General features: G+C 38.2%; 1 long non-coding RNA gene across 1 annotated transcript; it reads right to left on the reverse strand.

Annotated features, from left to right (window-relative positions):
• Nucleotides 1-7,785: 7,785 nt before the first annotated feature.
• Nucleotides 7,786-19,670, reverse strand: LOC118905008. The gene is made up of 3 exons (XR_005022140.1): nucleotides 19,586-19,670; nucleotides 9,625-9,850; nucleotides 7,786-7,944 (listed from the first exon to the last, which is right to left on the reverse strand). It is a non-coding gene; the product is annotated as an uncharacterized LOC118905008 (long non-coding RNA).
• Between the last annotated feature and the right edge of the window lie 52,419 nt (nucleotides 19,671-72,089).

Consider the following 72,089-nt stretch of genomic DNA (forward strand, 5'->3'; position numbering starts at 1 on the left):
TATTTTGAACTGTAGAATAAGATAATCAAAATAAAACCAGCAAAAAAAAACAAAAACAACCTATCATCTATCTACCTTTGTCAATTTCTTTTTTTTTTAATCTTGGGTTTTTTTAGATTTTTTTAAAAATTTTAGTTTGTATTGGAATATAGTTGATTAACAATGTTGTGTTAGTTTCAGGTGTACAGCAAAGTGATTCAGTTATACATATACACATATCTATTCCTTTTCAAGAATTTGAAAGAATTTGAAAAAATCTCATGTTGAAAACCCTAAGCCAATTTGACCTTTCACAGTTGTAGGTCCTTTGATAAATGTCGGTAGCCTGCGATAATTGGAAGCAAGTAGGGAGTATGTGCCCCCTTGCCCACACCCTTACCACCTGTTACGATGTTACGAATCCAAAGTCTAAGGATCAATTTGCTATGAATGCAAACATTTATTAGTAAACAGCCCCCCAAACAATCATAAGGCCAGTTCCAGGAGGTGGGCAAAGCCCTCTGCTTTCTGGCTTTTCAGGCATTCCAATAAGCACTTGGCAACAAAGGTTACTTCAAGGCGGAAGCAACATGACGCTTTTGGCAGGACCAGTGGACCTTTTCTTGTTCGTCCTCTCTTCGGTGGAAGGAGCCAAAACCAGTTTTCTCTAAATGTGCTAGGTTGCTGAACTTCCTATTCTTATATTTTTTTCATGCAAAGATGTAGATACCTACACAATCTTCCCAGGCAATGACATGTCTTGAGTACTGCTCAGTTGACCAATTATTTCTAGTATCCTTTAATTAACAAGGCTTCTCATTCAGTCATTCATATTTAAAACAGTTGCCCTAGACTCCTCTGTGTTGTGGATTCTTGATTGCCAAGAGCAAACTATGCACCTTGTAGTGTCGATTCTGGATTAGGGTACTTTATATGCTAACAACTTATACAGATCCTCAGCTAGGGTACAGATTAAAGAAAACTTATACATCTATACATACTGTTTATACTGAACTATTTTAAAGGGAAACAATAGACCATCATGTTCTAAAAAAGTTTTTAAAATGTTGTAAATAGGATTGCCATATTATTTATTAAAACCAGGATATTTAAAAAAAACAACAAATAGTAACTTGTAAGATCTCAGGGAAATTGTGTCTGGTCACTCTACATACAAAGGATAGTTCTTTAAATAACATTATATATGTAGTAGTATCTCATTTGGTAAATTTTATTAATTTGGTTGTTTGTTTTCTTATTATTGAGTTGTAAGAGTTCTCTCTATAGTCTCAATTTAAGTCCTTTTTGAGCTATATCTACTATAAATGTTTTCTTCTGGTCTATGGTTTGTATTGTCCTTGTCTTAACAGTGTCTTTCTAAAAGGAGAAGATTTTCATTGTGATGATGACCAATTTATCATTTTTTTTTATTTTATAGTAATCATTTTGTGTCCCAAGAAATCTCTGCCTACTCCAGAATTACAAAGATTTTATCCTATGTTTCTTTTTAAAAGTTTTATGGTTTCAGCTTTCACATTGAGGTCTGTGGTCTATTCTAGTTAGTTTTGTGAAGGCATGAGGTAAGGGCCAAAGATTTTTTCTCCATGTGAATTAGTAGTTGTTCCAGCTTCATTTGTTGAAAAGACCTATTCTTTTCTCCATTAAATTACCTTGGCAACTTTGTTGAAAATCAATATAAGTATCAAGTTATTTCGGTACTCTCTATTCTGATCCATTGAGCTATACTTTATCTTACACCAATACCACACTGTTTTGATTACTGTAACTTTATTATAAATCATAAAATCAAAAGTGTAAAACCTCCAAATATGTTCCTTTTCTTTTTAAAAATTGTTTTAGCTATTTGAGGTCCCTCCAGTTGATTCTACAAAACAAAACAAAACAAAAAAAAACTGAAATTATATTGAATCTAAGGATTAATTTGGAGAAACTGTACCTTAATAATATAATCTCCCAATGTCTAACCATGATACAGCTCGCCACTTCTTTAGGATTTCTTTAACTGCTTTCAGCAGTGTTTTATAGTTTTCAGTGTAGAGTTCTTATACTTCTTTCTTAATTTATCATTAAGAATGGTATGTTTTTTACTCTATTATACATGGAATTATTGTATACATTTAATTTTTTATTTGTTGATAGGATACAGAAAAAAAATGGCTTTTGTTTATTGACCATATATGCTGTGACCTTGCAAAATTCAGTTATTAGTTACAATAGCCCTTATGCAGATTTCTTGGGATTTTCTACATACATAATCATGCTGTATATAAATAATGAGAGTTGTACTACTTTCTTTCCAGTCTGAAAGCTTTTTCTTTTTCTTGTCTTACTGTTCAAGGGCATCCAGTGCAATGTTAAATAGCAGTTGTGAGGGACAACATTCTTATTTTTCTTAATATTAGGGTTTCATCTTTAAATATGGGTTGTCTCTTGATTTTTATAGATACTCCTTATGAGGTTGATGTAATTCCTTTCTTTATCTAGTTTACCAAGAGATATTATCTTGAATGGATGTTAAATTTTGTCAAATGCCCCTATATCCATTGAGATGGTTATGTTTCCTGTTTATTCTGTTAAATGTAAAGAATTACATTAATTTTTGTTTGTTTTTATTTATTCATTTATATTTTGCCTTTATTCTGATAAGGTGATAAAATACATTGATTATTGATATATGATTATTTTTTAATGTTAATATTGCATTAATGGGATAAATTCCATCTGGTCTTGATACCATAAATTGTATTGCTAATATTTTATTAAGGATTTATGCAACTGTGTTCAGGAAGGATGTTGACCTCTAATTTTCTTTACTTTTAATATCTTTCTCTGGTTTTAATACTGGGATATATAGGTTTGAGAAATGTTTCCTTCTCCTCTACTCTCTGAAAGGGTTGCAGAAAGATTTGTATAATTTATTACTTAAATGTTTGATAAGTTCACCAGTGATTCCAACCTGGACCAGAAGTTATTTTGAGAGAAGATTTATATTATGAATTCAATTTTTTTCTTAGGTATGAAGCTAGTCAGAATTTTTATTTTTTAATCTTCCAGTTTGGGTAATTTGTATCTTTCAAGAAATCCATTTATTTTATCTAAGTTGTCAAATTTATTGGCATAAATTTGGTCATAAAATCTCTTATCTTTACATGTCCATAGGATCTGTAGTGATGTCCTATCTTTTATTCCTGATATGGGAAGCAACATATGTTAGAACACTTGATATTGTTCCAGAGCTCACCAATACTCTATTCATTATTTTTTCCAGTTTTTCCCCCCCCCCTGCTTCAGTTTGGATAATTTCTATTATAAAGTCTTTAAGTTAACTGATCTTTTCTTTTGAGATGTCTAATCTAGTAATCCCATCCAGAATATTTTTTTACTTCAGATTATTTTTTTTTTTCAGCTCTAGAAGTTTCATTTGGTTATTTTAAATCTTTCATTTTCCTCCTAATTATGTTAAATTTCTTTTAAATCCTTGAAATTTATAAACATTCCTTTCATTATACTTGGGTCTGTTTCTAGTGACTGATTTTTCTCACATGTCTAGCAGTTTTGGATTAGATGGTTGACATTATGAATGTTACATTGTTGAAGATCTGTATGTTGTTCTCTTTTAAAGATCTAGATAGGTTTTGTTTGTCTGGTAGGCATGTAACTTATTGTGGGTCACCCAAATTTTTTGAGGCTCATTTTTAAGCTCTATTAGGAAGGTTCTATAGTAGTCTTTAAAGATAGTTTAGCCCTATTAGGTTTACCTTTTTAAAGCCTCTATTTAGTATTTGGCCAAAGACTCAAGACTCAAGACTATTTAGTATTTGGCCAAAGACTCAATCACACTCCATGTGATTTTGGATTTTCTTTTTTATGTACCGCTTTCCTTTCTGGTGCTCTGCCTTTTAAATGCCAGCCATGTTGGCCTCCCCACACACTCATTACTCTGCTATATGCAACGTGCTCTGTTTAGATCATGCTTCCTTGCATTGCACTGGAAAGTGCCTCCAGCCAGAAAGCCAGGGTAATATTAGGGCTTGTTTTTCCTCCCATCTTAGTAATCACACACTTGGGCTGCTTGTTGTTCAATGCCTGTAAACAATTGTTTCATATTGTTGACCTGAAACAATTAGGCTGTCAGATTATTTTTCCAGCAAAGACGGGTTTATTCGGGATCAGCAGAGAATTGCAATTTGGGATCTGCAAACATGGTGAGCCACCTGCAAGCCCCCACATGACAAGGTTAAGGAGATTGCTTTTACAGAGAGAAAAAGGAAGTCGGGAGGGCTATAGTAAACAAGTAGTCCATGGCTTTTCATTGGCTGAGTCCTTGCCAGTAAGGAGTCTTTCTTCTTCCTGTTGGGCTCTGCTCTTGTCACAGGGTGTGAGAGCTTCCCCTTCTGGTCTCCCAACCCTATTTAATTGAGGTTTCTGTTTATTAATTTTTTAGAATATTTAGTCCAGTTTTCCAGTCATTTCCTATCAGGCAAATCTGGTAACAGTTACTCCATCATGACTAGAGGTGAAAGTTAAAATTATCTTTTAGAAATACATACTTTTAATGACACTATTATGAGGGAAATAAAATAATTTATAAATCTGTATGTTCATTTGCATAGTAGTTTATTAATATGTACTCATAGAAGACAAGAAGCATGTATATAAAAAAATAATGATTGTGGGGATTGGTAGTGAAATTTTTGTTGTCTTTAGTTTTATTTTGCAACTTTTCAATAGCCATTATGCCTTTATTTTTCAATTAGATGTTTTTTATGGAAATGTAGTTGATTTACAGTTTTTTAGGTATACAGCAAAGTGATTCAGTTATATATAATTTTTCAGATTCTTTTCCATTATAGATTATTACAAGATATCGAATATAGTTCCCTGTGGTATACAGTAGGTCCTTGTTATCTGTTTTATACATGGTAGTTTGTATCTGTTAATCCCAAATTCCCAGTTTATCCCTCCCCCCCTTTCCATTTTGGTAACCTTAAGTTTGTTTTCTATGTCTGTGAGTTTATTTCTGTTTTGTAAATAAGTTCATTTTTATCATTATTTTAGATTCCACATATAAGTGATACCCTATGATATTTGTCTTTCTCTAACTTACTTCACTTAGTATGACAATCTCTAGAAAAATGTTATTTTAAAAGTTCTGTTTGATATAGAATATGGTATGGTCTTTCTGTATCATCCGCTTTTTAGTAAGCATTGTTAACGTGACGTTAAATAAATAAATAGATGCTCATGAATTTCAATTATTAAATTTAGGGAGACTTTCTCTACACGCCACATTTGAAAAGTTGGGTCATTGTTAATTTAAGACTTAATAATGGTCATGGACTTCAGAGTTGACAGGAACTTCAAAAGCTCGTCTGGTTCAATCTCTGTAAGTAACTGATGTTTTATGAAGTAAAGTGATTTCGTGGAGGTTTGATAGTTAGTTAATAGCAGAATCAGGACTAATTTCCATTTGTAGGGTTTTTTGATACTACTCCAAGCTGCGTACTTCTTTGAAGAGGTCTGGAGGTAACTTATAGGTTAATAGGCCATTACTAAATAAAAGATTTAGGGGTTCATTAGAATTAAGTAAGAAAGGAAGCAGGACTAGATGCTACTGGCTATCTACGATTGTAAAACTGGGCAGAAATTTAAGATTTCTGTTGTTGAGCCAAAATTGAAAACACTTCCAGCTAGAATAAGCATGCATTTTTATATTTATAGAGGCACACTTTGGGGGAGTATTTATCATAAATAGGATTTTACTGTGTGAAAATGCACTCATATATATATTTATAACACATTAAATGACTCATTTGTAATTAACAGTATCAGTTTAACACATTTATGTGCAAATGTCATGGAAAGAGTACTTCTAAGTAAGTTAAACATCTGCAATATCATTTGTATTAATAATTTGCTGAGCAAACCCTATCTTCAAATAGCATAAAATAGTAAGCTCTAGTTCAGCTCAGATCAAAATAAGACAAATTCTAAATCAATTTATTCAGAATAAATGAGATTTTTTTAAGGGTAGTAGTGATTCATATTCTGGTGTACCCTTAATTCTCTGTGTAAGTCCCTCTTGTAGCTTCCACACTAAACTCAGCCAAGTCAGGCAAAGGTGGGCAAAGGTAGCCCATTTGGGTCAATCACATTTGCACTCCACCAGCATTTCCACTTCATCAAGAATGCCGCAGAATTCTTTTTGTTTTAAATTTATTTATTTATTTATTTATTTATGGCTGCATTGGGTCTTTGTTGCTGCATGCAGGCTTTCTCTAGTTGCAACGAGCGGGGGCTACTCTTCGTTGCGGTGCGCGGGCTTCTCTTTGCGGTAGCTTCTCTTGTTGCAGAGCACAGGCTCTCGGCACGCAGGCTTCAGTAGTTGCAGCACGTGGGCTCAGTAGTTGTGGCTCGCAGGTTCTAGAGCGCAGGCTCAGTATTTGTGGCACATGGGCTTAGTTGCTCCATGGCATGTGGGATCTTCCCAGACCAGGGCTCGAACCCGTGTCCCCTGCATTGGCAGGTGGATTCTTAACCACTGCACCACCAGGGAAGTCCCAGAATTCTTGATGAAAGGAGGTAATAATTAGAATTGATTATTCATCTCATCTCAAGATGCAATCAGGATTAATCCTATTATTCTCTTCATCCAAAATTATTTTAATCTTCACAAGAAGCCCAGATTCAGTCTCACCCTCAGACCCCTCCATTGTGCCTATGAGACACATTACTTTTCACGGGTAAAATCCCTATATGCTCATCATGATGGGTCTGTGAAAGTATCTTTACCTTCTTCTACCTGAGCGTGGATGCTCCCTGAGGACACTGATTCCACAGAAAATGATTCCTTTCCTTTCACACTCACATACAGTTGAGTTGGGGGAAGGGAGTTAGTGTTCTTATTCTTAGTCGCTGCTTCTGGAAGGTTGCTTCTTCCTTCTTCCGTAAAATGCCCAGAGACTTTGAATTTTCGTCATCTACTCCAGCCAGATTGCGCAGGGGCACAGGAGTGCCTGCACAGTAATTTCCAATCTGACGGGAACACCGGACCTCTTCTTGCTAAGCCAGAAGCCCTGGCTCAGGGACGCATCCTGTTGAGTGAGGTTCCTGTTTCTCACGGGCTCAAGGAACCATTCACTTCCAAGTTGACCTTCTGCATGGCAATGTCTGTCCAGAGGGGGTGCTGGGGTGTTTGTTTTTTTTCTAAAAACAGAAAAAGAAAAACAAAAGCATCGTATGGGCTGGTGGTTCTGGCTTGTCATGCACAGATGTCCGGGTCCCTCCCCCACTCTCCTCAAATCTTTCACGATCTGGTTTATGGCTGGTCTCTCCAAAACTACCACTATCATAATCTTGGTGATTCTTCACCTCAGATTTTTCCTTCCGTGCTTATTATTCCAACATCTGCACTGGTTCCACAATCTCCAGACATTCCCCTCTCTGACTTCTACTGCCTGCGCTTCAAGCACATTCACTCCAGTATCTAAACTCCAAAAATGTTTGACTCTGCTGGGATTTCCAGGCCACTGACCATTCTTTACCTTATATCCTCTCTTCCTTCCTTACTCAGTTTAGATTCCGTGATCCATCATAGAAATCACTCCTTAAAGCACATCTCTGATTATCTTACCCCTGTCTCTCTTTGTCCTACTTTCTGGTTGAAACGCCAACCCTGGCTAAAATTCAACTCTCCGTTTGTTCTTCACCCGAACAATTGAATATAACTGAAGAAAAACAAACTATGAGACCGATTAGTCTCACTTTCATATGATGACCACAAACCTTACAGAGGCCTTAGGGTTAACCATGATTGTACTGCATTTTCTTAGTCCAAAGATTGGCCCTCTTCTAGGTGACTCTTTCCCGTTATCTCCAACCAAGCAACACCTCATCATATCTTCACATGTTCAACTTCTTATTTCAGGAGAAAATAGGAGCAATCTGATGAAAATTCATACAAGTTCCCACCAATAAATATGAAAACCATATATCGCGTCTTTCCATGAGTTACAATGCCATGCCCAGATTTGAGTCCAACTTTTCCACTTGTGTACTAGATCTTATCCCTTCACCTACTAAAGGGCTTTACAGATACACTTACCTCCATTTATCCTATATCATCCATTTTCCCCAATACACTGGATAATTCTCACAAGAACACAAAAATGTGATACATCTTATATTAAACCTTTAATATTACGTGAGGCTGGGTGAAGGGAACATGGGATCTCTGTAATACTTTTGCAGCATCTTGGGCATCAACTGTCATTTCAAGATTAAAACTTAAAAATATAATAATCTTTCGCTTTACCCAAATCTATGTCTAGCTGCACCTTATTTATCTACTCCTTTTATAGTAAATCTCCTATAAAGGACTGTACATACTTACTGTTTCCACTGCTCCTTCAATTCTCCTGAACACACTCCAATGACTTTAGTCCCCACTACTCTGTTGAAACTGATTATGTTAGTGTCTTCAATGGCCACCTTATTGCCAAAGTCAATCCATAATTCTCAGTCCTTATCCCATCCTGCCTTTCAGCATCGTGTGACCCAGCTGACCACCATCTAAAAACTCCGACACACTTTGGCTACCTGGACTTCAGAGATAGAGGAGCAACACTTTTTCTTTTTCTCCATCCTCTTCTCTTCAACTTATTTTGACTAAACTTTGAAGTGCCCAGGCCTCAATCCTCGGATCCCTCTCTCTCCCTTTCTCTCTCTCTCTCCCCCTCCCTCCCTCCCTCCCCCCTCCCTCCCTCCCTCCCCCCTCCCTCCCTCTCTCCCCCCTACCTCCCTCTCTCTCTCTCTCTCTCTCTCTCTCTCTCTCTCTCTCTAATCTCACCCATTTTCTTGACTTCTAGATTCACATCCCCAGTGTCACATTCTCCCCTACACTGCTGACTCTCATTTTTACCACCTACTCCACACTTCCACCTGTATGTCAGATAGACACCTCAAAGTAAACATGTTGATAGGGCTCAGGACATGCTACCCCAAATAGGGCACCTTGACATATTAAATACCTTAAGCCGCAGGAATTTTCTAAAAGGCAGAAGCAGGAAGGGCACTCTGACCTGTTCCCCCCTCCCCTCTTCTCTGAAGCAGGTCATGAAACTCCCACGTGAAAGATACCGTCCCTGTATCTGGAGGAGGGAACACATTCTTATCACCAGGGACAGGGAATTGTGGGCTGAAAAATCTTGCTTTCACAAGATTAGCAAACCTTGTTAAACTAACCTTCATCTTCCTAGCTACCACTTCACCATTTACTACCCCTCACCCAAATGCCTTAGTCTTGTCAGTTCTTCACAAATGGATTGTTTGTTTGTCTGGAAGGTATAAAAGCTTCCTGCTGTGGTCACTTCTTCAGGTCTTCACTGTCTTGTGAATACTCCCATATCCATAAAAATTTAATACAATGTATATGCTTTTCTCCTGTTAATCTCTTTGTCAGTTTAATTTTCGGACACAACTGGGGACCCTTAGAGGGTCAAGGAAAGCTTTTCCTCCCCAACAATGTCTAGAGCAGAGCTCTTGATTCATCTGCTCCCTTCCTTACACCCCCAAACTAGCTCTTTCCTCGGTGTTCTCTTCATAGGATGGAGCAGGACCACTTACCAAGTTTGTCAAGCCCCAAATCCCGAAGGAATCTTTAATTCAGATGTGCATCTCACCATCCATTCCATTCCATTAGGAAATACTGTGTTCTCTGTCTTCTAGATGAATCCAGAATCAGTCCACTTCTCCCAGCCTGGGTCTAAGCCCCCAGCAGCTCTCTCCTGCACGATCGCGGTGGCCTCCTAGCCAGTGCTCCGGCCGTCACCAGGAGCCCATACAGGCTTTTCTACACAGCGTTCAGAGTGATGCTTTAAACACTAAAGTCATGTCAATCATGATTTAATATCATATCAATCTTATGTTCCAAAACCTTCTAATGAAATCCCATGACACTTAGAATAAAATCCAAAACCTTTGTCATAGACTAAAAATACCTGCATAAAAGACTTTTCAGACCTAATTAGCTGCCATCCCCCTTCTTTACCTACACTGCCTCAGTACTGTTCCTTAAACACAGTGGGTACCATTTTGCCTCAGAACCTTTACATTTGTTGTTTCCTCTGCATGGAATGGTCCCTCCTCCCCTCCAGCCCTGATATCTGCATCATCTGCTTCACATATCCTTTTAGATCTTTGCCCAAATATAACCTTATTTGAGGTGGTCAGACCTTTTGGAACTGCTCTCTGTAAAAGACAATACCCTCCCAATCTGGGGTCCCTCTCTTTCTCTACTTTGCTTTATTTCCTTCAGACCACTGATCACAACCTGATATTTTCTCTATTTATTTGTTTTTTATTGTCTTCATCCTCTATTAGAAAGTAAGCTCAATGGGGAATTTTTCTCTTCTGTTCACTGTACTAAAGCTAATGCCTAGGCAGTGCTTAGCGTATAGTAGGTGCTCAAGGAGTATGTTTGGATGACTGATTCACTAATTGAATGAATGAATGAACTTTAAGGCCCAGCTCTACCAGGACACAGTTTACTCTTTACCTGCCTGTTCCCCCACACTTAACATTTAATGAACATCCAAATGCTACGCTGGGCATCAGTGATACAAAAGTAAAAAAACAGTAAAAAATTTATAAACAGACCATAGTAGAGAAAAAGAGAATATTGACATCTATTGAAATAAATGCAACTTGTGATTCATTCTAACAGTGAGACAAGGTACTTGGAAAGCCTAAGGAAAGAGATAACTAACTTAGCCTGAGGAAGGACGGATTCTAAGAGGAACAAATATTTGGCAAAGGGCAGTTGATGAAGATGATTATAGGATATAAAATCAGAGAAAACAGGATATAAAAAGGCATTCTACGTGCTTGTAAGGGTTGATAGGGTCTCATGATATTTACCATAGTTGGAAAAATAAAGTAAAATCAGTGCTGAAATCTAAGCAGCCAAATATAATTTGGTCTTTGGCCAATTTATATCCTTTTATTCCTTCTTCATCTTCTGCTTGTTATTTGCAGAGACTCGTTTTCAAGAGACCTAATTTGGGAAAATTGATTTTCAGAGTCAGAAAATTTCAAGGTCATTTGGAATAAAGACCTAAGAGACATATATCTTTAGGATTCCCTTTACCTATAGGTATCTAAATACTGACTTTTTTTTAGATGTCTGTGCTTCCTTAGGGTACCTCGCTCTATGCTTTGTGTTTTTTTTTTATTTTTAATTGAAGTGTAGTTGATTTACAACATTATATTAGTTTCAGGTATACAGCATAGTGATTCAATATTTTTATAGATTATACTCCATTTAAAGTTATTACAAAATAATGACTGTATTTCCCTGTGCTGTACAATATAGTCTTGTTGTTTATTTTGTACACAGTAGCTTGTATCTCTTAATCTCATACCCCTATTTGCCCCTCCCCTCTTCCCTCTCCTCACTGGTATCGACTAGTTTGTTTTCTTTATATATCGTTTTGTTATATACATTTGTTTGTTTTATTTTTTAGTTTCCATATATAAGTGATGAAACAATATTTGTCTTCCTCTGACTTATTTCACTAAGCATAATACTCTCGGGGTCCATCAACGTTGTTGCAAAGGTCAAAATTTCTTTTTTTTTTTTTTTTAACATCTTTATTGGAGTATAATTGCTTTGCAATGGTGTGCTAGTTTCTGCCGTATAACAAAGTGAATCAGCTTTACATAAACATATTTCCCCATATCCGCTCCCTCTTGCGTCTCCCTCCCACCCTCCCTATCCCACCCCTCTAGGTGGTCACAAAGCACCGAGCTGATCTCCCTGTGCAATGCAGCTGCTTCCCACTAGCTATGACTAATATTCCATTGTGTGTACACGTGTGTGTGTGTGTGTACGTGTGTGTGTGTGTGTATGTGTGTGTGTATACCACATCTTCCTTATCCATTCATCTGTTAATGGGCACTTGGGTTGCTTCCATATTTTGTAAACAATGCTGCTATGAACATTGGGGTGCATGTATGTTTTTGAATTAGAGTTTTTGTTTTTGGATATATACCCAGGAGTGGGATTGCTGGATCATATATATGCTAAAAATAAGGTGTTCTATAAAATATAAAGCTCTCTTAAAATTTTGTTAATACTTACCATGACACATAGTTAAAACAGTAATATTTAGTGAAGTGTGACAATATTTGGAAATATGAACCAAGGTTTTATACCTGTGTTTCCTTATATTAGTTAACCTTTCTCTAATTTGAGTACTCAGGCCATTAAGCTCTCAATGCCTCAGGGAAGAGATTTAATATAATACAAGTGGAGGGAAAAAGAGCCATCTCTACCTTTTTATTGCCAAAAGCAAAAGCTTCCAGGGGAGGTGTGGCCCAAACAACAGATTCAAAACACCTCTGAAGAACTCAGAGTAGGGCTCCCTGTCTAGAGACAAATTTTACTTTTCCCACATTGGGGTGGGAAGCTCGTTAGAAGGAAGCCAGGAGAGAGTAAACTGCTGGATTTGTGAGGAACTGCTCTCTCCATTTGGTGCGAGTCCGACACCCACTGCAGAAATGCAGAATCCTAGGTAGTTTTGCAGAGCCAACAGGAGCAGAACCTGTGCCCCTGCAGCCTGCTACAAAAGACAGAGCAAGGGCAGTCATACACACGCTCAAGGGTGACCTACAAGTCAGTAGGGTGTTAATTCCACAGGATTTCCACGGCTAGTGTTATCTGGGAGCAAGAAAACGATGCTCATGCACTAAGGGGAGGCACCAAAATGTCAAGGGCAAAAGCCCACCAGGCCTTGAGGTTAGGAATGAAGGACAATGCAAGTCAGCCTTCCAGCCTTACAAGGGACAATGCAAGTCCTGGATGAAGGACCAGAGGGCATGAGGATGTGACAGTGGATACATAATACAGTGGATAAGCAATTTTAAAACCAGTGACCAGATCAGACCTCCCCCACCCTCAACCTTTGATCTCCTCTTAAAGAACTAGAACCAAAATGAAAACTGAGGACAACTGAGGTTAAAAATAGAAAGTGAATTCAGTGACAGAGAAGGAAAGGAAGTTCTACTTCGTACGCCTTTGAGTTGTGGGCTAAGAATTGGACTTGCTACGTTTGTTTTCACACACACACACACACACACACACACACACACACACTGCCATAAGCAAATGTCTAAACGTTTATAAGTCGTGTCTGTTACAAATCCAAACATACAATCGTCTCTTACTTTGGGAATTGAGCACAAAGGATAGTAGGGATTTCCTCAACTTGGCTCATTCATTATCTTTTTAAATCTACATGTTCTTCGTGATATTTGAGAAACAGTCAATGTTTTTTGACAGAGAAACTCACTAGAGTGGATACAGGAATGCAAAGGGCCTCCGAATGTTTTCCTCTTAAATGAGTTTTAGGCACTTAATTTATATAAAAATGGTATGAGACCAACTGAGAAGACAGGTCTAAGTTGCCGTCACGAAAAAAAATTTTTTAAGTTCCCAGAGCTAAGATCCTACTTAAAATACAGACCATCAAAGATTGAAAGCATTTGTCAGGCTTTAGGAGAAACATATTTGAGTGTTTGAAGAGCTTTAGCGTATTATTATTACTAACAATGCAGCATTTGAATGCTGATCTCAGAGAAGCCATCCACTTGGCAAACAAATCAGCAACTCCCATTTCCAGAGCAGCTGAGATGAGTGTCAATTCCCTGACGAGGCAGATTAATTTCCCGTGAATACGTCATTAAAGCCAGCTCTGTATGCAACACGCAATGTCTCGGCAATCAAAGATCTGTGGCGTCCCGAATATGCAAAAGCAGCAGCTAAGATACAGTTTACTCCTTACTAAAGGAAAAGTGATCACCCAGGCACAAAATCCTGTGGGAAAGAAAACATGCAGGATGGGGCCACCTGAGGTTTTGAGTCACTTGCTTTTATTGTATTTCTTGGGAGTCGGCTGCTGTGTTTTGTATTTCCCTTGAGATTAGCTGGGACGGACCTCTGGGGAGATTTGGAAGGTGTCCTCTAAGTATTTATGCAGAAAAGCATGGAAATGTCAAAAAAGTCAAATGGTTTTTATGTGCTTCTTGCATGTTCTCATATAGTGCCTTAATTTAAAATAGCATCTACTGCACAGTATGCAGTGTATTAACCAGCTGGAATCTATGGTCCTTGAGATTGAGAGAAAAGAGGCAGCTACGTGAAAACTGAGAAGAATAGAAGCCTAGTGTGTTGCCCATCCAACAGAGAGCTGCCTGGGGATACTTTATCAGAGGGGTCCATGGAGCTCTATGACCACAGATGAAGTCCCCCAAGAAAAGCCACACTGTGGCTTTCACTACGTTTTGTGTCTTTCATGCAGCGGATCACATTTATTGCTGTGATTCAGTGCACTCATTGCTCTGTCATTAGAAAAAGGATTTCGGAGTAGCTCTTATACTTGAACTCTCTAATTCACTGTTATGTGATAATCTGTAACCAAGTTATTGGGAAAAGGAGGGGCTCTAATTTATTGAATACCTGGTATCAGTCAGATCCCTTGCTAAATATTTGCATGTGTTAATTCCTTAAGCATCTGACATAGATATTACCTCCTGCTTACAGATAAGGAAAATGGGGTTAAGAATGTTCCTGGTCACAGAACCAAAAAAATAACAATGCTGAGTCTCAAAGGCAGGTCTTTTGGACTCCAAAGTCCTTGTTTGTGCTACTGTGCCGCGTTCTTCCTTTTCTTTCTTTTTTTTTTTTTTTTTGAAATTCACGTTCTTTTATTTATTTATTTATTTATTTATGACTGTGTTGAGTCTTCGTTTCTGTGCGAGGGCTTTCTCTAGTTGCGGCAAGTGGGGACCACTCTTCATCGCGGTGCATGGGCCTCTCACCATCGCGGCCTCTCTTGTTGTGGAGCACAGGCTCCAGACGCGCAGGCTCAGTAATTGTGGCTCACGGGCCCAGTTGCTCCGTGGCATGTGGGATCTTCCCAGACCAGGGCTCGAACCCGTGTCCCCTGCATTGGCAGGCAGATTCTCAACCACTGCGCCACCAGGGAAGCCCTTCCTTTTCTTAAAGACAGAGTAGTAGTAAATATCATGCTAACCTTAACAGCAGAGACACCGAGTTGAGGGGAATATGTATACCTTGGGGTGCAGCGTTAGATGAGCTCTGTGGGAAATCAGACACCTGCTCATTTGCCAGGAGCCCCACTGCCAGCACCCCCTGCCTGGTGGGTTGATATCTCTTGTCCAGATTGTTAAGAGGAGCTAATATTATCCCTTGAGCGGGCCTCACAAGTTACCAGCTGAAAAAGGAACAGAAAACAAATCCACTGAACATTTAAACACAAAACTAACAGAGGAATAGGCATCAGGGGCTCTCTGTAAAAGGAAATTACACCGAACTAACCTCTGTCAGTTCTTGGAGTAGGTAAATAAAATGCAGATAAGGGAGAACAAGGGGCCCTAGTTGGAAATGCATTTGAGGCTTTCAAAAATCTGTCTCCAGTGAGAACTGTTGGGCAATAGAATTACCGTAAGTCCTGCGGCCTATTTTGCCATGCCTAGGGAGCCTTAGCAAAGATGGAAGCCAGTGGAGGAAAGAAAGAGATACTTCATATAATGGAGAAATGTGAGTGGTATGGTACCCCAAGGATTAATGCTTGGAAAAACTCTACTTTTAAAATTTTATGCATAATCGTAAGGAATAAAAACTCCACATCGCACACAACAACAGATTCTAATTTGAAATACTAAGATAACAAGCTGGCGAATTTCTCCAAATCATGTGAATGGGCTGGAAGACGAGAGATGAATTTGAAGTAGTCAAGAATTAACTAACATATATTCAGTCATTCACGTTTTAGGTTTGAGGCCAGACACTAGAAATAAACAAAAGGTTCCAGCAACAAATTAATTCATGACCCTTGGTTTGTAAGTACGACATGGTGATCTGTGGTGCCAGCTAATTTGAATAAAGTGGATAAAAGTTTCTTTCTCTAAAGGGTATAAAGTGTAGATACAAACAAAGAACTGTAATACAACATGGTAAGTATAAGGACAGATACACATCTGATAAAGAATGCTTTAGCACAGGGCTTCTCTGCCGTAGTACTACTGGCATTTTAAGCGGGATAATTTTTAGTTGTTGGGGACCGTCCTGTGCATTGTAGATGTTTAGCAGCATCTCTGCACAACAGATGCCAGCGGCAGCACCTCCCTACCCAATTTCGACAACCAAAAACGTCTCCAGACATTGCTAGATGTCACAAAGGAGGCATGTGAAATTGCTCTCCCTTGAGAACCTCCATTGCTTAGCCGTTTGTACAAGGGGCATCTAACTCAGCCCTGAGATGATTGTGGGGAGGGGGAAAGAGAGGGGTCGGAGGCTGGAGGAAGGCTTTTGGAGGTGATGCCTAAGCAAAGGTGTTGAGAGCGAGTAGGTGGTAGCCCGCCAGAGGGAAGACATACCAGATCAGAAGCATTCCTGAAAGCAGAAGGTAAAGAAAACTCCGGTTCCTCAGTTTGGAAATTCAATTTGCTCTACTTTGTTGGACATTTATTGAGCGCCTGCCATATGCCAGGTGCTCAGAAGACAAAAGTTCAAATGAGCTCCCAGCCCAGTTAAGCGATCCCCAGTCTCAACATCTCCCCACACTTGTGTATTGTAATGTTGTGATTGTCTGTGGGGTTTGTCTTACATAATTTGTTACTAATACTTCATTTTAAAAAATGTTCGGTAGTGGTTTACTATTACCAATAAGTTATCTCTGGAGTGAAATCATTTTCATTCCCTGGCTTTCTGATATTTGTTTTGAGTGATGGGTAAAGGGGTGGTGTTCAAGGAAGGCTATCTTACTGGGAAACATGGTTCATCCTAAATTTGCCTCATTTATGATACAGCTCAGAGATGGTTGCCCGAGTGCTTATTATTAGTTTTGGTGGACAAAAGCCTGAAATCTATTTAAATTAGGGGAAAGAGAGAGACCACTAAAACAGAGTGTGATAAAACAGAAATAGACTTGCAGACATATTATAGAAAACAAACTTATGGTTACCAAAGGGGAAAGTTGGGGGGGAGGGATAAATTAGGAGGTTGGGATTAACAGATACAAACTACTACTATATATAAAACAGATAAACAACAAGGACCTACTGTATAGCACAGGGAACTGTATTCAATGTAATAACCTATAATGCAAAAGCATCTGAAAAAGAATATATATAACTGAATCACTTTGCTGTACACCTGAAACTAATGCAACATTATAAATCAACTATACTTCAATAAAGATAATTATTAGTTAAAATAGAGTATGGGCAGAAGATCTAAATACACATTTCTTCAAAGAAGACATACAGATAGCCAATAGGCACATGAAAAAATGCTCAACATTGCTAATTATTAGAGAAACGCAAATCAAAACTACAATGAGGTACCACCTCATACTGGTCAGAATGGCCATCATTAAGAAGTGTACAAACAATAAATGCTGGAGAGGGTGTGGAGAGAAGGGAACCCTCCTACACTCTTGGTGGGAATGTAAATTGGTACAGCCACTATGGAGAACAGTATAGAGATTCCTTAAAAAGCTAAAAATAGAGTTACCATGTGATCCAGCAATCCCACTCCTGGGCGTATATCCACAGAAAGCCATAATTCGAAAATATACATGCACCCCAATGTTCACTGAAGCAGTATTTACAGTAGCCAAGACGTGGAAGCAACCTAAATGTCTATCAACAGAGGAATGGATAAACAAGATGTGGTACATATAGACAATGGAATATTACTCAGCCATTAAAAAGAATGAAATAATGTCATTTGCGGCAACATGGATGGACCTAGAGATTGTCATACTAAGTGAAGTAAGCCAGACAGAGAAAGGCAAATGCCATATGATGTCACTTATATGTGGAATCTAAAAGTGACACAAATAAACTTATTTACAAAACAGAAATAGACTCACCGACAGAGAAAACAAACTTATGGTTACCAAAGAGGAAAGGGAGTAGGGATAAACTGGGAATTTGGGATTAACATATACACACTAGCATATATAAAATAGGTAACCAACAAGGACCTACCATATAGCACAGGGAACTATACTCAATATTTTGTAATAACCTATAAGGGAAAAGAATCTGAAAAAGAATATATATATATCATATATATATATATATACACACTTGTATAACTCAGTATCACTTTGCTGTACACCTGAAACTAACACAACAGTATATAAACCAACTATACTATAACATAAAAAGAACTTATACCCCACTAGAAAGAAAAGTGTGATAAACTCACCTACATATGTTTGACAGTTTTTATCTTGTTTTTATCTCTTCTTTTGGTTTCTTTGGTATCATCTTTCCTAGTTTTCCTTCTTCCTCTTCAACCATTTTCTATCTTAGTCTCTCTTGGCATTTTCTATGGTTCTGGTCTGTGTTCAGCACATGATTTTTTGAGAGCCCACTGTGTGAGGCTACTATTTTAGGCAGTTTTGGTGTTGCTCAGGGATGCCTGCGTTTACGAATCTACATTAGTGGCTCAATAACTTGGGGGTGAGATGGAGGCTATGAAAAATGTGTCTATTTTGTTTTGGTGGTGTTGCTACCCCCCCCTCACACTCACTGGGGTGATCTTGCAGCCACGCTCAAACCCATGGCAGGAGGGGAGAGCTTCTGATAAGGGGCATATGCCTTAAGCTTCCAGAATATTGGGCAAAACAACAACAACAAAAGAGGTTTAGAATCCTAATTGTTTGAAATATGCTTCTAGAACAATCATCCAAACCTCTGGCTTCAAATACCACCTACACCTTGCTGACTGACTCTCTGACTCATCCAGACCTTCCTCCCAAGCCCCAGAACTATCTCTACATGCTCTGGGATGTCCCCCAGGTACCACTGCAAACTGAGCACATCTGGAAATTCATATATTATTTATTACCCAAATCTCCTGTCTCCTCCTGCAGTTTCTACATCAGTTAAAGTCACAACCCTCCATCTAGTACCTCAGCCAGAGATCTGCTCATCTGACATTCCACCCTCCGTTGTTCCTACTTGTCACTCATCGAGAGCTGAATATTCTATCTTCTTCATATATTTTCTGTCATCATATCCTCTCTTTCTCTTTCTCATTGACTTATTTTTAAAAAATCCAGACTGCCTTTGCTCTTTTGGTCTTCTACATGGTTCTCATAGAATAGTCAGATCAAGTCGCATCCCAGCTTAAAACCTTAAAATTCCGTATTTCCCTATAGCTGTAAAATAAATCGATCCTTGCCACCCAAATTATCTTACATTTTGTCATTCCTATCATATATCTGTCTGTCTTCAACACCAAGACCACAAACTTAGCCCAAATCACTGTCGTATCTTGCCTGGGCAAATAAAGCCTCGCTTTTGTTTTCTCTGTGGTCATGCTTGTCTCATAATCTGTCCTCCACATGGTGCCCAATGTAATCATTTAAAAATATCATCCCTCTGTAAAACCCTTAATAGCTTCTCTGTGAACTAAGGACAAAATACAGTCTTTAACTTGCCCACAAGTCGCTGCATGGGCCAGCCCCTCCCAGCCACCCAATCTGACCTGCGTTCCCTCTCCTGCTCCTCGGGATACTCCAGCCACAATGCTTCCCTTCAGGTCTGCAAATGTGCCTCTGGTTCCTTCTTTCCCCAGGGTCTTCCCACACACTGTTTTCTCTGCCTAAAATACTCTTCCCTCCACGTTTTCCCCAGCTAAGTCTTACTCATCCTTTGGGTATCATCAGACCACATAACTTGTGGTTTTTCAAAAATGCTGGGCTATTTATGTCACCATTCCTTGCTTTTTTTTTTTTTTTTTTTTCATTTGAAATAGTCTTTCTCCCACCCGACATCGCATTACTCTGTCCTAAAGAACTTGGTTCATTAGTTTTCTCATTTGGGAACACTTTCTGGAAACCTTAGGCTGACATAGATATCCCTCCTCCGTGATCCTGTGGATTGTGATCTAACTCTACCCCGTTTCAATTAAAGTCTCCAGAGACATTTTTCTGTATTGAACTTCTCCTTAGTCGTGAACATACTAACCAGCCACATTCATTCAGTAAATACTCCAGTAAGAATGCAGTGCCGACTTTCCTGGGAATTTAGTTTTAAAAGTTGGAACTTCACTTTTATTGCTCAAATTTAGTGACTTTTCTCCAGCGACCCATAGCACAAAAATCATAAGGACCACTTGCTTAATTGAACTTATATTTCCATCTCTTTGGAGTAAAATTATTTTGGATGAATCTGAGTTTTGCTAGATTCTTTTTTTTTTCTTTTTAAGTTTTGAAGAGAGTTCTAGGAGAAGGGGAGAAATTAATTTTGTTTTGCTTATGTTTATTATTGTTTTTGTTTCAATAACTTCATATTTTGGGGGCTGTCATGCAAAAATCTTTGCTCTCCCTTGTATTTCACCACCTTTGAGTCTACCAGGAGTCCCTGCTGGTCAGTCTTCACAGAGATGCAGGGCTTGTTTCTCTTTTTGCACATGACAGAGGCCCTGGAGCTTTCTGCGGGAAGCACTCCTGGGGCCAGCATTTCTCCCGGGGATGGTGGGACTGGTTTTCCTCAGGCAGCCCCACCACGTGGTTGGCATTTTCAAAATGCTCCACCTAAACTGATTCAGTGACCCCCCCTCTACTATCTCCAGTATTCAGTAACAATTATTAGAATGGACTCAAACAAGAATCATGCTGGTAAAACATATTCTGATTTATCCTTAGAAGTCATTACAGCTTTTGGCTCTGTCACCCTGTCTCCTTCTCTTTCTTTTCCTTCCTAACTCTTTGGCATCTAATCAATGTATGAGACTTGTATCTGTGTCCATTTTTCAACGTTTGTTTTTAGTTCTCTTTAAATATGTTTTCTGTCTCAGTACTTTTGTTTTCTTTCTCAGGAATATCAATTTTATATACATTGAAGCACTTCTGTATATTTTTCACGTGCTGTTATTTTCTCTGCTTCTGTTAAACTTCTTGTTCATTTCTGTTTTACTTCTTTGTAAAATCTCTCATGTCTTCCTGGCTTGGGGCAGTGTCATTTCTCCTTTGTGCTGATGCTAGCGTGGCCTTCACATGTGTGATCACTTTGTTTCCCCCCCCCCCCCCCCCCCCCCGATCTCTTGACGGCTCATCTGCACAGATGCTTCTCCACTCAGCCTCTCTGACTCACTGGTTCATGCAAATGTGGCTTCTTTCTCTTGACACTTGCATTCATCACATGAAGCGTGATACTTTCATCAAGAATGTGGTTCCTGCTGTCAATTACCATTTGGGAATCAGTCGAACAATGTGTTTTGAAAATGCACATTCTATCACACCATGGTTTATCCTCTCTTGCAAGTGATAGTTTATTTTCTTTCTTGACAAATTGTTTATAAATTCTCCAGGATGATTATACTGTGAGAAGGAAGCAGAGAAGGTTTTACAGACGAGGAGACATCTAAATTTGATTTTGAAAGATTAGCAGTTTTCCGGGACAATAAAGCTGGACACAGGATTGCTAAGCCAATAGAACATTGTAAACAACCCCGGCACTCGTGCTTATCGCATTTTAATGATTCCCCTTGAATCACGGGCCATCTTTGAACTGGTCACAGTGTTCTCCATGCCTGAGTCTGGTTTATGTAGCTGATGCTGTTTGGTTCCTGGGATGAGGCAGATCTCACCCCAAATGACATGGAAAATAAATGGGAAAGAAATGACTTTATAATAAATAGTCAACTAGAAAAAATGGGAATGGATGTTAGGAAGGAAATAACGATACGTATCTAATGTGATCTAACTCCTGGCTACTTACCATCCACAGAAATTCTTCTTTCAATGTATAGAACTTCAAAAACTTTTCCATCTAATTTTATGCAATTGTGCCATCTACAAGAGATTATGTTTTCACTCCCTCCCAAGCAGGAGAAAACCGAAGTCATATGCAGGGGCATTGAACTCCAAGTCTGGGAACTCAAGGGAACGTTCATCCACCTTCATCACAGCCAATGTAGCTCCTCAGAGTCTGGGGACCTGTGGAGATAAAGCTCAATGCCACCACTGCCAAACCACCCACCACCTGGTAGAGGGAAGGCAGGCATATGCAAATAGAAACTCACATTTGCAGTTCACAGCTCCACAGATCATTGCATATGCTGCCACAGTGAGCAAACAAAAGTTGACCAACCTTGATTCTCATATTTTTTCTTCTTGTTCATTGTTCTCTGTGCCCACATTAGAGATGGGCACTGAGAAGGTGCTCGTCTGAAGACTCTGCCTCTTTGGGTGCAGATTTGGAAGTCTGAGGAGGACCTTAGCATTTCAATAATTAAGCATAGGTCCTTGTTTTCTAGGCTCTGTGTTTACCTGGCGGTTTTAGTCAATTTTCAGTTGTTTACTCAGGTTAACCAAAGTCAGATCTTATCACATGGTTGTCCTTAAACAATGGCTTGGGATGATCCATCTCTTAAAAACTAGGCTCAGCGCTCTCTGTGCAAACCTCAAGCCCTTAGAAGAATGGCTTCTATGTTAGCCAACATCTCGGGTCAATGGAAAGCCTTCTGGGAAGAAAGATAGACTTACTTGTAACAAAATGTATTTTCTTCCATTTTGGTGTTCTTCAGCTTTCGTTTTGTCTTTCCCGTTGGATTTTACTGAAAGCGTCAAGGAATTATAATCACAAACCTGACACTCTTTATGAAATTACTCAAGCGCCAGGCTCAGTGAAACACAGGGTTTGTATCTCCAGAGACAGCAGGCATCAGCTGAATCAGTGTTTCCCCTGACACATAAAGGAACTGCCCATTTCCCAGTTTGAGACAGGAATATTCTCACTGCCCAGAACTTCATCTTGATGTAGACAAGCCTGTATTTTAGAAGCCATCATGTGTAACATTCTACTTCCAAGTACTAATTTCTGTACGAAGTTTTTTAAAGACGTAAATGACAGAAACTCAACTCAAACTGACTTGCACAAAAAAGGCTTTAAGCAGAATCCAGATGTGCAGTGAGGTTTTCTCCATCTACTGCATCCACTTTGTCCATGATGACTTTATTGTTTGGCAAGGTGTCCCCTAGTCATGGCATTAATAGTCTGGTTTGCGTCACCCAGATTAGCAGCTTCAGCAAGAAAAGGTTCCCTTTCCCAGTGGTTCTAGAAGAAGTGTTCTGACATTTCCTAGGTGTATTAGTTCCCTATGACTGATATAACACATGACCACAAACTGAATAGCTTTAAGCAATAGAATTTTATTTTTCTCATAGTTTAGGAGGCTAGAAGTCCAAAGTCAAGGTACTGGCAGGGCCATGGTCCCTCTGAAGTGTCTAGGAGAGCATCCTTCCTTGCCTCTTCTGACTACTGGTGATTCCTGGTGTTCTTTTGCTCGTGGCAACATAACTCTAATCTCTGCCTCTGCCTCTGATAGCAGATGGCCTTCTTTCCTGTGTCTATGTCCAAATTTTTCTCTTCTTACAGAGATACTGGTCATTGGATGAGGGCACAGCCTAATCCAGTATGACCTCATTTTAACTTGATTATATCTGTAAAGACCCTATGTCCAAATAAGGTCACATTCTGAGGTTCTGGGCACATATGAATTTTGGTGAGGACATTGTCAACCCAGTATTTGAGGTATCACCAGACTCTTTCTCTGCCTAGAGCCTTTGCACCTGCAAATAACTAAAATTCTCTAATTCTATCAGAACATATTAAATGTCACATCCTCAGAGAGGAGTATAATCTAAGGTAACCTCTTCTCATTATTCTCTATAGTGTATCTATTTGGTTTCTTTCTTTGCATTTATCACAACATGTAATTATTTGTTTGTTTACTTTCTCCTTCGGAAGAATACAGTATCTCTGAAATTGCAGAGCCCATGTCTGTTTTATTTATTCTTTTATCCTTAGCATCTGGCATTATTCTTGACACATGGTAGGACATCAATAAAAAGTGATGAAGAAATAAATCAATGGATGAATGAATGTATGGGTGGATAGAAGGGTGGATGGATAAAATAACTGATTATAAACAATAGGCATGTTCTATTCATTCAATCAACATTTGCCTTTTGCAATAAATAATTATTATATTTGTATACTTATCTGTTTGTATCTGAGTTAATATCTGCAGAAAATATTGAGGGCCTTCGACAGGGGCAATGTCCAGGAGAAAAAAATGAGAACAACCTGGATTCAATACTTGCTCCCAGAAGCATATGATTTAAGATAGAAGAAACAGATTAAAAAAAAGAAAGAAAACAATAATCACCCTTAGGATTTTTATCTTAATGATGGTATTAATTCAGCATATTCAAAAACACTGCAAAGTTTTAGGTTCATATATAGTTCACATTCTTCTAAAGTTTACACTGAGTAGCAATAAACAAGGCTCTCTCAAAGGGTCTGGAACATAATAAACACTCAGTAACTATTAGTTGGATAAATTAATGAATGAATATTTTGTAAAGAGGCAGAGGAATCCAATCCTTATCTCTAAGGAACAGGCACAGTTTTTGCAGAGCTTAAACTGGCAGGAACCATTAATACATATATACTGTTCATGAGGGCCTTTCCCACCAGAATGCCTGGTTAGACTGACTTGTGGCAGAGTTTGTCTTGCTGTCTGAAAATTTGCAAGAAAGAATCCAAAAGTGACAACCGACTTAGCGGGGCTCCTCTCTTTTTAATTTGGGAACATTCCATGATCCCTTTCAAAGAGGGATTGATTAGTAGATTTTTTTTTTTTTTTTTTTTTAGTTAATTAAATCCTCCATCTTGATAAGCAAGGAAAAGCTTGGTAGTAAACTGAAAAATCTATGATCTGAAAAATAGCATGTTTCATATAACCTATGGGCTAGATTGCAATGGGGCATTTTAAATATACATATTTCTTGTTCTCCACTAGATAAGGAGAGTGAAATCTGACTTTTTTGACATACTACATGACAGACATGTCCCATGACAGTTTGAGCCACGGTGTTGGCAGTTTTCTTGGCAAAAAGCCTGAGGCTGTATTACTAATTTATCAGCACTGCCATGCACATCTGAGCTGGCTTTCTGCAGTTTTCTTGCTCTCATTCTCTTGGACCCTTACATGTATTCTCCATCTTGGGAGTTAACAGTGTTTCTTCTTTTTACTGCACCTGCCTTTGGATGAATAATTTTATCCATCACTCTCCAGGAACCCTTTGAAAATTCCTTTGTTGCTCAGTCACACAGCTGTATCCTGAGCCTCGGACCACATGGGAAGCCCTTGGAAACCTGCTCTCACAAATCCTATTGTCCATCTCGGGAAGTGCCTCTCCTTGCATGTATGTTTCTTGCAAATAGTGTCTTCTTGAGTTTCTGACATGTTCCCAAACAATCAAGCTGGCGCTTGCTTTATTCTGGGGATGAAGGAGCAGGAGTGATTAGTTTCTCTGTCCCCCACCCCTCCCAATTTGCTCAAATCTGTGAGCTGCTAAGAGAGGAGGTCGGCCTACACGTGTCACAGGCACTGCCAATTAGGGTAATAGACAAGCAGGCAGGACCCCGGCGTTGAACTGTGTGTCATGTGTGACGCTGGTTTACACATAATGAAAACAGGAGAGGCAGGATCTCTCTGACTCATGATGTGTTCTTTTCGAAGAGGGCATTGTGATTTTTGACAGAGGAAGGAAGGAATTCGGACAAAACAAGGGAAGGAAGAATTTGTTATTTCCTTCCACCAGCCAAGTCTCTGGTTCCTGTTGCCAAGAATATAACTTTAATTTATAAGACAAATACAAACCTAATTATATATCATTTAAAATTTAATTCAGAGTAACACCATATCTTTGGAGTCAAGTTCTCTATTTTGAGGTTAAAAATATAGGAACATGAGAAAGATAAGAGTTCTGACGGGTCCCCTAATGCAAATTCCATCACCTGTATGTGTGCTTAATACAAATATGGGTGTTAAATAAAATTTCATTTCATGAATTATATCTATTTTTAAAGTAAGTCTGCTGAATATATATACCATGCTACAATAAGGAATATGTTCTGATTTTCAGCAAAATACATAATAGGAAGAAGGAAAGTAGAAGAAACAAGGTAAATATAGACTGGAATTATTATATGACAATGTTGTTGTCAGGATACAGCTTAAAACCTAGGACCATGTTTCACTGTGTCATCTGCAAATAAGTCACAAACCATTACATTAAAAACACATGAGAAACCTGAAATCATGCCAAAGAGATTCTTTCCTGTTTTGTTCATCCCAAAGTAAAACATCCCCACCAAAGCTCACCATTGAGAAAATGTCTGTAAGGAATATATTTCAGTGGAACTGGCCCTTATTTTCTTAATGCAATAGTTTGCGTGTCACCACGAAGGCTTTCTGGCGTGAACACTTCTAAGTTCCGAACAATTAGCTTCAAGAACAAAAGAGTGAATGTGTGCACAAGCTACCAGCTAGTCAGTCTCAGTTGACAGTTCATACAAACGCAGCCACCTGAAGCAAATCAACTTGTTTTTGAGAATGAGCTTTAGGGCTAATGCTCTACTGACTTCCATTGTTAGTGAACAGAGGTGTTGGCTTTTCATCTTTCCATACGCATGTGAATAAAATCATAGAAAATGTGAGCAAAAGATATTAAGACAGAGATTTTATGTTCAAATAACATACTCAGGAAATATCACCATTAAGGTCATTTTTAGCAATGTTAAATTGAGAACATTGTACACTGCCTTTTCCCGGAATTTACATATTAGAGTGTAAAAATTATTCTAGCATACTGTGTAAGTGGAATGTGATCAAATTAACACTCCACTAACAAGAAAACCCAGTAGAGAAAGAGAGAAAACAACCATAGATGATCCAGTATTTTACTTTTACAGAGAAAAGTGAGCAAAAATGATAACTATTTTGCATTTTAATGGTAATGTTCAGTGTTCATGTCTCCCCATAGATCTAAAAATACTTAGGAGTTTCTTAAAGTTAGTAAATCTATGGTGTTATATTTTGGATTAAAAAAAACATTTATTCTATGGTTATGTTTGTTTATTTTGAATAGAACAAGAGCAAATTCTCACTGCATTTTCCTATGAGAAATTTCTATTTCTAAAAGAACAATATATTTTCCCACTTGGTAATTCAACAGTTTTCCAGGGGTCCTTGTGTTCTCAGACATTTTTGTGGTAAAAGGGCACTTCTGCTGCCCCATCACTTCATGCAGCAGAAGCAGAACACAACACTCCTGTTTGTAAGACAGCAATGCACCTTTGGACTGGTGCGTGGAAAAATCCATCTGTTAAACACACTGCTTAGAAAGTTATGAAACTTAAAACAAGCTATAGTATTTGGGTGACTGGAATTTCTAGATTAAGTCAGTGGCAACAGGAATCATATGTATTTGTGATTGAAACAAGGTTTCACCAGAAAAATCCTCTATGAGGGCTTTCCTTGTGACAGTGTCCCATGTACTTCCTGCATATATCTTTAAAATTTCCCTTTTAGCTGAATCAGACTATAACCTCATAATAGTTTCTATCATGAGGAAGTCCCTCGACCTCCCATTCTCCTTCCAGCCTCTGCCCCATTTCTCTGTCCTGCGTTACAAAACTCATAACAAATATTATCCCTGTTCCCCGTGTCCAGCTCTCTTCATCCGCAGCCTCTTTAACCCACCAAGCACACTTTAGTTCCTGCAGCACCCCTGAAACTGCTCTGCGGAGCTCAAGGTCACCAACCATATCCACATTCTCCATCTGAGTGTTTCATTCTCAGTTGCTGACATTATATGCCCCAAGCACCATTTGCTAGAATGGATCACTCCTTTATGAAAAACTTGTCAGCATTTGTCTTGCATAAGCAAGTGCTCTGACTTCACTGAATGCTTCATGTCAATATTCTTTTAGGGAATCCTCCCTTTATCTACTCTGGCTTCACAGATGATTTTATTCAACCGTGTCCTTCCTTTTTATTTCTCCGACATAAGGGCACTACTATTCTGACACCTGTCACATAAACCTTAGGACGAGATTTGCTTGATTTCTTTCACTTATCATCATGGCACTGGGAGTCATTGCTGCTTTTGTTGCATTATCAGTAGTTCGTTCTTTTATGTTGTTGTGTAGTACTCTGTTATATGAATATTCCAGTTTATTTCCTCTGTCGCTGATGAAAATTTAGGTTATGATTTGGGGATATTACGAGTAAAGATACTATAAATATTCTTGACCATGTGTTTGGTTGGATATAAGCACTTACTTTGGTTGGGAATGTGTTCAAGAATGGAATTGAGCAATTCCTTTCTTGACATAGGTTATATTTATTTAGTTGGTAATACCAAGAGTTTCCTGAAACATTTGTTATCAAGTACACACCTATAGTCAATGTAAGAGAGCTTCATTTAATTCAACTTTACACCAAACTTGATACTGATTTTTAATTTTAGCCATAGGGAATGTATAGTGGTATCTCGTGATTTTAATTTGCATTTTTTCCTAATACTGAATGATACTGCGAATTCTTTCGTATGTTTAAAGTCCATTTTTATAACTTCCTCCTGAAGTGTCTTTTTAAGTCTTTCTTATATTTCTTTTGAATGATCTTTTTTTATTATTAATTTGAAAATTACTTTTTAGCAATCCTAAATGGCTTTATGTATTTTATATAAATGTTTGAAATATCTTTTACTGGTCTGTGATGTGCTTTCCTTTACTTTTTAATAGTGTTTTTGATGAATAGAAATTTTTAACTTTAATGAAGTCCAATGTACTGATTTTCTTTATCATTAGTGATTTTTATTTTTTATACTGTTTTATTTTTTTTTTTAATTGAAGTATGGTTGATTTACAATATTAGTTTCAGATGTACAACATAGTGATTTAATATTTTTATACATTATAATCCATTTAAAGTTATTACAAAATAATAGCTATATTTTCCTGTGCCATACAATATATCCTTGTTGCTTATTTATTTTATACATAATAGTTTGTATCTCTTAATCCCCTACCCCTATCTTGCCTCTCCACCCACGCAGTCCTCTCCCCACTGGTGACCACTAGTTTGGTCTCTATATTTGTGAGTCTGTTTCTGTTTTGTCACATATATTTGTTTTATTTCTTAGATTCCACATATAAGTGATAGCACAGAATATTTGCCTTTCTCTGTCTGACTTATTTCACTAAGTGTAATACCCTCTAGGTCCATCCAAACTGTTGCAAATGGCAGAATTCTATTCTTTTTTATGGCTGAGTAATATTCCCTTGTATATATGTACCACATCTTCTTTATCCATTCATCTGTCGATATCTATATCTTGGCAATTGTAAATGATGCTGCTTTGAACATTGGGGTGCATGTACCTTTTTGAATTTGTGTTTTTATTTTCTTTGAATATATACCTAGCCATGGAATTGCTGGATCACATTGTATTTCTATTTTTAGTTTTGTAAGGAAACTTCACACTGTTTTCCACAGTGGCTGCACCAATTTACAATCCCACCAACAGTGTACGAGGGTTTCCTCTTTTGCACATCATCACCAACATCTGTTATTTGTAGACTTTTGATGATAGCCACTTTGACAGGTGTGAGGTGATATCTCATTGCGGTTTTGATTTGCATTTCTCTAAAGTTTAGCAATATTGAGCATGTTTTCATGTGCCTTTTGGCCATCTGTATATCTTCTTTGGAGAAATGTCTTTTCAGGACTTCTGCCCGTTTTTTAATTGGCGTCTTTGTTTTTTTGATATTGAGTTGTGTGAGCTGTCTATAAATTTTGGATATTGATGCCTTATCAGTTATATCATTTGCAAATGTTTTCTCTCATTAAGTAGGTGTCTTTTTCAGTTTGTTGTTGGTTTCCTTTGCTGTGCAAAGGCTTTTAAGTTTAATTAGCTCCCATTTGTTTATTTTTGCTTTTGTTTCTTTTGCCTTAGGAGAAAGATTCAGAAAACATTGCTACAATTTATATCAAAGAGTGTTCCACCTATGTTTTCTTCTAAGAGTGTTATGGTTTCAGGTCTTACATTTAGGTCTTTAACACATTTTGAATTTATTTTTGTATATGGTGTGAGAAAATGTTCTAATCTCATTTTTTTCTGTGTAGCTGTCCAGTTTTCCCAGCGCCACTTATTGAAGAGACTGTCTTCTCTCCATTGTATTTTCTTGCCTCCTTTGTCATAGATTAATTGACCATAAGTGTGTGGGTTTATTTCTAGGCTCTGTTTTCTGTTCCACTGATCTGTGTGTGTGTTTTTATACCAACACTATGCTGTTTTAATTACTGTAGCTTTATAGTATAGTCTGGTATCAGAGAGCATGATACTTCCCGCTTTGTTCTTTTTTCTCTTGGTTCGGCTGTTTGAGGTCTTTTATGGTTCCATATAAATTTGGATTATTTGTCCTAGTTCTGTGAAGAATATCATGGATATTTTGATAGGTATTGCATTTAATCTGTAGATTGCTTTGGGTAGTGTGGCCATTTTAACAATAATAATTCTTCCTATCCAGGAACACAAGATATCTTTCAATTTCTTTGTATCATTTTCAAATTTCTTTATCAATGTTTTGTAGTTTTCAGAGTATAGTTCTTTCACCTCCTGGGTTAAGTTTATTGCTAGATATTTTATTCTTTTTGATGTGATTGTTAATGGGATTGTTTCCTTAATTTCTCTTTCTGATAGCTCATTACAAGTGTATAAAAAAGCAACATATATGAATCTTGTATTCTGCAACTTCAATGAATTAATTTATTAGTTCTAACAGTTTTTTTGGTGGAGGCCTTAGGGTTTTCTATGTATAGTATTGTGTCATCTGCAAACAGTGGCAGTTTTACTTCTTCCCTTCAATTTGGATGCCTTTTATTTCTTTTTATTGTCTGATTGCTGTGGTTAGAACTTCCAATACTATGTTAAATAGAAGTGGTGAGAGTGGGCATCCTTGTGTTTTTCCTGATTTTAGAGGAAAAGCTTTCAGCTTCTCACCATTGAGTATGATGTTAGCTGTGGGTTTGTCATATATGGCCTTTGTTATGTTGAGGTATGTTCCCTCTATATCCACATTGTTGAGAGCTTTTATCATGAATGGATGTTGAGATGTGAGATGCTTTTTCTGTGTCTATTGAGAAGATCATGTGATTTTTTATCCTTCCTTTTGTTAATGAGGTGTATCACATTGATATGTGAATATTAAACCATCCTGGCATCCCTGAAATAAATCTCACTTCATGGTGTATGATCCTTTTTATATATTGTTCAATTCGATTTGCTAATATTTTGTTGAGGATATTTGCATCTATATTCATCAGAGATATTGGCCTCTAATTTTCTTTTTCTGTAGTGTCTTTGTTTGATTTTGGTATCACAGTAATGGTGGCCTTGTAGAATAAATTTGGGAGTGTTACATTCTCTTCAATTTTTTGAAATAGTTTGAGAAGGATAGGTATTAGCACTTATTTATGTTTGTTAGAATTTCCCTGTGAAACTGTCAGGTCCTGGACTTTTGTTTGTTGTGAATTTTTTTAATTACAAATTCAACTTCACTATTCGTGATCAGTCTGTTTAGATTGTCTATTTCTGATTCAGTCTTGGAAGGTTGTATGTCTCTAGAAATTTGTCCATTTCTTCTGGGTCGTCCAATTTGTTGGCATATAACTGTTCATAGTATTCTCTTATAATTTTTTGTATCTCTGTGGAATCAGTTGTTTTCTTCTTTCATTTCTTATTTTGTTAATTTGGGTTCTCTCTCTTTTATTCCTGATGAGCCTAGCTAAAGGTTTATCAATTTTGTTTATCTTTTCAAAGATCTAGCTCTTGGTTTCCTTGATTTTTTTCTAATTTTTGTCTCTATTTTGTTTCCTCTCTGATCTTTATTATTTCCTTCCTTCTGCTGGCTTTGGCTTTGTTCTTCTTTTTCTAATTCCTTTTGATGGAAGGTTAGGTTGCTTATTTGATATTTTTCTTGCTTCTTGAGGTATGCCTGCATCACTATAAACTTCCCTCTTAGAACTGCTTTTGCTGTATCTCACGGATTTTGGAAAGTTGTATTTCTATTTTCATTTGTCTTGAGGTATTTTCTGATTCCCTCTTTGATTTCTTTATTGACCCATTGGTTTTTTAGAGCATGTTGTTTCGTCCCCACATGTTTGTGTTTTTCCCATTTTTCTTTGTATAATTGATTTCTAGTTTCATACTATTGTGGCTGGAAAAAATGCTTGATATAATTTCTATCATCTTAAATTTGCTGAGGTTTGTTTTGTGGCCTAGCATGTGATATGTCCTGGAGAAAGTTCCATGTATACTTGAAAAGAATGTGTATTCTGCTCTTTTTGGATGGAATGCCCTGTAGATATCTATTAAGTCCAACTGGTCTATTGTATCATTTAAGACCACTGTTGCTTTATTGATTTTCTGTCTGGATGATCTGTCCATTTATGTAAGTGGGGTGTTAAAGTCCCCTACTATTACAGTATTGTTGTCGATTTCTCCCTTTATATCTGTTAATATTTGCTTTATATAATTAGGTGCTCCTGTATTGGGTGTATACATGTTAACAAGTGCAGTATTCTCTCCTTGTGTTGATCCCTTTATCATTATATAATGCCCTTCTTTGTCTTTTCTTACAGACTTTGTTTTAAAGTCTCTTTGTCTGATATGAGTATTGCTACCGCTATTTTCTTGTCATTTCTATTTGCATGAAATATATTTTTCTATCCCCTCACTTTCAGTCTGTGTTATGTCTTTAGTTCTGAAGTGAGTCTCTTGTAAGCAGCATATAGATGAGTCTTGTTTATTTTAATCCATTGTTTTCTTGTTTTTTGTTTGTTTTTGTAGTTCTTCTCTGTTCTTTCCTCTTTCTTTTACTTTCTTCCCTTGTTGTTTGATGATTTTCTTTAGTAGTATGCTCGTGTTCCTTTCTCTCTTACTTTTTTGTATCTGTTGTAGGTTTTTGATTTCTGGTTACCACGGGGTTCCTATATGTTGACCTATATCTATTTGTTTTAAACAGGTAGTCCTTTAAGTTCAAACACATTCTAAAAGATCTACATTTTTTATTCCTTTCCCCCACAGTTTTTTTTTTTTCTTTTTATTGAAGTATAGTTGATTTACAATGCTATGTTAGTTTCTGGTGAACAGCAAAGTGAGTTAGTTTATACTATATATACATAAAAGTATATATATACTTTTCCATATTCTTTTTCATTATGGTTTATTATAGGATATTGAATATAGTTCCCTGTGGTATACAGTAGGACTTTGTTGTGCACACTTTGTATTTTTGATGTCATATTTTACATCTTCATTTTTATGCCTTTACTGATTATTGTAGTTATTCTTGATTTTACAACTTTGTATTTAAACTCCATACTAGTTTATTTAAGTGGTTGATCCTCAACCTTTACTATATATTTGCCTTAACTACTGGAATGTTTCCTTTTATATAGATACTTCTTGTTATACCCTTTTCCTTTCCAGTTAGATGACACCCTTTAACACTTCTTTGAGGGTCAGTTTAGTATTGATGAACTCTTTTAGCTTTTGATTGAGTAGTTTTTTCTCTCTCCTTCAAGTCAAAATGATAATCTTGCTGGGTAGAGTATCCTAGATTGTAGGTTTTTCCCATTCAGCACTTTAAGTATATCATGCTACTCCCTTCTGGCATACAAAGTTTCTACAGAAAGATCAGCTGATAGCCTTATGGGGGTTTCCTTGTATATGACTCTTTGTTATATATGACTCTTGCTACCTTTAGACTTCTCCATCTTTAACTTTTGCCATTTTAATTGTGATATGTCTTGGTGTGGGTCTGTTTGGGTACATCTTGTTTAGGACCCTCTGTTCTTTCTGTACCTGGATATCTGTTTCCTTCTTCATGCTTAGTTTTCAGCCTGAATTTTATTAAATACATTTTTAACCACCTTCTCTTTCTCTTCTCCTTCTGGGACCCATGTAATGTGAATGTTGGCACACTTGATGTTATTCCAAAGATCCCTTAAACTGTTTTCATTTTTTTTAAATTTGTTTTTCTTTTTGATTGGGTGTTTTCTATTATTCTACCTTTCAGATCACTTATGTGTTCTCTGTGATCTAGTCTGCTGTTAATTCCTTCTAGTGTATTTTTCTTTTTAGTTATTGTATTCTTAAGTTCTGCTGGCTCTTTTTTATATTTTCTAGTTCCATGTTAAAATTCTGTGTTCATCTGTTCTTTTCCTGATTCTGTCAGCATTATTATTACTAATGCTTTGAAGTCTCTATCCAGTAAACTGTGTATTTGTTTCATTAGTTTTTTTAGGGGTTTTCTCTGTCTTTCAATTGAGACAAATTCCTCTGTCTTTTCATTTTGCTTATCTTTCTCTATCTCTATGAAATTAGGAGAAACTATTACCTATGGTGCTCTTTAAGGGTGTCCTTATGTGGGAGCATCACTATACAGACTGTGTGTGCCCAATGCCTTTGGTGGGAGAGCTGGATTTGACATGAACACAAGTCACATCTTTCCTCAGGGTGTGCTGGCAGCTATCACCTTGGTAAGGAGTGGGGCTGGAGAAGGAGGGGCTAGGGCTGGATCCAGGTGTGAACTGGGGCTTCTCCTCTACTCAGTGGCCATCAGTGCCCTCTAGGAGGCAGGGTCAGGTCCCAAGGTGCTGGAGCAGGAGAAACCCTGAGGGTCAGGTCCTAACCAACTCAGTTCCCTCTAATTGTGTGCTCTTCCCTCTCCCAGCACCGGCATCCTCAGCTCTGGAGAGGAGCAGTGCCGGAGCAGGAGGGTCTGGTGCGGGTATTCAGCAAGGGTCGGGGCACCGGGTGTGGCGATCTGTCTGCCGTTAGAGATCTGGTCTGCCTCTGACGCATCACCTGTGCAGTCACCAGTAATGGCCGCCCCTCCCTGCGCAGACGCTGCTTAGGGTTTGTGCTGCCACAGCGTCTCACGGTCAAGCTTTTCCCTCAGTCATGGCAGCCGCCGCCTCAGTGTGGAGCTGCAACACGAGGCAAACACTGCTGGAGAGTTCGTTCAGCTCAGGCTTGGATGTGAGTGGGGTGGTTGTGGGAAACCAGTCAGACAGCCAGGTGGTTTCAATCCACCCTTTCCACCCTCTCTGCCCTGCTTCGGGGGCAAACATGCATCCGTGCACTCCTCACAAGTGGAATCCATGCTTCCCACACAGAAGACCTCCTGTTAGTCCCACTAGCCCTCCACCCAGCCAAGGGGGCTCGCCATTCCCCGGTTGGACCCCAGCTCTGTGGGGACCGATATGTGGCTTGACTGCTCGCTCCCCTGGGAGGGTCACCACCTGTGTAATCTCCCTTTTCCTCTGAGTCCCCTCCCAGGGGCATAGGTCCCCTCCTGATCGCTTCTCTTCCCTTCCTACCTGACCAAGCATGTAACTGTCTTACAGCCTTGGTTGTACAGGAGTCTTTCTGCCAGTCTCCAGTTCGTTTTTGAGTGAGAATTGTTCCACATGTAGATGTACGTTTAATGTATTCTTGTGGGGAGGTGAGCTCTGCATCTTCCTACTCTGCCGTCTCGATTCCTTCCTTGTCCTGTTTAAAAAAAAAAAAATGCCCATTCCAAGGTTATGAAAATATTACCCTATGTTTTATTTTAGAAGAGGTCAGATATGGGTCTATTTGTGTTTTGGTGGGGGGGTGGTGGCTCAGGTAGTGATCAAGGTTCATTATTTTCCACATGGATGTACAATTGGCACAGCACTATTTATTATAAATAGCAGCCTCTCCCTCAGTGAATTGCAATGGAGCCTTTGTTATAAATCAGATAACTGTATATTGTGTTTCTCTCCATTTTGTCCCACTGGTGTATTAGTCTATACTTGTGGCAGTCCCGTTATTTTAATCACTGTAGATGAAGTAAGTCTTGATATGTGCTAATGTAAATTATCCTGCTGTTATCTTCTTTGATGCTGATTTTGCTGTTCTAGGTCCTTTGCCTTTCCATATACATTTTAGAAACAGCTTGTGTATTTTCACAAAAAAAGAAACAAAAATAACAACAACAGAAAACCACTTGTGACTTTCACATGGATTGCATTGAATAGAGAGATGTGAAGAGAACTAACATCTTAACAGTTTTAAGTCTTCTAATTCACAAGCATAGTAATAAACTACCACTTATTGAGGTCTTTAATTTTCTTAATAATATTTAATAATTTCCAGGGCAGAGTTCTTATAAATCTTTGTTATATTTACTGTTAAGTATTTGGTATTTTTGATGTTATTGTGTTACTGGTTTTTAAATTTCATTTCCATTCATCCATTGCCACTACCTAAAAATACAATTAATTTTTGTATATTGGCCTTGGGTTCTGAGACCTTGCTAAATGGATTTTATAGATCTAGTAGCTTGTTTTAGAATTATCAAGATTTTCTAAGTCTATGAATAAAGTCAGTTTTACTTTTTGTTTTGCCTTATTGCAGTAGCTAGTTTTTCCAGTACAGTGTTGAATAGAAGTGATGAGAACATATTGCTTTGTTCCCGATATTAGGGAGAAAGCAGTCAGCCTTTCAACATTAAATGTGGTGTTAGCTGTAGGTTTTTCATAGATGACCACTTTAGAAAGTTTAATTCTGTTCCTATACTTCTGTGTGTTTGTGTGTGTTTGTGTTTTAAAATCATGAATGGGTGTAAATTTTGCCCAATGCTTCATCATCTTTGAGATCATCATATTTAATTTTTAAAATTCTGTTAATATGATGAATTGCATACCTTTTTAAATGTTAAACCCACATTCTTGGACTGAACTCTACCTGGTCATTTTATTAGGGTTCTCCAGGAAAACAGAATCAATAAAAGACATATAGAACAATAAAAGACATATATATATAAAATAAGAAATTAGCTCACACAATTATGTAGTCTGAGAAATCCCATGATCTGCCATCTGCAAGCTGGAGTCCCAGGAAAGCTGATGGTAGTAGTTCTGAGAATCAGAGTGCGGACGGTGTAAGTTAGTTTCAGCCAAGGGCAGGAGAAGACGATGTTTCAGCTCAACTAGTCAGGCAGAGAGAGAATTCAGCCTTCCAAATTTCCTCCACATTTTTTTGTTCTGTTTGTGCCGTTTCAGCTCAACTAGTCAGGCAGAGAGAGAATTCAGCCTTCCAAATTTCCTCCACATTTTTTTGTTCTGTTTGTGCCCTCAGCGCATGGATGATGCTCCCACATACTGGGAAGGGCGATAGCTTTACTCAGTTCAATTCAAATGCTGATTTCTTCTGGAAACACCCTTATAAATACACCCAGAAATGACATTTAACCAGATATATGAGCATACCCTGGGCCAGTCAAGTTGATGCATCACAGTAATCATCACAGTCTTTAAATATTATAATTTAGGTATTTTAGATATTGTTGGATGTGATTGTTAAAATTTTGTTAAAGATATTTGTATTCATGAGAAGTATTTGTAATTTCCTTTCTTGTAATGTCTATCTAGTTTTTGTATTAGGGTAATACTAGCCTTCTTCGATTTTCTGGAAGCATTTGTGTAAAAATGGCATCATTTCATCTTTAAAAACACAGTAAATTCAGGACTTCCCTGGCGGCCCAGTGGTTAAGACTCCACCCTCCCAGTGCAGGGGGCACAGCTTCAATCCCTGGTTGGGGAACTAGGATCCCACATGCCATGTGGCACAGCCAAAAGATAAATAAGTAAAATAAAATAAAGTTTAAAAATAAATAAAGTTTAAAAAATAAAAACGTGGTAAATTCACCAATAAAGCCTAAAGTTTCCTTTTTTGGAAGATTTTTAACTATGAACTCAATTTCCTAAATAGATATGTAGCTATTCAGATGATCTATTCCTTCTTGACTGAGCTTTGGTAATTTGTATTTTGTTATAGAAATGCATCAGTTATTTGAGTTGTCAAATTTATTGGTATAAAATTATTTACAGTTCCCTTATTATCTTCTTACAGTTTGGAGGATCTGTGGTAATATCCCGCTTTCATTACTGATATCGGTTCATTGTGTCTTCTCTTTTTTTCTGACCAGTCTGACTAGAGGTTTATTAACATTATTGATCTCATTAAAGAACTAGTTTTTGTTTTCATTGATTTTTTTCAGTTATTTTTTGTTTCCTATTTTTTTATTTTTTCTTTCCATATTCTTATGTTAAGTTTATTTGATCCTACTTTTCTAGTTTCTCAAAGTAGAAACTTATATCATTGATTTTAAGCATTCAAGCTTATAGATTTTCCTCTAAGAACTGCTGTGGCTGCATTTCACAAATTTTTATGTGCAGTTTCTTTATTTCACTCAGTCCAAAATATTTTCTAATTTTCATTGTGATTTCTAAATATTTTGATCTATGGCTTATTTAGATGTGTGTTGCTTAATTTTCAATTATTTAGTGATTTTCTAAGTAACATTCTATCATTAATTTCTAGTTTATTTCCATTGTGGTCTTAGGATAAACTCTGAATGATTTCAGTTTTTTAACTTATTTTAAAACTTTTGATGGTCCAGAATTTGGTCTATTTTGTGACTACTCCAGGTGTACTTGAAAAGAATATACATCCTGTTGTTTTGGAGGTAGAATTGTGTAAATCTCAATTAGATAAGTTGGTTGATAGTGGTTGGTCAATTCTTTTGTATACACTTAACAGATTTTTTTGCCAACTTCCCATAACTATTACTGACAGAGGAATACTGAAATTTTCTACCATAATTGTGGATTTTAAAAATTTCTTATTTAGTTTTATTAGTTTTTGTTTCATGTGTGTTGAAGCTCTGTTATTAGCCTTGTATACATAAAGATTGCTATATCTTCTTGATGAATTGATACTTCTCTTATAGAATATCCCCTTTTATAATAATCTTTGTAAAACAGACCTTGCCATCCAATTGTCTTTTCTTCCACTCACTAAAATTCATTCCACAGTAAAATTCACACATTTTATTGTACAGCTCCATAATTTTTGACAAGCATATATAATTGTGTAATTTCCACCATAATCAAGACCTAGAATAGTTCCTCCCAAAATTTCTCCATGTGTTTTTTGTAGTCACCTCTTCCTTCCACCAGCATCTGGTGACAACTGACCAGTTTTCTGTCATAGAATTTGCCTTTTCCATAATGTCCCACAACTGGAATCGCATAGTATGTTTCTTTTTGATTCTGCATGATTTCCTTAGCATAATGATTCTGGGATTCATCCATGATGTTGCATGGGTCAGTAGTTCTTTTTGTATTTCTGGGAAGTACTCAATTGTAAGGATATGCTAGACACCACTGCCACCTATTTTCAAATTATGCTCTTTCCAGATTCTTGACCATCCAGCCAAACTTTTAGCCACTGGACATAAATCAGCATAGATCTGTACCTCTGGCCACCTTTTCCTACAGGAAAATGAACAGATATCTGTATTGCTTGAAATTCTGCCCATGGGAAGGATTTCTCTTCACAATTGTCCTTAAGAGTTACTCCTGGTTGGAGCTTTAGTGCTCCAGCTGTTCAGTTTGAGTAGTGCCAACATATCACGCAGAACTATCTATAAACTAAATCTGACTTTTTAATTCTCAGTCAACTGGTTATACCAAATTCCCCTGGAGGTCATAGGTGTAGGTTGAAAAAGAGAAGAAAATCTAGCAAGAGTTGAAAATCTGGGCTACTTTCTCAGTAACTTGCTTGTGCTTTCAGTATCTGCTCATACGTGATTTCATATGAACCACTTCTTAATGAAGAAGTTCAGTGATGCACACCCAACTTTATGGCTTTGGTGATGGGCAGCTCATATTGCAGGGTAGCTCGGTGACCTGTGATCAAGGGTTCAGTCTTCAGTAGGATCCAGTAGCAAGTCAGAAACTGTATCTTTAAAAAGTAGAATAATTATCTCCAAAGAAAGGCATAACTTTGCTCCCAAATCTTAAATGTCTGTACGGGTTTATTCTGCGTCCATGCTTTCCTCACGCTGCTCCCAGCAAATGTTGAGTGCTGCATATACACTATCGGGCCCATTCCTGAGAATAAAACTCTGAGAGCTGGCTTTAGCTTGAGATCTTCTTGACGGCCTTGCTGAACTTTTATTAAACTGTATGGCTATTTAGGGCATTTTCACCAACCACCCTTCCCTCTCTCCTTTAACTGGGGTCAGATTTGCATTGTGGTTGGACAGACTGCCTCCCTATTTTCTCTTACACAGCATTTTCCTCATAAAATACTTGCATGTTTAATCTTGTCATGGGATCTGCTCTCAACGGTCTCAGTTCAAACAATTGTCTGCCCAACCTGGGCAACTGCAGTAGCCTCCTAACTAGTCTCCGTGTTTTCCTCCAGCCCCCAAAATCTATTCACTGATATTTTCACATTTCTACAGTCAAGGATTTTAGAACCAAAAGATCTTATATAGTCATGAAGTTTATGATTTTCTTCCAGACATATAAATCGATCAGTTAGTGCAACAATTCTGAATGTCTTATTCTCATCAAGGTGCTTTGTGGCTGTACAAAAGTCATGGTTTCTTTCTTTCAGAAATCTTACTCTTTTTACAGAGAGAAAAAATAATGTATAATAACCAAAAATAATGTAGATTTTCATAAAGTCAGAGACTTTGCCCTTTGTGTTCCTTACTCTTTCTCAGCTCCTAGAACTGTGCTTTGCACACAGAAAGTTCTCAATAAATATTTGTAAAATGAGTCACTAAGGTAATACACAGACAATTGCAGGGTTATTCCTTCCTTCAACAAATGTATACTGAGCACCAACTCTGTGTCAGGTATTATTCTAAATGCTGGAGATAAAGCAAGGAATAAAGTGGGCAGAAATAACTGTCTATAAAGCTTATGTTTGTGCATTTGTATGCCAGGCAATAAATCAATAAAATAAATCAATAAAAGAGATAGGTTAGATAGTGATCAATAAACATTATGATGGAAAAAAAGCAGGAAAGAGGGATAGGGAGAGTGCTGATGGTGGTGGTGGACCTTTCTGAGATGATGACATTACAGCGAAGCAAGAATGAAGAGGAGGTGAGGGGGTAGCTGAGCAGGTATTTGGGGGAAGATCATTCCAGGTAGAAGAAAGAGCAAGCACGGGTGCTCTGAGGGCGGGCACATCTTTGGATGGCTTCCTAGGCCACTGTAAGGGTGTTGGTGTTTACTCTGAATGAAACAGGGAGCTTTGGGAGGGTTTAATTTAGGTTGATGTGGCCACACAAATGTAGCAGAGCTTCACAGACATGGAAAATCAGCAGCAGTTGGGCCATCTTTGTGGAGGAGATCAATCTCCAGTGAACGGGGGTTCTGATTTATTTCTTCATACCATGTACCAAGCGCTATTAGTCTGCATCAGCCACAGGATGAGGACTCATACTGCAGAGCCAAGTGACAGTTCCTACTGATGGGAGAATTTAGTAGGGTGAGTGGTTAAAGTCAGCAGAGAAAGCTTGCAGGTTAACAGATGCAGATGTTTCTGAGGAGGCCGAAGGGAGATTGGAGGCACAATCTCTCAGCACAGGCTTGGGGTTTGGGGAGTGAGGCTGAGCAAGTGCCTGTCTGATGGCATTATTTTCTCTGGGAAGCAGGAGACGAGGTCTCTGCTGAGAGTGCAGGACGACGCTGAATGTGCTGATAATTTATTCATGTGCTCAGTGATTGAAAAGTCTCTGAGTATGAGTCTTTGTGGTGGCCAGTTCTGTTGGCGCCATCTGTCTCCAAGCATAAGGCATTTTAAAAAAAAACAACAAAAAAAACCTCTATGATCTTTATAATGATGACTGTGGTTAAAAACTAGGAGCTGAGTAAAAAAGCATTATTGGATGGATGGATGGGTAAGCAGACTTAGATTTCCTCACAAGTCCTGGCTACTGTGGTGTTTTCCATGGAGTGTATTTTTAATATCACAAAAATTCTGTAAGATAGTCTTTTACTATCCCAGTTTATATATGAAAACTCTGAGGTTGAGAAGGGTTGGTAACTTTCCACACTTCACCACAGCAGAGTTAGAATTTGAAACCACATTTGTTTGACCCCTGAGCCAGTTTAATTGTCAACTAATTATATGCCCAGAAAACTTGACCCAGGGTGGAAATTCCTAAATAGGAGAGAAACATAAACGATTAGGAAGAAGGAGACCAGAGGAGAACAATAAATACTACTATGGGGTAGGGACACAAGCTCTGTGGGGAAAGGCAAAGTGAGGCCCACAAGGGAAGATGAATTCCCCCAACAAAGGGATGGCTCATAACAATTTTCAAACACGTGGACCTTTTTCTTAAGGAGAGAATCAAACCATCATTGCTTCAATGTCAATAATCAGAATAGAGTAACTCACCGTTGTTATATGGTACGTAACTGGCTACTGCAAACGTTAACTAGCCCGGTTCCTGTTGACCGTGTGGATGCAGAGACTTCCCACACAGCCTGGTAATGCTGTGAAAGAAGCCATTATGGGGTGCCAAGGGAACACAGAATGGGAACCCCCAAGCCAGACAAGGATGGAGGTATCAGGCAGTCTCCCCATGAAGGTGAGGGAGTAGGGCACATTTAGAGAACTGCAGTCATTAATTAAATAAGGCTGAGAACAGGATTCAGGCAGAGTGGCAAATGAGCCAGAGGTAGGCAGGGGCCAAGTTCACAGGACGTTTGTTTAAGACTGTGAACCCCTGAGGAGCCAGGACCGTATCTTGTTCGTCTTTGCCCAGCCCAGCACTTGACACATGGTTGACTCTACAATCATACCGATGAAGAGATCGTCTTATTCTAAAGGCAAAGGGGCTATTGCAGGATGATGTGCAGGGAGCCGCATAATTATAATAGATTTCCATTTCACAAAGTTTGAGGGTTTCGTCCAGTGCCCTTGGGATGTGGTGGGGTGAGGACCCCAGGCTCGGGAAGAGAGGGGTCAGGGCTGGTAGCAGTGAGAGATCATTTGGTGGGGGGCTGCTGATGGTGACCTTTCAATGCCAAAATGAGCAGTTTGGACTAAACTGACATAAGGAAATCGAAAGCCATTGTAGGGTGATAGATTGAAAATGTGTCTTAGAAAACTTGATTAGACAATGAATTGTAGGGGCAGGAGCCTAGAGGTTGAATGTTCAGTTTGGGGGCTTCAGGGAGGTGATTATGCACTAGATGGTAGAAGTTCAAGCTGGGGTCTTGAGCAGGAATAAAGAGTGAGAGAAATTTTTATAGAAATAGAACTTGGTGATTATATTCATTTCCTCATAATTCTTCAATTTATTCATTAATATGCCATATCATTCAATAACGAATTTAAGTGACATATGAACAACAGAAAATAAGTTAAAGAAACCTTCAAGGTTTTCCCAGAGAAAACCATAATTCAAAAAGACACATGCACCCAAAAAAAAAAAAAAAAAAAAAAAGACACATGCACCCCAATGTTCACTGCAGCACTATTTACAATAGCCAGGACATGGAAGCAACCTAAATGTCCATCAAGAGAGGAATGAATAAAGAAGATGTGGTACATATATGCAATGGACTATTACTCAGCCACAAAAAGGAATGAAACTGGGTCATTTGTAGAGACGTGGATGGATCTAGAGACTGTCATACAGAGTGAAGTAAGTCAGAAAGAGAAAATCAAATATTGTATATTAACACATATATGTGGAATCTAGAAAAATGGTACAGATGATCTTACTTGCAAAGCAGAAAGAGAGACACAGATGTAGAGAACAAATGTATGGATACCAAGGTGGGGGATGGTGGGATGAATTGGGAGACTGGGATTGACATATACACTACTATATATAAACTAGATAACTAACAAAAAATGTAAAGAGAAAAGAAAGCTTCAGGAGTTTGATCCTGGGGAGAAAAGTGCCACTGTGCTGAACAGAAATTTACATGTGAATAATGAGGAGAGAGAAATTTAATTTGTGCATAATAATAATAATAATAATGTAAAAAAATAGAAAAACTTTTATCAAACATGTGCAATGTTCCCCTCACTCTGCTGTGCCTTACGTACATTATTTCCTTCCCATAGCTCGGTGATATGGGTTCTCTTACTGGTCCTATTTTGCCCTTGAGGAAACTCAGTCTTGGAGGTTATCTAAGTTGCCCAAGGTCACAGAGCTATAAATGGTAAGACTGGGATTCAAAACAAGCTAGATGATTCTAGAGCCACACTTTGAGCCAGTGTGTGACACTGTTCTCCCCTACACCCGTGGTTCTTAGGTGGTAGCTAGGCATCCAAATGGAGATACTCTGGAAGAAGCAGAATATCTGGCTGAAGGGCTCAGACAAGCTTTTTTCCCCTTAGTTGTCAGCAATATGGTGACGATACTTGATGTTGAAAGTGTGGATTGTATTTTCAAGTAAGTGGGAGAAACAGGTCAGTGGAAACTAGATCTGAAAATATTTACAACATTGCCTTTTTAGGGGTTGCAGGAGGTTTCTACATTTTAGGGTACACGTTGATTTTTTTTCCTTTCTGGGAGAGGTCCCTTCGGAATGTGGTTTCAGTCAGACGGCTGTAAGTTAAGTACATAGTGGTTTGGAAAGCTTCCTTCAGAATTAGTAATTCAAGTCCTCTGCTTAGTAATCTATATTGGGTTGCTTAGCAGAGATACTTTTCTTAAATATGAGCTTATATTTCTGTGTCTGTGGAAATTACAGTTTGGGAAGAGGTGTGCGTGTGTGTTCTGAGCAGCAGGCAGGAAATAGGGCTTACAGACCAACAGGAAAGGATAGAAAAGCAGAAGGTGCATCTTCTACCTATTCTGGTAGCAAGAGGCTGGACATGCAGCCCTGGAATCTTCACCTGGATGATTTGCTTGTGCCCCAAATACACTGTGATTTTGAATAACTGTATTAAACTTTGGGATGGATGGACTCGTGGGTTTTGTGATTGCATTCTCAGGAAGAGGGCGGAAATCTAAACAGGGAGCTTTGTTTTCCAATCTCAACCCTGATCTTGCAAAACCCACCTAACGTCTTCTCTGTACCTGCAGTACTATCAATAGTGGTATTTACCTCACAGGGTCAAACATGTGTGAAGTTCTAACACTGTGCCTGGCACAGCACGAGCACTCCACAAATGCTCGCTTCCGATTGTTAGTGATACCTCATTTGTAGAGAGTGCTTATAACAAGCAGGCACGATACCAAGTACTTGAGGTGCGTTATCTCATTCACCCTCCATATCAGCTCCATGATACGGATGACATCATTTCCTCATTTTAGTCGTGAAGACACTGAGGTCCAGGGAGCTGCCATGACTTCCTCACCATCACATAGTTATAAGCAGGAGGCCTGAGATTCAGACTCATCTGAGCTCAATCCATGTTCATCATTCTCTGTTAACCATTCTTCTGCAGGAAAGAGGCCTTGACATGGAGTAGGCAGTGACTTACTTTTTTCTCTGGGTCCCAAGAAGTTTGGTTCTTTCCCATTGTAGATGCTGAGCTACATGAAAGCCCCAAATGCTAGGCTTGGAACAGTGGGCCCTAGGACTAGCCTTTTCTTAGAGCCACTTCCATTGCTACTCTATGTGTACTTCAGTCATCCCCAAGCCTTCTGGAGGAATAGGTTAAACCTCCCAGTGTGTCTTGGCTTTCCTTGGGTGGGATAATACAGGTGTACACCAGGCAACATCAGCCTGGAGTAACCAGTTATCAGATGGTGCTGAAGGGTCTGCAGGACCCTATGGCTGTAATTGCTTAGGCTATAAGAGCTACAGCTATCGTGAATTTGTGTAACATTATAAACACTGATGTAGTGAGAATTCCCAGAAATTATATGAGAAGGGGAAAGTAAGAGGATCGGATTTGCTGCCATTTTAGACTTTGAAAATGGTGTGCTACAATAGCACAGCTCTAAAGGCAGCGTTCACATAGGCCTTGTGCTTCAGAAAGAGCCAATATTTAGAATGCAATGTGAGTGGTGCTCTCCAGAATTGTATAATGCAGCCCCCCCGTGTAAAGAAAAATATTACACTCTGAAAATTGGAGTGATTAGGGACATTTGAATTGCATAAAGTTCATCATCATTTAGTTCTGACTATGAGCTGGGCCTTGTACATTCATTATAGTGCTAATCCTTATGACAATGCCTCTGTATTATCTCTGAAATACTGAAATAGAAATGGAGACTTCAAGGGGTTAAGTGACTTTCTCAAGGTCACATGGCTAATAAGTGTTCAAGCTGGAATTTAAACCTAGGTCAACTCATTCTATGATCTGGCCTTTTTTCATCATACTCTCTTTAGGACTGAGCCTTGGGCAGCAGCAGAAGAAGCAAAACAGGGGAGAGTCTGAGAGGAAGTAGGAGAGGCAGAGAAGTTGGGAGCAATGGAAGCTGTGGGGACTTCAGGATGGAAGCCATGATCAGTGGTGGGAGATGCAACGGAAGGTGAAACAGCACCAAATAAAGGCAGGAACAACAGACCATGATTGCAATTTTCAACGTGAATAAAACCATAGTTACCCTTAGAAGTGGCAGGGTAGTCAGAAAATAGTGGTAACATCTAAAAAACCTTCCATTTAAGAGATTAGGAATTAAATAAACTAAGAACAAAACAAAAAAACAGAACAGTGAGTGTAGCCGTCGGAATAAGCCACAGTAACAAACAGCCTTCAAACCTTAATGGATTAGGGACTTCCCTGGTGGTCCAGTGGTTAAAAATCTGCCTTCCAGTGCAGGGGACACAGGTTCTATCCCTGGTCGGGGAACTAAAGATCCCACGTGCCACAGGGCAACTAAGCCCGTGTGCCACAACTACTGAAGCCCGTGAGCCACAACTAGAAAGAAGCCCGCGCACCACAACGAAAGATCCCACGTGCCGCAACTAAGACCCAACGCAGCCAAAAAATAAATAAATAAATATTAAAAAAAAAAAACCTTAATGGATTAACCAGTTTTCACCCACCACCTGTCCTTTGGCTGGCATCCTGCTCCATGGCTCCTCACTTTGGGTCCCAAGTTGATGGAACATCCACTCTCTCAAGTATTGACAGGTATCAGCAGATGGAAAGGGGGTTCTGGGCAGTCTTGCTTGGACAACTGTATATCCTGGCTCAGAAGTGACATATGTCCCTCCCACTCGCAACTCCTGGTCCACGTGACTGTCATCACATGGCCCCACCTGATTGTAAGACTTTCAGCCGGGGTCACAAACCAGACACAGGCAGATGGTCCTAGTAACTCTTTATAACATGGGACCTAAAAGGGATGATAGTACCCAAGATTTTCTTTTCCAAAGGCAAGTTTTATTTTCTTTTGGCTTTGGATACTTGAAGGGAAAAGGAAAAGAGCCAGTTGATTGAAATAGGAAAGACTGTAAATATAAAAAAGCACGTGTCAGTGACAGAGCAAAGTCCTTAAAGCTGGAAAGGAACACAGGAAAAGGATCAGCCTGAGAATGGACAAGCCTCCGAGACCCTGGAGACTATGAGAGCGAGATGTATATAAAGAGAAACGTTGGAGTGAGGAGAGAAGAGACGCGTGAAACAGTTACTGTCAGAAATGGACTGGAGAGCCTGGCGATGCCGTGTCAGCCCAGCCAGGGCCACACTGAACACATGCAGCTGAAAGCCGAGCCCCAAAGGACAGATGAAACTGTAAGTCTAGCTGGCACCTGAAATAGTGTCTTACTTGCATTTTTTGCTTAGGAAAAAAGAAAGGCATTTTAAAGTTACATGGTTTCCTTCATGTTTGGAAACGACAACCACAGCCAGAACCCTGCAGCTTATGATACTCTATCCATGTGCATAAATGTTCAAAAGGTGACCATTTCATGGATACGAGAATTTTCCTCCATGGTCCCATCCATCTTCGTTGGGCCATATGTTAAGACTGGACAAGCTGGGCTTCCCTGGTGGCGCAGTGGTTGAGAATCTGCCTGCCAATGCAGGGGACACGGGTTCGAGCCCTGGTCTCGGAAGATCCCACATGCCACGGAGCAGCTGGGCCCGTGAGCCACAATTACTGAGCCTGCGCGTCTGGAGCCTGTGCTCCGCAACAAGAGAGGCCGCGATGGTGAGAGGCCCGCGCACCGCGATGAAGAGTGGTCCCCACTTGCCGCAGCTAGAGAAAGCCCTCGCACAGAAACGAAGACTCAACACAGTCATAAATAAATAAATAAAAGAACGTGAATTTCTTTAAAAAAGACTGGACAAGCTAACACTCTGTATGTTGGTTTTCTTAGATAGCATGAGAATTTGACTCATACTTCTAAGGAAAAGAATTCTATTTTTAAATGTGAGCAGAAAATTCCATAAAATAGTTTAATCAATGCCTGGGAACATATTCTTTTTCCAGAGTCAGAACACAAATGTGATTTGCTATATATATATATATTACTCAAGACTTAGTTCCAAGTAGCAGAAAACCCAGTTTATACTGACTTAAGCAAACAGAGAATGTTTTGTGTCTTACAACTAAAAAATCTTGGGGGTAGAATGAGGCTCCCACAGCATCTAGGGGTCCTTTTTCTTCTCTCCATCTCCCTCTCTCTCACTTCATCTCTGAAACCTTCTTTCTACTCTTTTGGCTTTATTCTCAAACAAGCTCCCTTAGATGGTACCAAGATGTTCCAGCATCTCATGTTTACATTCCATAAACTTTAAAGAAAAAGACATTTCTTCCTAATAATGTCAACAAAAATTCCACAGTTGTGTTTCACTGGCTCTGATTGGCTGGCTTGGGACACATGACCATCCTGGATACATCCTGTGATGCATCCTCATTAGGCAGATCCAGATCACATGCTCCCCCTCCAACTAGGGGTGGAGAGAGGGCAGGGATATCGTCCTAAGTAAAATCAGTGTCAATAGTAGATGATGAAGTAACAGATGCTGTTTAAGTCAAAACAATGTCTACTACATTGAAAAAAATTTAAGTATAATTTCAATACTTTCATCTGTTCTGCAAAATTTTGGACTCATGGTAATGATGTCTCTAGTCAAAGAGAATAACATCCATGGTTTTTTAGACTCACCTACTTTTCTAAAGGTGGCTCTTTAAATAAGGACTGTATTGAAATAGTCAATAGACAAGCAGAAGGTAATAAGAAAAAAAAAAGTATAACCCAACATAAGTTAAAGTCAGAATATTTTCAAAGATGGCTAACTAGAATTATTCTATAATTACTCCACCATGGCCCTGAAATTGTCACCAAGGACTGAATATTTATAAGCTTTCTGACCTCAAAAAATTCAAAATCTTAAATGAGGTCACCTAAGGAGACTGTGGAAAACTTCCATGCAACTTATTGGCAGATGATTTTAGTTCTTATTTCAACAAGCTTGGTATGAAATGCATGCCATCTGGTTACTGGGAAAATTCTAGTCCGTATTAACTGCTTGTGTGAGAGACATTCCTGCCATTTAGTTGTAAATGATTGCACCTGCAAATGAAAAAAAAAAAAAAAAAAAGCACGTCTTGTCACTTGCTCCTGGGGCTGGAAGATTTGATGACACAATACTGCTATTTTATCTACTTTTAGAATCTGTGTCTGATCAGTACAGCTGTTCTCCCGCACTATTTTGAATATACTGTGTTGTATGACAGAACATAGGATTGTGGGGGGGAATTTTCAAATAGCACAAAGTAAAAATTGCAATGGTCCCATCTCATTTCTTGAAGGCAATTCTAACTACTTCAGATAAAATGCAGGTACTTCTGATTTTGATTTTAACCCTGTCAAAGAAGTATATTTCAGTTAAGAAGGCTTTACATAATTCTATGCTTTCCAGACTTGATTTACCTGAGATTGTTGGGAGATCTCTGCCTAAGATGAGGTCATGTAGGCACAAGAGAAAAATCCGCATGGACATCATCACTTTCCCAGTGAGACAATGGAGATAATCCAGGCAGCCAGCCTAAAACTGGGAGATTCACAGACTTTAAAACTGTAAACCCTGTTACAAAGAGCCTGGCAGTACTACAGTCCATTTTGTGGACCCAAACTTTATTGCATTGGTGATGCACTGTGCATTGCCCTCAATATTGCAAACCCAACAGAGAGCAAAGGAGTTCTTGGTACAGTGGAAAGATGATAGAATTTAGAGTTTAAATAGAGTTTATTCATATCCAAGCACTGCAACTTATTAGCAGTGTAATCATAAGGAAAGAGGAAGAAATAAAAGGAATCCAAATTGGAAAAGAAAAAGTAAAACTGTCACTGTTTGCTGTTGACATGATACTATGCATAGAAAATCCTAAAGATGCTACGAGAAAACTACTAAAGCTCATCAGTCAACTTGGTAAAGTTGCAGGATACAAAGTTAATACACAGGAATCTCTTGCATTCGTATACATTAAAAACAAAAGATCAGAAAGAGAAATTAAGGAAACAGTCTCATTTACCATGGCATCAAAAAGAATAAACTACCTAGGAATAAACCTACCTAAGGAGGCAAAAGACCATTACTCCAAAAACTATAAGATGCTGATGAAAGAAATTGAAGATGACACAAACAGATGGGAAGATATACTGGATTGGATTGGAAGAATCAATATTGTTAAATTACCATACTACCCAAGGCAATCTACATATTCAATGCAATCCCTATCAAATTACCAATGGCATGTTTCACAGAATTACAACAAATAATTTTAAAATTTGTATGGAAAGACAAAAGACCCGAATAGCCAAAACGAACTAGAGAAAGAAGAACAGAGTTGGAGGAATCACACTCCCTGACTTCAGAGTATACTACAAGCCTACAGTAATCAAAACAGTAGGGCACTGGCAGAAAAACAGACACAGAGATCAATGGAACAGAATAGAAAGCCCAGAAATAAACCCACACACCTATGGTCTATTAATCTATGACAAAGGAAGCAAGACTACAATGGAGAAAAGACCATCTCTTCAATAAGTCGTGCTGTGAGAACAGGATGGTTACATGTAAAAGAATGGAAGTAGAACATTCTCTAACACCATGTACAAAAATAAACTCAAAGTGGATTAAAGACCTAAATGAAAAACCTGACATTATAAAACTCCTAGAGGAAAACATAGGCAGAATACTCTTGGACATAAATCACAGCAATATCTTTTTGGATCAATCTCCTAGAGTAATGGAAATAAAAACAAACAAACAAAAAAACTAAATTGGACCTAAATAAACTTAAAAGCTCTTGCACAGCAAAGGAAACCATGAACAAAATGAAAAGACAACCTATGGGATGAGAGAAAATATTTGCAAATGACGCTACCAACAAGGGATTAATTTCCAAAATGTACAAAACAGCTCATGCAGCTCAATATCAAAAAAAAACAACCCAATCCAAAACTGGGCAGAAGACCTAAACAGACATTTCTCCAAAGAAGACATACAGATGGCCAACACATGAAAAGATGCTCAACATCACTAATATTAGAGAAATGCAAACGAAACTACAATGAAGTATCACCTCATACCTGTCAGAATGGCCATCATCAAAAAGTCTACAAATAAGAAATGCTGGAGAGGGTGTGGAGGAAAGGGAGCCCTCCTACACGGTTGGTGGGAATGTATATTAGTACAGCCACTATGGAGAACTGTACGGAGTTTCCTTAAAAAACCAGAAATAGTTACCATAAGATCCTGCCATCCCATTCCTGGGCATATATCCAGAAAAGATGAAAACTCTAATTCAAAAAGATACATGCAACCCAGTGTTTATAGCAGCGCTATTTACAATAGCCAAGACATGGAAGCAACCTAAATGTCTGTGAACAGATGAATGGATAAAGAAGATGTGGTACAAATATACAATGGAATATTACTCAGCCATAAAAATAATGAAATAATGCCATTTGAGGCAACATGGATGGACCTAGAGATTATCATGACAAGTAAAGTAAGTCAGAGAAAGACAAACATCATATGACATCACTTATGTGTGGGATCTTAAAAAGTGATACAAATGAACTAACTACTTACAAACCAGAAGTAGACACACAGACATAGAAAACAAACTTATGATTACCAAAGGGGAAAGTGAGGGAGAGGGGAGAGATAAATTAGGAGTTTGGGATTAACAGATACACAGTACTATATATAAAATAGATAAACAACAAGGACCTACTGTATAGCACAGGGGACTATACTCAATCTCTTGTAATAACGTACAATGGAAAAGAATCTGAAAAGAATAGATATAGGTAGAAATAAACAGACATAGATATATCTGAATCACTTTGCTGTAGACATGACACTAACACAACATTGTAAATCAACTACAATTAAAAAATATATATGCCTAGCTTGTATAATTTTAAATTAAATTTTCTTAAGGGAAGAAACAAAATTTTCTGTAAACATCTGATATTCCAATAGTGTAGGTTTATTAGGTGTGAATATCTTTAAGGATTTAAACTATCAATATAATATTTTTCAACCACTTATTCAATTCTTTTTACAAATTTTTCAGAGATTCTCTGACATTAATAAATAATGACTGTGAAATACAAAAAAGAGTAAAACATTTTCTAACAATCACGGAGGTACTATTTTGCAATTTATGAAATGGATATCATGGTGTAGAATTGATATACTTAATTAAATTTTTCAAAAGCAGCCCAAAGAAATGGTCAAAACTCAACAATATATATTGAATACATACTGTTTTCCATACAACAAAGAGACATGCAAACAAAATAGAGGTCTTTTTGACTGAGAAAATAATTTAAAACTGAAAAAGAAAAAAATCTAAATTATTTTTATAACTTCTCTGCTGAAACAAGTTTTGGTAATCAACTTAACCAACATCATTTGCCTATGTCAACATAATGGAGTTGGTGGTTCTCAACTTCTCCCAATCCCATATCCTAACTGCTTGTCTCATTAAGAAGTCAGGGGGAGACTCTTGGCAAGATGGCAGAAGAGTAAGACGCGGAGATCACCTTCCTTCCCACAGATACAGTAGAAATACATCTACACGTGGAACTGCTCCTACAGAACACCCACTGAACGCTGGCAGAAGACATCAGACCTCCCAAAAGGCAAGAAACTCCCCACGTACTTGAGTAGGGCAAAAGAAAAAATAAATAACAGAGACAAAAGAATAGGGACAGGACCTGCACCAGTGGGAGGGAGCTGTGAAGAAGGAAAGGTTTCCACACACTAGGAAGCCCCTTCGTGGGCAGAGACTGTGGGTGGCAGAGGGGGGAAGCTTCGGAGCCACGGAGGAGAGCGCAGCCACAGGGGTGCGGAGGGCAAAGCGGAGAGATTCCCGCACGGAGGATCGGTGCCGAGCACCACTCACCAGCCCGAGAGGCTTGTCTGCTCAGCCGCTGGGGTGGGCGGGGGCTGGGAGCTGAGGCTCGGGCTTCGGTGCTAGCCGGGAGGGATTCCGGGAAAAAGTCTGCAGCTGCCGAAGAGGCAAGAGACTTTTTCTTGCCTCTTTGTTTCGCGGCGCGCAAGGAGAGGGGATTCAGAGCGCCGCCTAAACGAGCTCCAGAGACGGGCGCGAGCTGCGGCTATCAGCGCGGACCCCAGAGCTGGACGTGAGCCGTGGTTATCAGCGTGGACCCCAGAGATGGGCAGGAGACACTAAGGCTGCTGCTGCCGCCACCAAGAAGCCTGTGTGCAAGCACAGGTCACTCTCCACACTGCCCCTCCCGGGAGCCAGTGCAGCCCACCACTCCCAGGCTCCCGTGATCCGGGGACAACTTCCCCAGGAGAACGCACAGCACGCCTCAGGCTGCTGCAACGTCACGCCGGCCTCTGACGCTGCAGGCTCGCCCCACATCCGTACCCCTCCCTCCCCCCAGCCAGAGAGAGCCAGAGCCCCCGAAGCAGCTGCTCCTTTAACCCCGTTCTGTCTGGGCGGGGAACAGACGCCCTCAGGCGACCTACATGCAGAGGCGGGTCCAAATCCAAAGCTGAACCCTGGGAGCTGTATGAACAAAGAAGAGAAAGGGAAATCTCTCCCAGCAGCCTCAGAAGCAGCGGATTAAAGCTCCACAAACAACTTAATATGCCTGCATCTGTTGAATACCTGAATAGACAACAAATCATCCCAAATTCAGGAGGTGGACTTTGGGAGCAGGCTATATTAATTTTTCCCCTTTTCCTTTTTTTGTGAGTGTATACGTGTATGCTTCTGGGTGAGATTTTGTCTGTATAGCTTTGCTTTCACCATTAGTCCTACGGTTAGGTCTGGCCGTTTTTTTTTGTTTGTTTGTTTTTTTAACTTTTTTTTCCTAATGTTTTCTTAATAATTTTTTCCTTATTTTCTATTTTTAGAAATTAAAAAAAAAATTTTAACAAGTTTTTTCATATTTTTTATTTTTAAAAATTAAAAAAATTTTTTCTTAATAAATTTTTTCTTAATTTTTTTCTTATTTATTATAAAAAATTAATCTTTTTAAAAATAAAAAAAATTTTCTTAATAAATTTATTCTTAATTTTTTAAATTTTTTATTATAATAGTTTTATTTTATTTTATTTTATCCTCTTTCTTTCTTTCTTTCTATTTTTTTCTCCCTTTTATTCTGAGCCGTGTGGATGAAAGGCTCTTGGTGCTCCAGCCAGGCATCAGGGCTGTGCCTCTGAGGTGGGAGAGCCAACTTCAGAACACTGGTCCACAAGAGACCTCCCAGCTCCACGTAATACCAAATGGCGAAAATCTCTCAGAGATCTCCATCTCAGCATCAAGAGCCAGCTTCACTCAACGACCAGCAAGCTACAGTGCTGGACACCCTATGCCAAACAACTAGCAAGACAGGAACACAGCCCCATCCATTAGCAGAGAGGCTGCCTAAAATCATAATAAGGCCACAGACACCCCAAAACACACCACCAGACGTGGACGTGCCCACCAGAAAGACAAGATCCAACCTCAACCACCAGAACACAGGCACTAGTCCCCTCCACCAGGAAGCCTACACAACCCACTGAACCAACCTTACCCACTGGGGACAGATACCAAAAACAACAGGAACTACGAACCTGCAGCCTGTGAAAAGGAGACCCCAAACACAGTAAGATAAGCAAAATGAGAAGACAGAAAAACACACAGCAGATGAAGGAGCAGGGTCAAAACACACCAGACCTAACAAATGAAGAGGAAATAGGCAGTCTACCTGAAAAAGAATTCAGAATAATGACAGTAAAGATGATCCAAAATCTTGGAAATAGAATAGACAAAATGCAAGAAACATTTAACAAGGACGTAGAAGAACTAAAGAGGAACCAAACAACGATGAAAAACACAATAAATGAAATTAAAAATACTCTAGATGGGATCAATAGCAGAATAACTGAGGCAGAAGAACGGATAAGTGACCTGGAAAATAAAATAGTGGAAATAACTACTGCAGAGCAGAATAAAGAAAAAAGAATGAAAAGAACTGAGGACAGTCTCAGAGACCTCTGGGACAACATTAAACGCACCAACATTCGAATTATAGGGGTCCCAGAAGAAGAAGAGAAAAAGAAAGGGACTGAGAAAATATTTGAAGAGATTATAGTTGAAAACTTCCCTAATATGGGAAAGGAAATAGTTAATCAAGTGCTGGAAGCACAGAGAGTCCCATACAGGATAAATCCTAGGAGAAACATGCCAAGACACATATTAATCAAACTATCAAAAATTAAATATAAAGAAAACATATTAAAAGCAGCAAGGGAAAAACAACAAATAACACACAAGGGAATCCCCATAAGGTTAACATCTGATCTTTCAGCAGAAACTCTGCAAGCCAGAAGGGAGTGGCAGGATATACTTAAAGTGATGAAGGAGAAAAACCTACAACCAAGGTTGCTCTACCCAGCAAGGATCTCATTCAGATTTGATGGAGAAATTAAAACCTTTACAGACAAGCAAAAGCTGAGAGAGTTCAGCACCACCAAACCCGCTTTACAACAAATGCTAAAGGAACTTCTCTAGGCAAGAAACACAAGAGAAGGAAAACACCTACAATAACAAACCCAAAATATTTAAGAAAATGGGAATAGAAACATACATATCGATAATTACCTTAAATGTAAATGGATTAAATGCTCCCACCAAAAGACACAGACTGGCTGAATGGATACAAAAACAAGACCCATATATATGCTGTCTACAAGAGACCCACTTCAGACCTAGAGACACATACAGACTGAAAGTGAGGGGATGGAAAAAGATATTCCATGCAAATGGAAATTGAAAGAAAGCTGGAGTAGCAATTCTCATATCAGAGAAAATAGACTTTAAAATAAAGACTATTACAAGAGACAAAGAAGGACACTATAATGATCAAGGGATCGATCCAAGAGGAAGGTATAACAATTGTAAATATTTACGCACACAACATAGGAGCACCTCAATACATAAGGCAAATACTAACAGCCATAAAAGGGGAAATCGACAGTAACACAATCATAGTAGGGGACTTTAACACCCCACTTTCACCAATGGACAGATCATCCAAAATGAAAATAAATAAGGAAACACAAGCTTTAAATGATACATTAAACAAGATGGACTTAATTGATATTTATAGGACATTCCACCCAAAAACAACAGAATACACATTTTTCTAAAGTGCTCATGGAACATTCTCCAGGATAGATCATATCTTGGGTCACAAATCAAGCCTTGGTAAATTTAAGAAAATTGAAATCGTATCAAGTATCTTTTCCGACCACAACACTATGAGACTAGATATCAATTACAGGAAAAGATCTGTAAAAAATACAAACACATGGAGGCTACACAATACACTACTTAATAACGAAGTGATCACTGAAGAAATCAAAGGGGAAATCAAAAAATACCTAGAAACAAATGACAGTGCAGACACGACGACCCAAAACCTATGGGATGCAGCAAAAGCAGTTCTAAGAGGGAAGTTTATAGCAATACAAGCCTACCTCAAGAAACAGGAAACATCTCGAATAAACAACCTAACCTTGCACCTAAAGCAATTAGAGAAAGAAGAGCAAAAAAACCCCAAAGCTAGCAGAAGGAAAGAAATCATAAAGATCAGATCAGAAATAAATGACAAAAAAATGAAGGAAACAATAGCAAAAATCAATGAAACTAAAAGCTGGTTCTTTGAGAAGATAAACAAAATTGATAAACCATTAGCCAGACTCATCAAGAGAAAAAGGGAGAAGACTCAAATCAATAGAATTAGAAATGAAAAAGGAGAAGTAACCACTGACACTGCAGAAATACAAACGATCATGAGAGATTACTACAAGCAACTCTATGCCAATAAAATGGACAACCTGGAAGAAATGGACAAATTCTTAGAAATGCACAACCTGCCGAGACTGAACCAGGAAGAAATAGAAAATATGAACAGACCAATCACAAGCACTTGAATTGAAACTGTGATTAAAAATCTTCCAACAAACTAAAGCCCAGGACCAGATGGCTTCACAGGCGAATTCTATCAAACATTTAGAGAAGAGCTAACACCTATCCTTCTCAAACTCTTCCAAAATATTGCAGAGGGAGGAACACTCCCCAACTCATTCTACGAGGCCACCATCACCCTGATACCAAAGCCAGACAAAGATGTCACAAGGAAAGAAAACTACAGGCCAATATCACTGATGAACACAGATGCAAAAATCCTCAACAAAATACTAGCAAACAGAATCCAACAGCACATTAAAAGGATTATACACCATGATCAAGTGGGGTTTATTCCAGGAATGCAAGAATTCTTCAATATACGCAAATCAATCAACGTGATACATCATATTAACAAATTGAAGCAGAAAAACCATATGATCATCTCAATAGATGCAGAGAAAGCTTTCGACAAAATTCAACACCCATTTATGATAAAAGCCCTGCAGAAAGTAGGCATAGAGGGAACTTTCCTCCACAGAATAAAGGCCATATATGACAAACCCACAGCCAACATCGTCCTCAATGGTGAAAAACTGAAACCATTTCCACTAAGATCAGGAACAAGACAAGGTTGCCCACTCTCACCACTATTATTCAACACAGTTTTGGAAGTGTCAGCCACAGCAATCAGAGAAGAAAAAGAAATAAAAGGAATCCAAATAGGAAAAGAAGAAGTAAAGCTGTCACTGTTTGCAGATGACATGATACTATACATAGAGAATCCTAAAGATGCTACCAGAAAACTACTAGAGCTAATCAATGAATTTGGTAAAGTAGCAGGATACAAAATTAATGCACAGAAATCTCTTGCATTCCTATATACTAATGATGAAAAATCTGAAAGTGAAATTAAGAAAACACTCCCGTTTACCATTGCAACAAAAAGAATAAAATATCTAGGAATAAACCTACCTAAGGAGACAAAAGGCCTGTATGCAGAAAATTATAGGACACTGATGAAAGAAATTAAAGATGATACAAATAGATGGAGAGATATACCATGTTCTTGGATTGGAAGAATCAACATTGTGAAAATGACTCTACTACCCAAAGCAATCTACAGATTCAGTGCAATCCCTATCAAACTACCACTGGCATTTTTCACAGAACTAGAACAAAAAATTTCACAATTTGTATGGAGACACAAAAGACCCCGCATAACCAAAGCAATCTTGAGAACGGAAAATGGAGCTGGAGGAATCAGGCTCCCTGACTTCAGACTACATTACAAAGCTACAGTAATCAAGACAGTTTGGTACTGGCACAAAAACAGAAATATAGATCAATGGAACAGGATAGAAAGCCCAGAGATAAACCCACGCACATATGGTCACCTTATCTTTGATAAAGGAGGCAAGCATATACAGTGGAGAAAAGACAGCCTCCTCAATAAGTGGTGCTGGGAAAATTGGACAGGTACATGTAAAAGTATGAAATTAGAACACTCCCTGACACCATACACAAAAATAAACTCAAAATGGATTAAAGACCTAAGTGTAAGGCCAGACACTATCAAACTCTTAGAGGAAAACATAGGCAGAACACTCTATGACATAAATCACAGCAAGATCCTTTTTGACCCAGCCCCTAGAGAAATGGAAATAAAAACACAAACAAATGGGACCTAATGAAACTTAAAAGCTTTTGCACAGCAAAGGAAACCATAAACAAGACGAAAAGACAACCCTCAGAATGGGAGAAAATATTTGCAAATGAAGCAACTGACAAAGGATTAATCTCCAAGATTTACAAGCAGCTCATGCAGCTCAATAACAAAAAAACAAACAACCCAATCCAAAAATGGGCAGAAGACCTAAATAGACATTTCTCCAAAGAAGATATACAGATGGCCAACAGGCACATGAAAGAATGCTCAACATCATTAATCATTAGAGAGATGCAAATCAAAACTACAATGAGGTATCATCTCACACCAGTCAGAATGGCCATCATCAAAAAATCTAGAAAGAATAAATGCTGGAGAGGGTGTGGAGAAAAGGGAACCCTCTTGCACTGTTGGTGGGAATGTAAATTGATACAGCCACAATGGAGAACAGTATGGAGGTTCCTTAAAAACTAAAAATAGAACTACCATACGACCCAGCAATCCCACTACTGGGCATATACCCTGAGAAAACCATAATTCAAAAAGAGTCATGTACCAAAATGTTCATTGCAGCTCTATTTACAATAGCCAGGACATGGAAGCAACCTAAGTGTCCATCATCGGATGAATGGATAAAGAAGGTGTGGCACATATATACAATGGACTATTACTCAGCCATAAAAAGAAATGAAATGGAGGTATTTGTAATGAGGTGGATGGAGTTAGAGTCTGTCATACAGAGTGAAGTAAGTCAGAAAGAGAAAAACAAATACAGTATGCTAACACATATATATGGAATCTAAGGGAAAAAAAAAAAAAGGTCATGAAGAACCTAGTGGCAAGACGGGAATAAAGACACAGACCTAGTAGAGAATGGACTTGAGGACATGGGGAGGGGGAAGGGTAAGCTGGGACGAAGGGAGAGAGTGGCATGGACATATATACACTACCAAATGTCAAATAGATAGCTAGTGGGAAGCAGCCACATAGCACAGGGAGATCAGCTTGGTGCTTTGTGACCACCTAGAAGGGTGGGATAGGGAGGGTGGGAGGGAGGGAGATGCAAGAGGGAAGAGATATGGGAACATATGTATATGTATAACTGATTCACTTTGTTAGAAAGCAGAAACTAACACACCATTGTAAAGCAATTATACTCCAATAAAGATGTTTAAAAAAAAAAAAAAAAAAGTCAGGAACACCAGACTAAACAAATGAAGAGGAAAAAGGCAGTCTACCTGAAAAAGAATTCAGAATAATGATAGTAAAGATGATCCAAAATCTTGGAAATAGCAATGTGATACCATTTCATATCCACCAGAATCCCTGAAGTCCAAAAGATCAAGACCAAGCATGCCAAGGGTTGGAGATAAGGAGTGACCAGTATTCTCCCATTTTGCTGGTGAGAGGACAAAATGGGTAAACTATTGTACTATAGAGAAAAATTCTTCACTTTCTTACTGTTAAAAAACTACCTTATGACACAGCAATTCCATTCCTACCCATTGATCCAAGAAAAAAAATATATATTTTTATAAAATATATAAAAGTCTTAAAAGTTTTATTAAAAAAAATTGTACAAGGATGGTCATATCAGCATTATGCATAATAGCCAACAATTAGAAACAACTCAAATATTCACCAACAAGGATATACAAAGTCTCCTGTATTTATAGGATGGAATGCAACTCAGGAGAAAAGGAACATATTTCTGATACAATAAGGTCGAACCTCAAAACTTTTCTTAAGTGAAAGCATTTGGACACAAAAGAGAACATGCTCTATGACTATTTATGTTAAGTCCAAGAACAGGCAAAACCAACCTGTGGTGATAGAAATCAGAATATGGTGCTGGGAGGATTGTAGGGGAAAGGGAACGGCTCACAGGATAAGGAAACTTTATAGGGTGATGGTTTATATCGTGTTTTGGAAGTGTGGGAAGTTACACAGGTGTATCCTAACTGAACACTTAGGATCTGTTATTTTATGTAAATTCCATCATTTTAAAAAAATATCTTTATTGGAGTATAACTGCTTTACAATGTTGTGTTAGTTTCTGCTGTACAACAAAGTGAATCAGGTATATGTATACATATATCCCCATATCTCCTCCCTCTTGAGCCTCCCTCCCACCCTCCCTATCCCACCCCTCTAGGTGGTCACAAAGCACCAAGCTGATCTCCCTGTGCTATGTGGCTGCTTCCCACTAGCTATCTATTTTACATTTGGTAGTGTATATATGTCCATGCCACTCTCTCACTTCATCCCAGCTTCCCCTTCCCCCCCATGCCCTCAAGAAAGTTCTCTACATCTGCGTCTTCATTCCTGCCCTGCCACTAGGTTCATCAGTACCGTTTTTTTAGATTCCATATGTACGTGTTAGCATATGGTGTTTGTTTTTCTCTTTCTGACTTACTTCACTCTGTATGACAGACTCTAGGTCCACCCACCTTATTCAAAATGGCCATCATCAAAAAATCTAGAAACAATAAATGCTGGAGAGGGTGTGGAGAAAAGGGAACCCTCCTGCACGGTTGGTGGGAATGTAAATTGATACAGCCACAATGGAGAACAGTATGGAGGTTCCTTAAAAAACTAAAAATAGAACTACCATATGACCCAGCAATCTTACTACTGTGCATAGACTCTGAGAAAACTATAATTCAAAAAGATACATGTACCACAGTGTTCATTGCAGCACTATTTACAATAGCCAGGACATGGAAGCAACCTAAATGTCCATTGACAGATGAATGGATAAAGGAGATGTGGCACATATATACAATGGGATATTATTTGGCAATAAAAAGGAACAAAGTTGAGTTATTTTTCATATCAATTTTTTAAACTCTGCTTTCAGAGTGGTTTTGAGTTTGGAATTGCAGGTGAAGGACTATGGATCTGTATTAAATGCTTATTTCCTGACAAATCTTGCCTTTGATGGAAGAAGTTAAATAATTTCTGCAGTGCAGAGGAATTCTGTTGCTAGAACTGCTGGCCTGGTGTTTCCATACTTAGTGACTGTTTGACTTTTCACAGACAAACCATACATAGTTGGGTTTGGTAAACTGTCTAGGCGTACTTCAAAGACAGAAAATGTGCTTTAGCATTTAAAGCCTCAAAGTACACCTGAGTCTAATAAACCTCATATTGAATATTTACATCTTCAAGAAAAGGCCCAGAGCCTTTTCTAGCTACCACATCTCCTGCACTCCAAATCATAGCTTATTAGCTTTCCTACTGATTGGGAGAGTGAAACTGAGCAATGACACTTCACTTGTTCACACTCATTACTGAGGGGTCCACAGATGGGGCACCTGCTGTTCACTTCTCCTGTGGTCCTATCAGCCTTCTCCATGCCCAGTCATACAGCAATGCTAGGCCTTAAACTTCCTTTTTGGATTATGTTCCATATTGTAGAATAAACACACGACTCCAATGGGAAAACTCTTCCAGCTGGCAGGTAGAGCAGTTGCTGCAATTAAGATTCTTTGGGGAATGTCCTAATGAAGACTTTCAAACCAGATATTGCTGTCTTCATTTAAATGTGGCTTTGAAGAGGGTGGAAAGCTAGGAGCATCTCTTAGACAATTGTCAAAAGTCTAAATGTTTGTATCTCTGCATGTTTCTATGCTAAAGAAAATTCAAACTTGGAATAATATTAAATCTTCAAATTGTGTGATGTGTTTCTTAAAGTTCATTGAGAAAAATATCCTTGTTTACTTTATAATATCCTTGTCCTCATTTAGATTGTAATCTACTGGGTGAGTGGTAGAAAACAAACTATATATATATATATATATATACACACATATATATATATATACACACTAATGATAATTATGTTATTAATTACGTTAGTTATACAAATCTTAAGACAATTCACTCTTTACTCCTGAAAGTAAGAGGCAGTGTGGAATAGAGGAAACCACACAAGTTTGGTGGTAGCTATCTTTCTAGCTATGGAACCAGGGAAACTTTTCTGATACTATTTGAGTCCTAGTTTTCTTATTTGTAAAGTAAGGATGATAATATTTACTTCAATAACTACTTTGAAGAGTTACTGAAAGAACTGATGAAGAACCTGCTTATAAATGTCAAGCAGAGAAATGTCACATTTAACTCCTCTTGGCAAATTCTTAAACAAATGATTTCATTTCTCTTTGCCCCATTTTCTCATCTGCAAAATAGAATAATATCAGTACCTGACTTGTAAGGTAAAATTGATATATGTAAAGCAGTTGAAACAATGGCTGACCCTCAAACTAAATAAACGGAAGGCACTTAATATTAGCACAGTTTCTCTCCATCCCTCCCATCTGCTGTGACATGAACAGTCTAATGTTAATTTCCTCACCACGATTGCTTTGGCTCTTCAGCCATCATTGAGAATTAAGGTCCAGAACTGCTCCAGGTCTGAATAAGTATTAGACTGACACTTCAGTCCTCATCACACAAAAACAGGGTAATAACAGTTGACAATTATTGCAAGTCTGTTATGCATAAGACACAATACTGCTTTACATGCATTATGTCATTTAATCCTAACAAAACTCATGTGATGTCAGTGATATTATTATCCTCACTTTACAGAGGCAGAAGCTTTAAATGTTATCCTATCCATGAATAGGCAGCAAAGAATTAAGGTCCAACCCACGTCTGATAACCCAAGAAGCAGAATGTATAACCAAAATGTAGTAAGTCCTCATCAGGAAAGAGATGCTTTAACTGGGAGTTGGGTTGGGGGATCAGGGCAGACCCCGAGCATGAGTGGAGGAGAGGAGAATCACAGCACCTCTCCTGAGCACATCTGATTGGGAGAAAAACTGCCTTTTCATCTCTGATGATCCCCAAAGCCCAACAGAGACCTTGGTACCTACTATGAGTTATGATGATGGGTGCTAAGCTTAGTATCTTGTTCAAAATTCCCTGACCTAAGGAGAGCTTCCCTGAATCACCCTGATAGGATTAAATACACCTAAACACAGTACAATTTAGTGATTTGCATTAAGACTTTTAAAGGCATTCATACACTTTAATAGAATAATGTCTCTTCCCAAAACACACTCTTAAAGAGACAATCAGTTGTGAACCAAGTTTGCTGTAAAAGGGTATTTCATGCAGAATTAAAAGAGAATAAAATCTAAAACACAGGCTATTAATGCTACTGATCTCTGGAACACACTTTGAGTATTTAAGGGAATTCCCAGGTGAAAAATGTTAAAATCATCTTTGTGACCTGGATCCTGGAGGTGAGCTGATTAGAAAGGCAATTCTTCTACAGGACTGGAAGTTTGAGCTGAATTTTTGGATGGGTTTGGAGAAGAAGAACTTCAATGATTAGGACAAGAAAGATCCAGGGCACAAAGGAATGGCTTTGATAGGGGGTATTTCCCCTACTGAGAACTGGAAATCTTCTCGCAGCCCACAGTAAGGCAGTATTTTAAAGTGGTCTGCACACAGTTGAGACAAAATGCAACAGAAGGACGTGAGCTCCCGTCTTCTTATGAAAACACAAAATCACAACTGAACAACCACTGACAAAAAAAATGCTGGAACCTACCAAAAAAGATCCCCTACGGCCAAAGACAAAGAAGAAGCCACAGTGAGACGTTAGGAGGGACACAGTCACAAAATCAAATCCCATAGGTGCTAGGTGGGTGACCCACAAACTGGAAAATAATTATACCACAGAAGTTCTCCCACAGGAGTGAAAGTTCTGAGCCCCACATCAGGCTCCCCAGCCTGGAGGTCTGGCAATGGGAGGAGGAGCCCCCAGAGAATCTGGCTTTGAAGGCCAGTGGGATGTGATCACAGGAATTCCACAGGACTGGGGGAAACAGAAACTCCACTCTTGAAGGGTGCAGACAAGGTCTGGTGTGCACCAGGACCCAAGGAAAAAGCAGTGACTTCATAAGAACCAGGGCCAGACCTACCTGCTAGTATTGGAGGGTCTCCTGCAGAGGTGGGGAGTGGCTATGGCTCAGAATAGGGACAAAAGCACTGGCAGCAGTAGTTCTGGGGAGTACTCATTGGGGTGAGCCCTCTTGGAGGCTGCCATTTTCTCACCAAGACCTGGCCCCGCCCAACAGCCTGTAGGCTCCAGTGCTGGGATGCCTCAGGCCAAACAACCGCAGGGCAGGAACAAAGCCCCACACATCAGCAGACGGGATGCTTAAAATCTTCCTGAGCACACAGCTGCCCACTAAACACACCCCTTGACATGGTCCTGCCACCAGAGGGAAAAGACTCAGCTCCACCCACTAGTGGGCAGGAACCAGTCCCTCCCACCAGGCAGCCTGCACAAGCCTCTTAGATCAGCCTCATCCACTAGGGGGGCAGACAGCAGAAGCAAGAAGAACTACAGCCCTGCAGCCTGCAGAACAGAAACCACAATCACAGAAAGTTAGACAAAATGAGATGGCAGAGGAAAATATTCCAGATGAAGGAACAAGATAAACCAGAAGAACAACTAATTGAAGTGGAGATAGGCAATCTACCCAAAAAAGAATTCAGAGTAATTATAGTAAAGATGATCCAAGATCTCAGAACAAGAATGGAGACACAGATTGAGAAGATACAAGAAATGTTTAACAAAGACCTAGAAGAACTAAAGAACACACAGAGATGAACAATAAAATAACTAAAATAAAAAATACACTAGAAAGAATCAATAGCAGAATAAGTGAGCCAGAAGAATAGATAAGTGAGCTGGAAGAAAGAATGGTGGAATTACTGCCATGGAACAAAATAAAGAAGGAAAAGAAATGAGAACAGTCTAAGAGACCTCTGGGACAACATTAAATGCACAAACATTCACATTATAGGTGTCCCAGAAGGAGAAGAAAGAGATAAAGGGCCTGAGAAAATGTTTCAAGAGATCATAGCTAAAAACTTCACTAACATGGGAAAGAAAACAGTCACTCAAGTCCAGGAAGCACAGAGAGTCCCAGGCAGGATAAACCCAAGGAAGAACATGTCAAGAAACATAGTAATCAAATTAACAAAAATTTAAAGTCAAAGAAAAAATATTAAAAGCAACAGGAGAAAAGCAACAAATAACATACAAAGGAATTACCATAAGTATATCAGCTGATTTCTCAGCAGAAACTCTGCAGGCCAGAAGGGAGTGGAATGATATATTTAAAGTGATGAAAGGAAGACTCTACAACCAAGAATACCCTACCCAGCAAGGCTTTCATTCAGACCTGATAGAAAAATCAAAAGCTTTGCAGACAAGCAAAAGCACCACCAGACCAGCTTTGCAACATATGCTAAAGGAACTTCTCTAGGTGGAAAGAAAAGGCCACAACTAAAAATAAGAAAATTACTAATGGAAATGCTCACCAGAAAAGGCAAAGATACAGTAAAGGTAGGAAATCATCCACAAACAAATATGATATCAAAACCAGCAATCGTGAAAAGAGGAGAGTACAAATGCAGGATATTGGAAATGCATTTGAAATTAAAAGACCAGCAATCTAAACAATCTTCTTTACGTATAAACTGCTATATGAAAACCTCATGGTAACTGCACACCTAAAATCTACAATAGATACACACACAAAAAAGAAAAAGGAATCCAAACACAACACTAAAGTTAGTTGTCAAATCACAAGAGAACAGAAAAGGACAGGGGAAAAAAAGACCTGCAAAATCAAATCCAAAACAATGAACAAAATGGCAGTAAAAACATACATATCAACAAATACCTTAAACATAAATGGATTAAAAGCTCCAACCAAAAGACATAAACTGGCTGAATGGATACAAAAACAAAACCCGTATATATGCTGCCTACAAGAGACCCACTTTACATCTAGGCACTCATATGGACTGAAAGTGGGCAGATGGAGAAAGGTATTACATTCAAGTGGAAATCAAAAGAAAGCTGGAGTAGGAATACTCATATAAGACAAAATAGACTTTAAAATAAAGCCTGTTACAAGAGACAAAGAAGGACATTATGTAATGATCAAGGGATCAATCCAAAAAGAAGACATAACAATTGTAAATATATATGTACCCCACATAGGAGCACCTCAATATATAAGGCAAACATTGATAGCCATAGAAGGAGAAATCAACAGTAACACAATAATAGTGGGGGACTTAAACACCCCACTTTCATCAATGTACAGATCATCCAAACAGAAAATCAATACAGTAAGGAAACATAGGACTTAAATAACACATTAGACCAGGACTTAATTGATATTTATAGAGCATTCTATCCAAAACCAGCAGAAAATGCATTCTTCTCAAATGCACATAGAATATTCTCCAGGATAGATCACATGCTGGGCCACAAAGTGAGCCTTGGTAAATTTAAGAAAATTGAAATCATGCCAAGCATCTTTTCCAACCACAACACTATGAGATTAGAAATCAACTACAAGGAAAAAAAAAAAAACGTAAAAAGCACAAACACGTGGAGGCTAAACAATATGCTACTAAACAACCAATGAATCACTGAAGAAATCAAAGAGGAAATCAAAAAATGCCTAGAAACAAATGACATGAAAACATGATGACCCAAAACCTATGGGATGCAGCAAAAGCAGTTCTAAGAGGGAATTTTATAGCAATAAAATCTTACCCCAGGAAACAAGAAAAATCTCAAATGAACAACCTAACCTTACACCTAAAGCAACTAGAGAATGAAGAACAAACAAAACCCAAAGTTAGTAGAAGGAAAGAAGTCAAAAAATCAGAGCAGGGATGAATGAAATAGAGATGAAGAAAACAATAGGAAAGATCAATGAAACTAAAAGCTGGTTCTTTGAAGAGATAAACAAAATTGATAAACCATTAGCCTGACTCATCAAGAAAAAAAAGGGAGAGGGCTCAAATCAATAAAATTAGAAATGAAAAAAGAGAAGTTACAACAGATACCATAGAAATACAAAGGTTCATAAGAGACTACTAGAAGAAACTATATGCCAATAAAATGGACAACCTAGAAGAAATGGACAAATTCTTAGATAGGTACAATCTCCCAAGACTGAACCAGGAAGAAATAGAAAATATAAACAGACCAATCACAAGTGCTGACATTGAAACTGTGATTTAAAAACTTTCAACAAACCAAAGTCCAGGACCAGATGGCTTCACAGGTGAATTCCATCAAACATTTAGAGAAGAGTTAACACCTATGCTTCTGAAATTGTTCCAAAAAATTGCAGAGGAAGGAACACTCCCAACTCATTCTATGAGGCCACCATTACACTGATACCAAAACCAGACAAAGCTACCAAAAAAAAAGAAAATTACAGGCCAATAACACTGATGAACATATGTGCAAAACTCCTCAACAAAATACTAGCAAACCAAATTCCACAGTACATTAAAAGGATCATACACCATGATCAACTTGGATTTATCCAAGGGGTACAAGGATTTTTCAATATCCACAAATCGATCAGTGTGATACACCACATCAATAAATTGAAGAATAAAAAACATGATCATCTCAATAGATGCAGAAAAAGCTTTTGACAAAATTCAACACCCGTTTGTGATAAAAACTCTCCAGAAAGTGGGCACAGAGTGAACCTACTTCAACATAATAAAGGCCATATATAACAAACCTAGAGCAAACATCATACTCAATTGTGAAAAGATGAAAGCATTTCCTCTAAGATCAGGAAAAAGACAAGGATGTCCACTCTCATGGCTTTTATTCAACATAGGTTCGGAAGTCCTAGCCATGGCACTCAGAGAAGAAAAAGAAATGAATGAAAATTGGAAAAGAAGAAACAAAACTGTCACTGCAGATGACATGACACTATACACAGAAAATCCTAAAGATGCTACCAGAAAACTACTAGGGCTCATCAGTGTATTTGGTAAAGTTGCATGACACAAAATTATACACAGAAATCTATTGCATTCCTATTCACTAACAACAAAAAATCAGAAAGAGAAATTAAAGAAACAACCCATTTACCATCTCATCAAAAAGAATAAAATACCTAGGAATAAACCTACCTAAGGAGGCTAAACACCTTTACTTCAAAAACTATAAGATGCTGATGAAAGAAATCGAAAATGACACAAACACATGGAAAGATATACCATATTCTTAGATTGGAAGAATCAATATTGTCAAAATTACTCTACTACCCAAGGCAATCTACAGATTCAGTGCAATCCCTATCAAATTACCAATGGCATTTTTCACAGAACTAGAATAAAAAATTTTTTAATTTGTATGGAGACACAAAAGACCCTGAATAGCCAAAATAATCTTGAGAAAGAAGAACGGAGCTGAAGGAATCATGTTCCCTGATTTCAGAGTATACTACAAGGCTACAGTAATCAAACAGTATGGTACTGGCACAAAAACTGACATGATTAATGGAACAGGATAGAAAGCCCAGAAATAAACCCATGAACATATGGTCAATTAACCTATGACAAAGGAGGCAAGATTATACAATGGAAAAAAGACAGTCTCTTCAATAAATGGTGCTGGGAAAACTGGACAAGCTACATGTAAAGAATGAAATTAGAACATTCTTTAACACCATACACAAACTCAAAAGAATTAAAGACTGAAATCTAAGACCTGATACTATACAACTCTTAGCAGAAAACAATGGAAGAACACAATTTGACATAAATTGCAGCAATATCTTTTTGGATCCATCTCCTACAGTAATGGAAATAAAACAAAAACAAACAAGTGGGACCTAATTAAACTCAAAAGCTTTTGCACAGCAAAGGAAACCATAAACAAAATGAAAAGACAACCTACAGAATGGGATAAAATATTCGCAAATGATGTGACCAACAAGGGATTAATTTCCAAAATATACAAACAGCTCATGTGGCTCAATATAAAAAAAAAAACCCAATCCAAAAATGGGCAGAAGACCTAGAGAGACATTTCTCCAAAGAAGACATACAGATGGCCAACAAGCACATGAAAAGATGCTCAACAGCGCTAATTATTAGAAAAATGCGAATCGAAACTACAATGAGATATCACCTCACACCAGTAAGAATGGCCATAATCAAAAAATCTGGAGAGGGTGTGGAGAAAAGGGAACCCTCCTACACTGTTGGTGGTAATGTAAATTGGTACAACCGTTATGGAGAACAGTATGGAGGTTCCTTAAGAAACTAAAAATAGAACTACCATATGATCCAGCAATCTCAGTCCTGGGCATATAACCAGAGAAAACCATACTTCAAAAAGATACATGAACCCCAATGTTCATTGCAGCACTATTTACAGTAGCCAAGACATGGAAGCAACCTAAATGTCCATCAACAGATGAATGGATAAAGAAGATGTGGTACATATATACAATGGAATATTACTCAGTCATAAAAAAGAATGAAATAATGACATTTGCAGCCACATGGATGGACCTAGAGATTATCCTACTAAGTGAAGTAAGTCAGACAGAGAAAGACAAATATCATATGATATCACTTATATGTGGAATCTAAAAAATGATACAAATGAACTTATTTACCAAACAGAAATAGAGTCACAGATGTAGAAAAGAAACTTATGGTCGCCAGGGGGGAAGGGTGGGGTAGAGGGATAGATGGAGTTTGGGATTGACATGTACACACTGCTACATAGCACAGGGAATGATGCTCAATATTCTGTAATAACCTAAATGGGAAAAGAATTTGAAAAAGAATAGATACATGTATATGTATAACTGAATCACTTTCCTGTACACCTGAAACTAACACAACATATACCTACTGTATAGCACAAGGAATTATACTCAATATTTTGTAATAACCCATAAGGGAAAAGAATCTGAAAAAATATATATGTATAACTAAGTCAATTTTCTGTACACTTTAAACTAACACAACATCGTTAATCAAATATACTCCAATATAAAATTTGAAAAAAACATAAAACCCAGCAAAAGTAAAAGAGTTACATAAATTGTGGGAACACCTTAACATGGGATATTATAGAAATTTTATAATGATGCCTTCAAAATTTATTTCATAACTGAAAAAATTTATGAAAAACCATTAAGTGAAAAAGAACTTCTATATATAAAATGCTGGTTATATAGATAACATGACCACGATTTTAAACCACAAAATATATGCATATAAAACATATAATTATATGGACACAAGCATATAAAGACAAATAAATTATTCTAAAATATGAATGGTGACTGTATCTGACAAGCTCTCAGGTAATTGGTATTTTCTTCTCTTCCATTTTTATGTATTTCTAATTTTCTACAGTTTTATAAATAAACAGAAAACATTCAAAATCAGAAACTACATTGAAGAGCTAGAAAATAAAAAAAAATAATTTATGCTGTGAACTTGTCTGTGTCTCTATTGCCAAGCAGGGAGATAGACAGATAGATACATAGATAGACAGAAATAGCATCCAAGGTTATTTCATGAAGAATTACTTTGTGTATACATATATGGACACACACATACACTTTACATATGTATGCATATATCTATAAGTCTCCACTTCATAGAATGACAGTTTAGTGCTAGCTTTGCCATTTTTGCCACATAACCATAGCCTAGTTGTCTAATGGCCTAAGGCTTTTATTTCTTCGTTTTTGAGAACAATTTCTACTATTCAGTGTTGTTGACAGGATTAGAGATAGTACATGGAAATATGGAAACGGTCTAGAATAGTATGGTTGCTCAATGAATAGAAGTTCTACTCATTATCATTACATTGTCTTACATTATTGTAATTTGATTTTTATGTCTAAATTAATTATAATCCCAGTGAGGAGAGGGATTATGTTATTCCCCACAGCACTACGCATAAAGTTTTGTTAAGAACAAGTCTTCAAATGAATCCACAAAATAAAGAATAGGCAATTAAGGAATACTTGAAAAATACTCCCAGTTTAAATTTGTCATATCTACAGCCACATATAACATAGAAACGATCTCACACACAGGGATACAGGTACAGTGACTCACAGTATTCTCTCCTCTCCCAGTAACTCAGAATATGATTGATAAGGCTGGGCTTAGAATTCTTTCTCTGAAGCAAACTTGAATAAGTAGAGAGTACAGTAAAAAGCAAGCCAGTTCCATCTTTCAAAATATATATAATTGAAGATAGAGAATTTTGTATTTTGGGGTAAGGCATTTACCAATACAAATTATCTTTCAGCTTCCTCTCCTAAACCATAGGTCTTCTACTGATTTTCAAAGTACATATATATATTTCAAACTATGATTACCTTCAAGGTCTTACATG

The sequence above is a fragment of the Balaenoptera musculus genome, chromosome 1 (assembly GCF_009873245.2).
Source record: "Balaenoptera musculus isolate JJ_BM4_2016_0621 chromosome 1, mBalMus1.pri.v3, whole genome shotgun sequence".
NCBI classification, from domain to species: domain Eukaryota; kingdom Metazoa; phylum Chordata; class Mammalia; order Artiodactyla; family Balaenopteridae; genus Balaenoptera; species Balaenoptera musculus.